Source organism: Monodelphis domestica, chromosome 6 (genome assembly GCF_027887165.1).
Source record: "Monodelphis domestica isolate mMonDom1 chromosome 6, mMonDom1.pri, whole genome shotgun sequence".
NCBI lineage: Eukaryota > Metazoa > Chordata > Mammalia > Didelphimorphia > Didelphidae > Monodelphis > Monodelphis domestica.
The window spans coordinates 257219929-257292017 of record NC_077232.1 but is presented as its reverse complement, the minus strand read 5'-3'; the positions used below and the strand labels follow the sequence as shown (position 1 = coordinate 257292017).

The following is a 72089-nucleotide window of genomic DNA, read 5'->3' as shown; positions in this document are numbered from 1 at the left end:
TCTATTTTTTTTTCATTCTTTTGAATTTGTTTTATTGTTTCCTGCTGTCTCAAGAAATCATTAGCTTCCATTTATCCAATTTTCATTTTTAGGGAACCATTTTCTTCTTTACTGCTTTGTACTTCCTTTCTCAAGAAGTAAGTTTTATTTGTGGTATTATGCTTCATTTCTTAGGAAAATGTTTTTCTTCAGTGAGTTTTTGTCCTAACTATTCTTTCTGTTCTTTGCCTTTCTAATTTTTCTTCTAGGTTCCTTATTATTTGTTTTTCTATTCTTTTTAGAACTCTTGTAGGGGCTCATTTTGGACTTGGCATCCTTTCACAATTTACTTTGACTCTTCACACATTTCGATTTTTGTATTGCTAAGCTTGTCCTAGCTTGTATTTTGAATATCTCTTATTAAGATATTTTTCTAGTGTTGGGCTTTTTCTCTGTCTTTTGCTCATTGTGGGGGAGGGACACTAGTTTTCCCTTGATTTTTTTGAAACCCTTACCTTCCATCTCAGAATCAATACTATGTATTGGTTTCAAGGCAGGAGAGCAGTAAGTATTAGGCAATGAGGGTTAAGTGAATTTCCTAGGGTCACACAGTTAGGAAGTGTCTGAGGCCAGATTTGAAGCTAGGACCTCCTGTCTCTAGGCCTGGCTCTCAAATCACTGAGCCACCCAGCTGCCTCCTAGCTTGTTTTTTTTTCCTACATGCTAAGCTTAGTTCTATTCTTGGAGAGAATGGAGTACTGTCCTGCACTTGTATTATGCCTGAGATCAACTTAGGTGTCTCAGTCTCAGTTTGTATACTCTTTAGAGGTAGCCTGGTTGTCCTTCTGTGTGGAGTTTGTAGCTGTTAAGTTCAATTGGTTATATTTGGCATACCCACCTATGCATACCCACTGAAGGTGGACCTTGTTGGGTGGAGTTCCTCATAATTCTGCCTGAGCAGGGTCATATCCATTTTCTGTTCTGGCTAGATTATGCAGGTCCCCTTTCCTCCTCCTACTGCTTGTTCTATATTATGTTGGTTTCTGCTCTTACCCTCCTGAAGCTGGACTGAGCCAGTTGCTTTCTTTCTCCTGCTGCTTATGCTATATTGTGTCTTAGTTCCACTGAGGCTTGTTCAGTGTTTCTTCTTTGTACCCTACTAAAATGAGTCCCCCTTGCTGTCAAACAATGTTTTTCTGGGCAGAAACACTGCTTTGCCCATTCTTCTGTTGGTTATTCCACTTGAGTTCTCTTTTTGAGCTGTTTTTCTTCCTCTATGGCCATTTGGAGAGTGTTTTAAAGGTTTCAAGAGTTTCTTAATTTGTCATATTGGACTGATCTGCCACTGCCACTGCCACTACACTGTAGGCACTTAATAAATACCTGGTTACTGACTGATGAATTGTAGTCCCTTACAGAATTATCCACTTATATTTCATTCCTTAGTCTAGCACCTATTCCCCAAATTCCACAAAAATATTCTCTAAAAAGTTACCAATGGCATTCTAATTATGCTACAGTCTTTTTTTTTCTCAGACCTCAATGTCTTCACTAAAAGAGAAGCACAGAATCTCTCAGTCGTAGGAATTCCCATTTCTTGTAAGCCAATCCAGTGCTGGAGATATAATTAATAAAAAAAAAAACAGTTCTTAGCCTCAAGAAGTTTAATCTAAAGGTGGAGAAAACACAGGTCAGGAGGCAGAAAACTGGGAAAAAGTCAAACCAGATTGTAAGCAGTGTGGGGACATTGTGTTCCATGTAGTTCAAAGCAATCTGCAGAGTAGTAGATGTATAATCATTTGAGAGTTTCCATTTGTGCCCTCTATAAATGCATTAGGAGGAGTTTGGGCAATTCACCCCCCACCCTAGACCTTTAATTAAAGGGAAGAAGTGGCTGAGGGAGTACCATATCAAGATTTGAGCCAGCAGCATAGTGGTGAGTATAGAGGTGATGAGTTCATTCTGTTAAGGGTGTCTTGTTCCATGGAATTATAACCAGGCAGTTCAGCAGAGGCAGAGGCAAAAGAGACACACAAAATTTAGCCATAACTAAATAGTAATTTCCTTCTACAAGATCTCTTAGAATTGACCATTCTAGATATACTTGAAGATCTCTACTAAGAAACATTTTAATCCATGGCAGTCCATTCTACTTTTGGACAGCACTAAATGTTAGAAATTTTTCAATACATCAAGGCTAAAGTTTTGCAACTTCAACACCTAATTCTTCAGTCTGCCCTCTGGCACCAAAGCAAAAAATATTTTCTTTTTTTTTTTCACATGGCAGCTTGTCAATATGTGGAGAGACTTCTCTTTTGTTATGAAGGTGGTATGCTCTAGTGGAGAGAGTTTAGGACTGGAGTTAGGAAAATTGAATTCAAATTTTGCCTCATATTATTACTAGTTCTTTGCCTATGATCAAAAATGAATTGTTCTATAGTCTATGTTGTTTCATAGTTAATGTAGGGGAAATAATCTGCATTGCCTACCCCATATGGTATTTTAAATGAAAATACTTTGTAAATCCTAAAGGACTATACAAAACTGAAATGGCATGATTATTACTTCCCTGAAATATTTCCCAAACTAAAGTGTTTACTTCTTTTCTTTATATTTTTATAGCATGGTTGCCAGACCTCTCACCAACCTTGATACTCTTGTGGAGCCCCTCTGCCTTGACAATTTTATTCATGAAAAAATACACAGAACTGAATGTTGTTATGCTCTAATATCCCTTCCACTTTTATCTCTTATGCAAATTGTATGCATGTCACCTATGCTTTGATCTAATTCACATTTTAAAATGTTAAATGGAAAAGGGACAAGTATAGATAAATCCCTGCGACATTCACAAGAAACCTTCCTTCAAATTCACAACAACACAATAATGATTAAACATTTGGTAAGACCATGCAACTAATTCTGAATCTTCCTAACCATATTATCATCTTGGCCACACATCTCTACTATGTTAACAAGGATACCTATAAGAGACTAGCAAATGCTTGACTAAAATATTGTCTTTTTATGGCTAGAACATTTTGCTGAAAGTGAGCAACACTGAAAAAAAAAAGGAAATGAAACTGACCTGGCAAGACCCATTCCTGATGAAGCTATGCTCTTAGATATAATAACTTCCTTTTATAAATGTTCATAACCCATTTTGTTAATAATAGAGCTCAGAATTTTGTCAGGAGTCTCAGAATACCACAGTAATAGAGGAACTCAGAAATTATCTATCCCCTAAAATCAAACTCATTGGACAATAGTCTTTAGCTTGTCCCATTTTCCCTGCTTTGAAAATCACACATATATGAGTTGATTCAAAATGAAGTGAGTAGAACCAGGAGAATGTGGCACAGAGTAATATCAATTATGTATGATCACCAACTATGAATGACTTAACTACTGTTATCAACAACATCCAGAACAACTCCAAAGGAACACATGCTAAAAAAAAGTACATCCATCTCCATAGAAGAAACAAAGTCCAAATGCAGATTGAAATCTGCCTTTCTTTATTTTCTCCATGAATTATTCTCTAGTGTAAACATTATGAGTGATTTCTCAACATGATGAACACAGAAATATATTTTGTATGATAATATGTGTACAGCCTATATTATATTACCTGTCTTCTTGTAATGGCAGGATGATTAGAAGGGAGGGATAGAACATGGATTGAAAAATGTCAGAAGGAGGCAGAGTCAAGATGGCAGCATGGAGGCAGTGAAAGTTCAGACCTCTGAAAACCCTTCCTTACCGATTACAAACTAAATGCCCCTAGGGGACTGAAAATCAAACCTAACAACAAGACAGAGCCAAGGAACCCTCCTGCTGAACTCAATTCAAAAGGTATGACCCCCAAAAAGCTGGAATTTGAGAACACTCAGGTTTAAAGGGAAGGGAGAAGGAAGGTCGCAGGACCCATCACCCCCAGACCTAGTGTGCTAAGCCTCAGCAGCAGTGGGAACCTCTGAGCGGGCAAAGACTATTCCAGGCTCAGAGTGTCGAACACAGGTGGTGGAGAAGGAGCTGAAGAGGGAGCATAGAGCAGGCAGCCTGGTCACAGCAGCAGAGACCCTCCATATTGCTCCAGCCTTCCAGGAGATTTTGGCCTCAGGGCACATCCAGCCCAATCCAGCTGGATAGAATCCCATCAAAAGTCTTCAGAGGTCAAGGAAGCTCAAGGTCCAACACCCCTACCACCAAAGACTGCTGGACTTTAATCCAATCAAAGCTTCCAGAGAACAGGTGAGCTCAAGCTCCAACACCCCTCCCCCACAGACTGCACTGAGAGATCTCCTGACAAAACTTCAAGAGGGGAGACTGACAGAAAACCCAAAAACCAAAAAAAAAAAATTAGAGGAGCAAGAACACAGACAACTACAGGAAGTAAAGAAGGGGTAAATATGAGCAAACAATAGAAAAAAAAAGAAATTACAATTGACCACTTCTATACAGGCAAAGAACAAAGAGCAAACAGAACAGAGAAGGAGGGAAGACCAAACAATAAACCAGAAAACCCAGCAAATTGGATACAGGCTTTGGAAGAACTCAAAATGCAATTCAAAACACAATTAAGGGAGGCTTAAGACAATTGGGAAAGCAACTTAAAAACTAAGATTAGTCATTTGGAAACAGAAAATAGTGTCTTGAAATCCAAAATCAACAAACTTGAAAATGAGGCAAAGGAGATGAAAGATGAGGTAAAGAGGATGAAAAATGAGGCAAAGGAGATGAGAGAGGAGGTAGAGAATGAAAAATGATCTCCAAAAAAATCACACCAGAAGGAGAAGGATGACCAAAAAGCCAGGAATGAAATATAGTCTTTAAGAACCAGAATACAACTAGAATCAAGTGACTTCACAAGGCAGCAGGACACTATAAAACAAAACCATGAGAATGAAATTTTTGAGGGAAATATGAAGCATCTCATTCACAAAGCAGAAGATTTAGAAAATCATTCCAGGAGAGACAATTTAAGAATCATTGGTCTACCAGAAGACCATGACAAAAGAAAAAGCCTGGATGTCATACTACAGGAAATTATTGAAGAAAACTGCCCCGATATTCTAGAACAAGAGGAAAAAAGTGGAGATCGAAAGAATCCACAGATCACCTCCTTTATTTTATCCCCAACTGACAAAATCCAGGAATGTTATACTCAAATTCAAGAACTATCAGACCAAGGAAAAAATAGTATAAGCTGACAAGAAGAAGCCATTCAAATACCATGGAATCACAATTCAATCCATTGGGACAGAGAATTGATTTGCACCCTATAGGGAAGTAGAAGGGTAACAAAAGGACTTATGTTGATGGAAGCAGTACAAGGAAGGGAGAAGGTGGGAGGTAGTTTAAAAAGACTGTAAATAAAATAAGGGAGAAATAAGAAGGGAGGGGAATGGAAAGGGAAGTAAAGTAAGGGTGGGAATTGGGGGAACTGATTAAAAACAAAACATTGATGTAGAAGGAAATAGTGAAAGAAGAAAGAAAGAAGAAAAGGCAGGACTAAGAGTAGAAATCAAAATGCTGGGAAATACACAGCTGGCAATCATAACTCTAATGGGAATGCAATGAATACACAGGAAATGCAAGTGAATAGCACAGTAGATTAGAATCCAAACCTTACCATATGCTGTCTACAAGAAACAAACATGAGGAAGGTAGATACACATAGGGTCAAAGTAAGAGGATAGAGCCAAATCTATTGGGAATCAACTGATAAAAAGAAGGCAAGAGTTGCAATCATGATATCTGAGAAAGCCAAAGTAAAAATATATCTAGTTAAAAAAGATATGGAAGTTAATTACACCCTGTTAAAAGGCAGTATAGACAATGAGGAAATATCAGCACTCCTCAACATGTATGCACCAAATGGTATACCATCCAAATCTTTAAAGGAGAAACTACTGGAGCTCAAGGATGAAACAGATAGAAAAACTATACTAGTGGGAGACCTGAACCTTCCTCTATCAGAATTAGATAAATCAAACCAAAAAATAAATAAGAAAGAGGTAAGAGAAGTGAATGAAATCCTAGAAAAATTAGAATTGGTAGATATGTGGAGAAAACTAAATAGGGACAAAAAGGAATGTGTCTTCTTTTCAGCAGCACATGGTACATTCACAAAAATTGACCATGTATAAGGGCATAAAAACATTGCAAATAAGTGCAAAAGAGCAGAAATAATAAATGCATCCTTCTCAGATCACATTGCAGTGATTATTAGTAAGGGTACATGAAGAGGCAAATCAAAATTTAATAGGAAATTAAACAATACAGTTCTCCAAAATCAATTAGTTAAAGAGCAAATCATAGAAAGAATTAATAATTTCATTGAAGTAAATGAAAATGATGAGACATTCTTTCAAAACCTATGGGATGAAGCCAAATCAGTACTCAGGGGGAAATTTTTTTTCCTTGAGTTTATATAGTAACAATTTAGAGAGGGCAGAGGTTAATGAATTGGGCAGGCAGATTAAAAAACTAGAAAGTGAACAAATTAAAAATCCTCAGATGAAGACTAAATTAGAGATCCTAAAAATCAAAGGAGAAATTAATAAAATTGAAAGTCAAAGAACTATTCATTTAATAAATAAGACTAGAAGCTGGTACTTTGAAAAAAAAACAAATAAAACAGACAAAGTATTGGTCAATCTAATTTTAAAAAAAGGAAAGAAGAAAACCAAATTGGCATTATCCAAGATGAAAAGGGAGACCTCACCTCTAATGAAGAGAAAATTAAGGCAATCATTTAAAATTATTATGCCCAACTATATGGCAAAAAATATGGCAATCTAGGTGATATGGATGAATATTTACAAAAATATTGCCTAGATTAACAGAGGAAGAAATAGATTACCTAAACAACCCTATATCAGAAAAATAAATTGAACAAGCCATCAAAGAACTCTCTAAGAAAAAATCCCCAGGTCGATATGTATTCACAAATGAATTCTATCAAACATTCAAAGAACAACTAATCACAATATTATACAAGCTATTTGAAAGAATAAGCAAAGAAGGAGTTCTACCAAATTTATTTTACAATACAAATATGGTTCTGATTCCAAAGGCAGACAGGTCAAAAACAGAGAAAGAAAACTATAGATCAATCTCCTTAATGATTGTTGATGCAAAAATCTTAAATAGGACACTATAAAAAGACTCCAGCAAGTCATCATGAGGGTTATTCACTATGACCAGGTAGGATGCATACCAGGAATGCAAGAATGGTTCAATATTAGAAAACCATCCACATAATTGTCCATATTAACAAGGAAACTGACAAAAATCACATGATTATCTCCATAGATGCAGAAAAAGCCTTTGACAAAATACAACACCCATTCATATTAAAAACAGTAGAAAGTATAGGAATAGAAGGACCTTTCCTAAAAATAATAAATAGTATATATTTAAAACCATCAGCAAACATAATCTGCAATGGGAATAAACTCGAAGCCTTCCCAATAAGATCAGGAGTGAAACAAGGATGTCCATTATCACCTCTATTATTTATCATTGTACTAGACACACTAGCTGTAGTGATTACAGAAGAAAAAGAAATTGAAAGTATTAGAATAGGCAACGAAAAGACCAAGCTATGACTCTTTACAGATGATATATCTTAAAGAGTCCTAGAGAATCAACCAAAAAGCTAGTTGAAATAATCAACAATTTTAGCAAAGTTGCAGGATACAGAATAAACCTACATAAGTCATCAGCATTTCTATATATCTCCAACACATCTCAGCAAGAATTAAAAAGAGAAATCCCATTTAAAATCACCCTAGGCAATATAAAATACTTAGGAATCTATCTGCTGAGAGAAACACAGGAACTATATGAACACAATTACAAAACTAGTTCTAAACAATTGGAAAACATTAACTGCTCATGGGGAAGAGGAGCTAACATAATAAAAATGACCATCCTACCCAAATTAATTTACTTATTTAGTGCCATACCCATTGAACTACCAAAAAACTTTTAACTGAATTAGGAAAAAACATAAGAAAGTTCATTTGGAAGAAGAGAAAATCAAGGATATGCAGAGAAACCATGAAAAAAAAAATGTGAAGGAAGACTTGCAGTCCCAGATCTCAAACTATACTATAAAACAGTGGTCATCAAAACAATTTGATACTGGCTAAGGGACAGAAAGGAGGATCAATGGAATAGCCTTTGGGTAAATGATCTCAGCAAGACAGTCTATGATAAGCCCAAAGATCCCAGCTTTTGGGACCAGAACCTATTATTTGATTAAAACTATTGGGAAAATTGGAAGAGAGTATAGGAGTGATTAGGTTTGGATCAACATCTCACCCCCTACACCAAGATAAACTCAGAATGTGTGAATGACCTGAATATAAAGAAGGAAACTATAAGCAAATTAGGTGAACACAGAATTGTATACATGCCAGATCTTTGGGAAATGAAAGACTTTAAAACCAAGCAAGAGCTAGAAAAAAATCACAAAATGTAAAATCAATAATTTTGATTACATCAAATTAAAAAGTTTTTTGTACAAACAAAACTAATTCATTCAAAGTTAGAAGGGAAGCAACAAATTGGGAAACAGTCTTCATAACAAAAACCTATGACAAAGGTCTAATTACTCAAATTTATAAAGAACTAAACCAATTGCACAAAAAATCAAGCCATTCTCTGATTGATAAATGGGCAAGGCACATGATGAATAGATAATTTTCAGTTAATGAAATCAAAACTATTAATAAGCACATGAAAAAATGTTCTAAATCTCTTATAATCTTATAATAAATCAAAACAACTCTGAGGTATCATCTCACACCTAGTAGGTTGGCTAACATGACAGCAACAGAAAGTAATGAATGCTGGAGGGGATGTGGCAAAGTTGGGAAATTAATGCAATCCTGGTGGAGTTATGAATTGATCCAACCATTCTGGTGGGCAATTTGAAACGATGCCCAAAGGGCGCTAAAAGACTGTTTTCCCTTTGATCCTGCCATAGCATTGCTGGCTTTGTACCCCAAAGTGATAATAAGGAAAAAGGCATGGACAAAAATATTCACAGCTGCCTTTGTGATGGCAAAAATTTGGAAAATGAGGAAATGCTCTTCAATTGGGGAATGGCTGAACAAATTGTGGTATATGTTGGTGATGGAATACTATTGGGCTCAAAGGAATAATAAAGTGTAGGAACTCCATGGGAACTGGAACAACCTCCAGGAATTGATGCAAAGTGAGTGGAGTAGAACCAGGAGAACGTTATACACAGAGACTGATACACTATGGTACAATCGAATGTAATGTACTTCTCCGTCAGTGGCAATGCAGTGATCCTGAACAATTTGGAGAAATCTATGATAAAAACCACTATCCACATTCAGAGGAAAAACTGTGGGAGTAGAAACACAAATGAAAAAGAATTTCATGAATACATGGGTCGAGGTGATATGGCTGGGGATGTAGTCTCTAAATGAACATCCTAATTCAAACACCAACAACATGTAAATAGGTTCTGATCAAGGACACAAGTAATACCCAATGAAATTGTGAGTCGGTTGTGGTAAGATTGGGTGGAGAAGAGGGAGGGAAATAATGTGATTATTGTAACCAAGGAATAATGTTTAAATTGACTAAATAAATTAATTTTTTAAAAAAGAAAAATGTCAGAAAATGAATGTTAAAAATTAAATCATATCATCTGGGGAAAAAAGAATATGAGTTCAAAAAGAAAAATAAATGAAGGATAAATAACAAATAAAACATAACCCTATTCATTTACTTATCTATTGAGTAAGTCATCAATACTTGGGATCTCAGGTATCCATCCAGTGTTAGAGTCCTAGATTGCATCAGGGAATTTTTATACTTCTCAAACAAAAAGCTGGAGCCAATCAGATTGTATGGGGAGAGGAAGCTGGTACTTAAGGAAGTAGTGAGGAAAATGTTGGTCCAGAACTCAATATTTTTCTTCTCTTTCTATATTTAGTTTCGAGACAATTTCATTCTCATTCCTTCCTGTATTATTCATGATTTTCTTCTATCAATTATCTCCTTATTCTATCATGCTTCTTCAATTCCTCTATCTCTACTAGTTATTATACTTTTTCCATGTTTTTTCTTTGTAGACATATTACAAAGTGACTATTTATGCTTTTTCTCCCTCTCAATTTCCTACTACTTTTCTTGACCACTTTACCTTCATGAACATGTCTAGAAACAAAATCATTATCATTCCCCATAAACTTACAAAACTCATTATCCTCCAAACTGGCCAGTTTTGTTTGAGGGCATCAGTACCCATCTAGTCACTGAAGTTCAGTCTCATTGTCATCCTTAACTTTTCAATCACTGTCACTCCTCATCACCAGTTTCCAATCAGTTAATAAGTTTTGCCAGTTTTCCCCCTGATAATATCTCATATATATCCCATTCTTGCCACCCTTAGACTAGTCTGAACTATTACAATTGCCTTCTAATTGGGGTTCCTAGTTTTAGTTTCTCCCCTTTATAATTTAGCCTCCACACAAATGACAAAATAATCTCCCTGATACACACATCTGACTAGATCATTTCCCTCCTCGGAAATCTCCCTGTTGCTATCAGGATAAAAATATGAGCTTTTAAATTGCTTATGTACAGCTTCACAGTCTGAACTAGCTTAACTTTTCAGACATTTCACATTACTATCCCTCCTGCTCCTTGCTATTCTCTGAAGATGGCATTCCATTTTGTTTGTCTGTCTTTCACAGATTGCCTTTTATTCAAGAATGCTTTTGAATCTCCCTTACTACTTAGACTTTTTATCTTCTTTGACAAATCAACTCATGTTCAACATCCAATAGGATTTTTTAAAGATACATTTAATTATTTGTACTTTCTTCCTAGTTTTAATTTATTTTCACTTATCAGTGCACATAATTTCTTCCTAGAATATAATAGCCAGAGCTCCGTGAGGGTAGGAAATGTTTCTATTTTTTTTTTGTTTTTGTATATCCATTGCCTAAAATAGTGTTTTATACAGAGCAGGTATTTAAGAAATACTCGTTGAATTGAATTAGTTTTAGGTAAAATTGAATTGAAATTGTTTTAATGTCCTTTCAGGATAACATAACAAAAACAAACTATCACTCTCCTCTCATAGACATTTAACTTTATCCTGTAATTTTAATGGCACTATCATTCTCCCAAATAATCAGTGTCAAAGTCTGAAAGGTATCATCTCCTTACACCTAACAATTTTTTTTTTGCTACATCCAAGTATACTACCAATGGTCCTTGAATTGATCTTTTCAAAGAATTTTAGGCTTTCAGAGCTGGAAGACCCTTAAGACTATTGAACTAATCCATTCCTGTATATGAATACACTCATTCCTAACACTACAACAACTAGCTACCTAGCCTGTTCTTTAAAATTTCTGTAGAATATTTCAACCTACTACCTCCTAGAGCAACTGATTTCACTTGGGAAAGCTCTCATTTTTTTAAAGCATTTCCTTACATTAAAAAGAAGTTGGCTTCTCTGCAACATTTTCTCAGTGTTCTTAATGTCTAATATGTAAAAGACACTGTTCTGGCAGCTATAAAGGGAGTAATGAAAAGGGTTCATATTTCAGGTTGGAGTAAAAAAAAAAAAACTCAAACATCCTTTCCAACTGGAAGAATCTTGGGTTCCAGAATCATTATAATGCAAAAATAGGTGTTCATGTTTAAATACTGCCTTCAGGTTTACCAAACTATATTGTTACAGAATTCTGTGAGGTTCAATAGACAATTCAGCTATTGTTGTCAGTTGGACCTAAACATTCATCTCTCCTAACTCTAGGTCCATCCTCCCTCTACTTTACCAAGCTACCCTCTGGGGCAAGGCAGAACAAGATTAATCCCTTTACCACGTGACAACCCTTCAAATCCTTGAAGAAAGTGATTGTGTTCACATTAATTATTTTTTTCCAAGCTAAAGACCACCAGTTCCTGCAACTAATCCACAGTTGGCATGGTTTCAAGAATCCACACCATCATAGTTCTCCCCCTCCTCTGAAAGCTCCACTACTCTACTTTTCTTCTTAAACAGAGGTACCCAGAACTAAATAGAACACTTTAGATATCATTTGACCAGGATGAGGTGTGTATTGTGGGTCTATAACCCCTGTTTTTCTGAATATTATATCTCTAAATACAGACTTATACTACATCATCTTTTGGAAGGCTGCCACATCACGTTGTGGAATCATATTGATATTTCAGGCTACTAAAGTACTCAGATTGTTGCAAAAATTATAGCAGAATTGCACTTCCCTTTCCTAGTACTTTTGAAATATGTTTTTAAACCCATGTGTAGTGTAATTTAGATAAATAAATATACATATGTGTATATGATTTCATGTATTTCCACTTTCATCATCAGAGTTCAAACTCTCCTGTTCATGACTACTTGCATTACTGTGAAATGTAGTGTGCTCCTACCTGATCTTCCTTTTGCCTGTTTCTATCCCCTTCAATGCATTCTCCACAGTAATCCCAGATCACTCATCACAAGGTACTCCCATTAAGTCACTATCCTATTCAGAAACCTTTAAGAAAATTCAATTACAGACAGAATGACATACAAATTCCTCAGCCTGGTCTCCATAATAATTCACATTTATAGTCTCATCTGATATTTCTAGTATTAGATTCCTTCTATCCTCATATATATTATACATATACACATATGACCCAGTCAAACAGAATGATCTAACATTCCCCAAGTTCCTCTGAAGCATTCCCTACATCTTTGTTCCCCTCCCCAAGAACAACCAATTATTCGACATTGCTATGTTCTCTTCTACATTTTTGCTCATGCTATTCCTTCTACCTAATGTGCTCTTTTACACTGTTCTTTGGGGAATCTTCAACCATTCTAGAAACTTCAGATCAAATACTAACACTTCCGGGTAGCTTTGTCTGATTTCACCACTATCCAAATAGATGTTACTACTCATATCTCTAAGACGCCATCTTACTTTTTACGTCAACCTTATTGAATTTGTTTTAGTCTGCACTGTATTTATTTGTTACCTGTTTACCTCTCTTACCCTTACCCTCTGCCAAAACATTTCAACAACTGGAATTGACATTAAGTTCTCATGAGTAAGAACTTCATGTTCCCCATATGCCAAAGCATCCCACATAATGCATGTTAAATATTTATTGAATGGAATTTAATTTTTAAAAGTATTCGACTCAAAAGTATGGAGATACTAAGTGACTTGTCTAAGGTATCAGAACTAGTCCACTACCCCACCTATGATACCACACTTCCATTTAGATTATCCATCTCTCTCATCAACAATAATACTACTTTCTTTCCTATACCACCCACATTTTGCTACGAATTCCTAACATGCTCTCTCTGTCTCTCTCTCCATCTCTGTCTCTGTCTCTGTCTCTGTCCCTCTCTCTCACACATACACAGACACACACAGAAAATCTAATCAATTTCCATGAAGAGAGTTCTAATTGCTAGATGTTTTATTTGGATAGACCATATTCTACTCCATTATGTTTTTGGCAAAAATCACTGGAAGCTCATGGATGGCAAATATAAAACTGAATGCAAATGAATTTAATGATCTTCCCTTCACACAAACATACATATACTTTCAGAAGATAATCATTACCTTCCATATTGGAATCAATACTGTGTATTGGTTCCAAGGCAAAAGAGCAGTCTGGACTAGACAATGAGGGTTAAATGATTTGTTCAGGGTAATATAGCTAGGAAATGTCTGAGACCATATTTGAAACCAGGACCTCCCATCAATAGGCTAGCTCTCAATCCTCTGAGCCACATAAGTGGCTCTAACACATATATAATCTTAACTCTAAGCCATATAATAAGTTTAGCTTTATTTCCACAAAACTATGATACAGTAGAAAGCAAAGTATAGCACTATGTTGTGTAACTGTCTAATAGAAATTGTCCAATTCTGCAAAAAGCTATATCTCTTTTAGAGAAATAAATAAGCTTCTCTTTTAATTTCTCAACAGATATTTCTATTACTACATATCAGTACAACCAGTGAGGCAGAATGTGCCTTTTAGCTCTAATTCACCATATATATATATATATATATATATATATATATATATATATATATATATATATATATATATATATATATATATATATATATATAAATATACAACAATGATCTTCAAACAAATGGGGCAGGTTAGAACACTGGGGGGGGGGGTTACTTGCGATGGGAGTTTTGGCCTCATTTCTAGTAGCCACACACAAACTGATAAGACCAAGAATGGTTCAGGTTTCTGCAATGCTCTCTTTTAATCATCTTTGCCAGCTCTTTCAAAGAAACATTTGGAGCAAAGAGGTTGACTTAACATACATGGAACAGCCTACTTCCCCTCTACTTCTTTATAAAATAATGATCTTTAATGGTGGCTAAAGCCACTAAGTGAATCAGACCAGCATCCTGCCAACAGCTGCTCATTCATCAAGCTTTGACTTTTAGACCTTTCACCTTGTATCAAGACAATTCCTTTCTCCTTCGTGGTTCAAAGAACTTTATATATATTACCTCATTATCCCCCAAAAGAACACTTGGAAGCCATTAGGAAGCAGGTAAACAGACAGCAACACCCAGATGCAGGGAAGGTGGGTAAATGATTTAACCCAAAGCACAAAAAATGACAGATTTGGGATTAGGATCTAGGTGTCTAAGTGACCAGCTTTTGTGTTTTATATTTCATCTATTTCGTTGCTGTTTTTTATTTTGTTTTGTTTTTTGTTGTTCTCTAAACCAGAATATAAGACTTCTCAAATGAGACAAAGAAGGATAATTAGTTGCTTAGTGAATTCAGGGAAGTATATATTCCACCAACCAGGTGCATTGAGGTTCAAGTCAATTGGACTGACTGGGTTCCTCTGGGTTATCTATGTGACTTAAATAAAATGAGATTACTAGCAGCAAGTAAACATTATACAAATTGACTATCTAGAAAGCTTGAATTCATCAAATGATTGCTTAGCCATCCAGTTTGGCTTCAGTTGGATAGAACTAGTCTCATCCTATTTTCATTTGTAGCTTGGTTTTATCACAAATGGAAAGCTACTTTCTACTTCCTTGTTTAAGCCGAATATCAGGAAATAACTTCCTGACAGTCCTAGGAGAACAGCATTCCAAAGGAAGTGTTAGAAATAACCTCATTTAACACATGTATAACTAGAGCAAAGAAAACACTGGAAAGCATATTGGAAGAAATCCTGCAAAAGCCCCAGAAAGATTTAACAGGTGCTTCTGAGCCTAATTGCTAAGGTTCTGTCATCACAGTATACATTTTTAGAATATTGGATGAAACTAAGCTACATATGAGTGGTATAAGTGTTGCAAAAAGTGACTTACCCATTTGAGCATCTTCAAACTTCTGGAATGTGTTAAATGAACTTTCTCTTTTTTAATTATTTATTTTTCTATTAAAAATGTGGGTTTTCTTCCCCTCATCCACAACCTCATAAAAAAGAGGAAGAAAGATAAATAAAACACTTGTAACAAATATGCAGAACCAAGCAAAACAAATTTTCACATTGGCTATATCTAAAACTATATACCCTATTAGGCATATTTAATTTATTATATCACCCCTTGTCAGGAGCTAGAAAATATACATCATGGGTCTTATGGAATCATAGTCATTCATTGAGTTGATAAGAATTCTAAAGTCTTCAACCCATTCCCCAATTGACAAATGGTCAAGAGACATGAATAGGTAGTTTTCACATAAAGAAATCAAAACTACCAATAAGCACAAGAAAAAGTATTCTAAATCCCTCCTAATTTGAGAAATGCAAATTAAAACAACTTTGAGGTACCACCTTATACCTAGAAGACTGGCCAATATGGCAAAAAAGGAAAATCATAAATGTTGGAGGGGATGAGACAAAATTGAGACACATGCAGCAGTGTATGCTGGTGGAGTTGTGAATTGCTCCAACCATTCTGGAGGGCAATTTGAAACTATGTGCAAAGAGCTTTTAAAGAATGCCTCCCCTTTGACTCAGCCATACCACTGTGGGGTTTGTAACCCAAAGAGATAATAAGGAGAAAGATTTGTACAAAAATATTTATAGCCATAGTCTTTGTTGTGGCAAAAAATTAGAAAATTAGGGGATGCCTTTCAGTTGAGGAATGGTATTTCTCAACAAATTGTGATATTGGTTGGTGATAGAATACTATTGTGCTGAAAGGAACAATGAACTGGAGGAATTCCATGCAAACTGGAACAACCTCCAGGAATTGATGCAAAGTGAAAGGGCAGAACCAGGAGAACATTATACACAGAGATAGATACACTGTGGCACAATAAAATGTAATGGACTTCTCTACTAGCAGCAATACAATGACCAAGGACAACCCAGAGGAACTTATAAGAAAAAATGCTATGCCCATCCAGAGAAAGAACTGTGGAAACAGAAACACTGAAGAAAAACATATGATCAATCAAATAGTTCAGTGGGGATATGATTAAGGTTTTGATGTTAAAAGATCATTTTACTAAAAATATGAATAACATGGAAATAGGTTTTGAATAATGATACATGTATAACCCAGTAGAATTGCTTGTCAACTCTGAGAGGTGTAAATCTTGAAATCTCTCAGACTTGTGAATGTTAGAAATTTCCCCATCAGGGAATTCTTAATTGGAACAAATTCTCTACTGAGAAACATTCCCCATTTTGATGTGAGAACTCGCCAGGATCAGAAATGGGAAGACCTCTACTCCAACTGTACTTAAGACTGCTTTAAGGAAAAAAAAAACTCCTTGCTAAACAAAGAAAGTACTTGGATCCATGCTTATGGTGAGGCAAGGAGTTCTTTGAGCCAGGCCTGTTTTTAGAATTGATACAATGGGATGCTAGGTACCTGAAAGGGTCAGGCAAGTTTTCTCTTGATGAGATTAGTTGACTCAGCTGTGTTTTCACTGGTTCAGAATTACTGAGGAGATTGGTCGACACAGCAGCATTTTTTCTGATTCAGAATTACTAAGGAGATTGGTCGACTTAGCAGGAATTTAGATGGGCAGTCCTTTGGAAAGCGTCAACAGTGATTGGTAGATGTAGGGACTTAGGGGAGGTGACATGGAAGAAAAACCCCTATATAAGAAAAAGCAGAATCTCTTGAGGGGATATCCTTTTGGAGAAATCCTTTTGGAGGATCTCTGATGAGGATCCCTTGGGAAGAATCTCTTAAGAGAGGCTCTGGAGAAAGGCCCTTTAGAACAGTCTCTGGCTGGAAGGCTCTCTGGTGAAGTCAGCTGAGATGGAGCTGGCCTGGTGTCACTAGAATCCTTGTTTAGTCGTACCTTGTGGTAAGTGTTAAAAAACTGACTGATTTCTCTCTTAAGACTCAGGTCTAGGCCATATTGGCTTGAGGCCCTTCATACTTATTCCTTTCTTACTCTCTCTCTCTCTTTCTTTGATTACTCATTGTATTGTTAATTATAGTGGTGGTCTCTCGTTAACCGAGGATGACAATTGTCTTTGTGCATTTTCATCTATGGTGTATAGATGAGTGTGCACAAAGACACTTGTGTGTGAAGGAGATTTAAGTGGAAAAGTCGATGCACAGAGACAGTCCCACTCTCTCGGCATTGGAAGCCTGGGTCCAGTGGTACGAAAAGTCGTTACACCTGGAGACTTCCTCAGCTGCATTGGATGGCCGTGTTGTCCTTTGTGCTGCAAAATGCCCTAAGCACTCCACAGTGCTTTGCTGCATCGCCATCTCAGCCGTTGAACCTTCTCGTTGGTTTCTTCCATCTGTTCCGCCAAAGCAGTCTTCACATGCTGGGTGAGCAAAGCCCTGGTTCACCAGGGGTCGACGACCTGATGGCTACCCTCATAAGGTTTAGCCGGCCTGTTGAAGCCGTTGCCCGGGGTGTGGCCGTTGCCGCATGCTAGCAGCTACTGGGAGCCACAAGTGAGAGCTGGGTGTCAGGTGAGGGTCAGAGGCTGGAGAGCTGCCCTAAGAGGGCCCTCCATACCAGAGATGCTACCCCTCCCTGAGCACCCCATACACCCCTAAAACCCAATTGACTTGGGTATTTGAATAATTGGGGATATTTCCCTGGGGACCACCTTATATTTGATTTAAAACCCAAGACACTGTAGTGAAACATATTTCTGCGGTCAAAATTTACTCACCTTCTCTTATATCTAACACAATTTATATCTTCTACCATTTTAACTCACTACAGTTTAAGACCTCAACCATTTTAAATCTCACAGAGGGGAGAAGGAAGACGGAAGGGAAAGAACATGAATCATTTAACCATGGAAAAATATTCTAAATTTAAAAAAAAGGATTTTCAAGTCTTTCAAATATACCATTTTTGCAATGTTATTGTTATAATATGTTGTCCTCCCAGTTCTGTTCACTTCACTCTCTATCAATTCATAAAACCTTCCCAGATTCCACTAAAACCATTATTTTCACATACTAGAGTTGGAAGGAACTTTAGAGGGTAATAGATCCAATTCCATCATTTTTCAGATCAGCCATACAGAAGTTAAGTAATTTTCCCAAAGTCACACAGCTAGGAAGTGCCTGAGGTAGGATCTGAACCCAGGTATTACCTAATGCCAACCTCAGCACTGTGTCCATTAAACTACCACCTAAATTCCCAAATGGGATACATCCTCTGCACACATTTTGCTTTAATCCTATTCCCTTTTATTTCCTTCCTTTTCCATATCTTTCTTAATCCCTTGAAAAAATGTCACTCCCATATGCCTATTATGTATTTTCCCTTATTTAAAGGTTTCCCTTGGTTTCTGTTTCTCTACCCCTAAGGAAGAATAAAGAAACCAAAACTTTGTTCAGCAATATTTTAACCCGAACAAAGAAATCGAAGATAAAATTAGGCAATATTTATAGAAAGATCATTGCCAAGCCAGGGGGCTTGGGCATTCTCGTCTTACTATTTTCTGCCCTGGTGTAACTATCTGGAATATTGGGTTTTATTCTGGGTGCCACACATAAGAAACACTGTGGGAAGATGGAGAGCTTCTAGGGAATAGCTGTCATGATGGGAAAGGGGTAGGAAATCACAAAATTTAAAAAAATGGTTGAAGGAACTGGCAACTTTTAGTTCAGAAAAGGAAAGGATTATAGAAGCATTATAACTTCCATCAAGGATCTGAAAGTCTGTCATATAGAAGAGAGAGTGGGACTCTTGTTCTGCTTATCTACAGAAAGGACAGGAAACAATGAGTCAGAAGTAAAAGAAGTAGATACCAGCTCAATATGAGAAGGCAGTATTGTGCAATGCAGGTTTTTAAACTGAAGCCAAAGAATCTAGTTCATAACTTACTAGCTCATGACCTTACATAAGTCACTTCTTATTTGTAACCCTCAGTTTATAAAAGTTGTAGTTTTTGTTATAATAACAACAAAAATAACAGTAGCAGTAGTTGTTGTTGTGGTACTAGTACAGTGGTAGTCTAAGGCAGAACTCAAAGTCATGTGAATTCAATCCAGAGGAGTATTCCTTGTCTCAACAAACTGCCTAGATGATCTTTGGAGAGTCTTTAACCTCTAAATGTATGATCCTATGAAGAAATTTTCTGAAAATTAGAATAATCTGAAAGTTTAATAGCATGAGAGATAGTGACTTCCCCAACTCTGAAGATCTTCAAATTGAGCAGAGCCATAATTAGCACAGATTGAATATGGCATTCCTACCCTACCCCCAATCCCAGTCTTCTTCTCTAGGATGTCACTTAATCTTCTTGGGGCTACTAACAACCTTGCACCTGTTATCAATGTCTTCCAATGCTCCATGCCATCATACAATGCCACCATCAGGATCTCGTTTCTGTGAAGCACTTCTACCAATATTCACTTTCCTCCTAATGCCCAAAAGGACAAGTTTTACCCTCTCCAAGTGCCATTTTATTCAATGTGAACTTGGTCTCTGGAACATCCCATCTCCCTTGGTCACCCCACTCTGATTTTTTGCAATAGGTTTTGTTTGTACAAAACCTTTTTAATTTAATATAATTAGAATTATTCATTTTATGTTTTGTAATGTCCTCTATCTCTTGCTTGGTCTTAAATTATTTCCTTTCCAATAGATCTGATAGGTATATTATTCTATGTTCACCTAATTTACTTATAATTTCCTTCTTTATATTTAAGTCAATTAACCATTTTGAATTTAACTTGCTATAAGGTGTGAGATGTTGATGTAAATCTATTTTCCCCATACTGTTTTCCAATTTTCTCAGCAGATTTTGTTAAATAGTGAGTTCTTGTCCCCAAAACTGGGATCTTTGGGTTAATTGAACACTGGTTTACTGAAGTCATTTACCCTAAGTCTATTCTTGAACACTGGTTTACTGAAGTCATTTACCCTAAGTCTATTCCACATATCCACCCATATACCTCTAAACCGTAATGGATTGTTTTGATGATCATTGCTTTATGTTACAGTTTAAGATCTAGTTCTGCTACGCCTCCATCCTTTATATTTTTTCATTAGTTCCCTTGATACTCTTGATCTTTTGTTATTCCATATGAATTTTGTTATGATTTTTTCTAATTCTATAAAAAAGTTTTTTGATAGTTTGATAGGTGTGGCACTAAATAAGTAAATTAATTTAGATAGAATTGTCATTTTTATTATATTAACTCATCCTATCCATGAGCAATTAATGTTTTTCCAATTGTTTAGATCTTATTCATACAATTCCTGAGTTTTTCTTGGCAAATAGATTCACAAATATTTTATAATGTCTAGAGTGATTTTAAATGGAGTTTTTCTTTCTAACTCTTGTTGCTGATTTGTTGGAAATACATAGAAATACTAATGTTTGATGCGGGTTTATTTTGTACCCTGTAACTTTGTTAACGTCATTAATTATTTCCACTAGATTTTTAGTAGATTTTCTCTGAATCTCTAAGTATACTATCATATCGTCTGCAAAGAGTGATAGGTTAGTTTCCTCATTGCCTATTTTAATCCTTTCAATCTCTTTTTATTCTCTAATTCCTACTACTAGCATTTCAAATATAATTTTTAATAGTAGTGGACATCCCTGCTTCACTCCTGTTCTTATTGGGAAGACTTCTGAATTTTCCCCATTGCAGATGATACATGCTAATGGTTTTATATAAATTCTGATTATTATTTTGAGGAAAAGCTCTTTTATTCCCATACTTTCTAGTGTTTTCAATAGGTATGGGTGTTATATTTTGTCAAAGGCTTATTCTGAATCTATTGAGATAATGTGATTTCTGTTGGTTTGGTTGTTGATATGGTCTATTATGCAGATGGTTTTCCTAATATTGAACCAACCTTGCATTCCTGGTATAAATCCCAGTTCTTCATAGTGAATAATCCTCCTGATAACTTGCTGTAGTTTTTTAGCTAGTATTTTATTTAATATTTTTGCATCTATGTTTATTAAGGACATTGATGTATAGTTTTCTTTCTCTATTTATGGTCTTCCTGGCGTGGGAATCAGTCCCACATTTGTGTCATAAAAAGAATTTGCTAAGACTCCTTTTATCATTTTGTCAAAAAGTTTGTAGAGTATTGGGATTAATTGATCTTTAAATGTTTGCTAGGATTCACCTGTGAATTCACCTGGCCTTAGGGATATTGTTGTAGGGAGTTTCTTGATGGTTTAATTCAATTTTTTTTTGTCAGATGGGTTTATTTAAGTATCCTATTCTTTTGTTAATTTAAGCAATTCGCCCATTTCACTTAGATTGTCATATTTAATGCCATATAGTTAGGTGAAAGATTTCTTAATAATAGCCTTAATTTCCTCTTCATTAGAGGTGAGGTCAACCTTTTCATTTCTTATAGTATCCATTTCTTTCTTTTTTTAAATTATATTAACCAGTACTTTATTTTATTTTTGTTTTTTTTAAACCACCAGCTCCTATTGTTTTTTATTAGTTCAATAACTTTTTTACTTTCAGTTCTATTAATTTCTCCTTTGATTTTTAGGATTTCCAATTTGGTCTTCATCTGAGGGTTTTTTATTTGTTCTTTTCCTAGATTTTGTTTTTGTTATTGTTGTTGCATGTCCAATTCATTGATTGCCTTTTTCTCTTTTTTGTTAATATAGGCACACAGGGATACAAATTGTCCTCCGAGTACTGCTTTGGTTGTATCCCATAAATTTGGTATGTTGTCTCCTCATTGTCATTCTCTTCAATGAAATCAATAATTGTTTCTATGACTTGTTCTTTAACCCATCAGTTTAAAAGAATTAGATTATTTAATTTCCAATAAATTTTTATTTTAATTTTCCTATCCGTGAATTCTTACTAATTATAATTTTTGTAGTATTATGATCTGAAAAGGTTGCATTTATTATTTATGCTTTTCTGAATTTATTTGCAATGTTTTGTGCCCTACTTTTCTCCAGAAATCTATTAACTCTCATTTTTCTAAAATTTCATTCACTTCTCTTACTTCTTTTTAATTTATTTTTTGGTTTGATTTATCTAGATCTGATAGGGAAAGGTTGAGGTTTCCCATTAGTACAATTTTACTACCTGTTTCCCCCTTAAGCTATAATAGTTTCTCCTTTAAAAATATGGATGCTATACCATCTGGTGCATATATATATTGAGTACTGATATTTCTTCATTATGTATACTGCCTTTTATCAGGATATAATAATCTTCCTCATCTATTTTAATCGGACCTCTTTTTTTCTTTAGCTTTATCAAAGATCATAATTACTATTCCTATCTTCTTTTTCTCAGTTGATGCCCAATAAATTCAGCTCCAGCCTCTTACCTTTACCCTGTGTGTGTGTCTACCTGCCTCCTGTGTGTTTCTTGTATAAAAACATGTGGTAGGATTTTGGCTTTTCATCCACTCTACTATCTGCTTCTATTTTATGTGAGAGTTTATCCCATTCACATTCAGTTATGATTGCGATCTGTGTTTTTGCCAACATTTTGATTTCTTCTTTTAATCCTGAACTTTCTTCTTTCACTATTTCACTATTTCTATATAATTTATAAAATTAATTTTTGCTTTTAATCAATCCCTCTTCCCTGCACCCTTATTTTACTCCCCTTTATATCCCTACCCTTCTTATTTCCATCCAACTCTCTTTAAGGTTTTTTAATAGGGCCCCCAACTTTTCTCTCCCTTATATTAGTCTCCTCCCCACACACCTCCTTCCTCATTCCCCTTCTACTTCTCTTTAGGGTAAGATAGGATTCTATTCACCAATAAATTTGGCTGTTCTTCCCTCTCTGAATTGATTCCACTAAGAGTAAGGATAAGTATTACCTCACACCACCCTCATTCTCAACTTTTTTGGAATAGTATTCCCCCACCATGAATCTCCTTATGTGGTATAATTTATCCCATCTTATGTCTTCTGTTGCATTTCTGTTCATACAATCTGTTTTTTATCCCCTAATTTTTAAATATATAATTCTAAATAGCTTAATACCACACCCCATGTCTATGTATATTTCTTCTATCTACTATAATAATGAAAACTATTTTAATAGTTATAGATACCATTGTTCTATATAGGAGTAAAATCAATTTGGCCTTATTTAAGCCCTGATTCTTTTATCTTTTTTCTTATTAACCTTTTTATGATTCGCCCTCCCATTGCCAAATAGCAATCCCACTGGATTTTACATGTATCACTGATCAAGACTTATTTCGATATTATTCATATTTGCAAAAGAATGATCTTTTAGAGTCTACATGCCCAATCATATCCCTATTGAACCAAGTGATCAAGCAGATGTTTTTCTTCTGTGTTTCTACTCCCATAGCTCTTTTTCTGGATGTGGATAGCATTCTTTCTCCTAAGTCCCTCAGAATTGACCTGGATCATTGCACTGCTGCTAGTAGGGAAGTCCATTCCATTTGATTATGCCAGGTATCAGTCTCTATGTACAACATTCTCCTTTTTCTGCTCCTTTAGTTCTGCATCTATCCCTGGATGTTATTCCAATTCACATGAAATTCCTCCAGTTCATTATTCCTTTTAGCAAAATAGTATTACATCACCATCAGATATCACAACTTGTTTAGCCATTCCCCAATTGAAGGGCATCTCCTCATTTTCCAATTTTTTTCCCACCACAAAGAGCATGGTTACAAATATTTTTGTATACATATTTTTTCCTATTACCTCTCTGGAGTACAAACCCAGCAGTGGTATGGCTAGATCAAAGGGCAGGCATTCTTTTAAAGCCCTTTGGACATAATTCCAAATTGCCTTCCAGTATGGTGGGAACAATTCGCAACTCCACCAGCAATGCTTTAGTGTCCCAATTTTGCCACATCACCTCCAATGTTTATTATTTTTCTTTGCTGTCATATTAGTCAATCTACTAGATATGAGGTGATACTTCAAAGTTGTTTTAATTTGCATTTCTCTAATTATAAGATATTTAGAACACATTTTCATGTGCTTATTGATAATTTTGATTTTTTATCTGAAAATTGCCTATTCATGTCCCTTTCCCACTTATCAATTGAAGAATGACTTGATTTTTTGTACAATTGATTTAGCTCCTTATAAATTTGAATAATTAGATCTTTGTCAGAGGTTTGTGTTATAAAGATTTTTCCCAATTTGTTGTTTCCCTTCTAATTTTGATTGCATTGGTTTTGTTTGTAGAAAACCTTTTTAATTTAATGAAATCAAAATTATTTACATTTAATTTTTTTCTAATTCTTTCTTAGTCTTATAATCTTTCCTTTCCCAAAGATCTGACATATACTATTCTGTGTTCATCTAATTTACTTATAGTTTTCTTCTTTATATTCAAGTCATTCACCCATTCTGAGTTTATCTTGGTGTAGGGTGTGAAATGTTGATCCAAACCTAATCTCTCCCATACTGTTTTCCAATTTTCCCAGCAGTTTTTGTCAAATAGTGGATTTTTTATACAAAAGCTGTGTTCTTTGGGTTTATTGTAAACTATTTTGCTGTGGGCATTTAACCCAAATCTATTCCATTGATCCTCCTTTCTGTCTCTTAGGCAGTACCATATTGTTTTGATGATTACTGCTTTATAGTACAGTTTAAGGTCTGGTACTGCTAGGCCCCCATCCTTCACATTTTTTTCATTAGTTCCTTTTATATTATCGATCTTTTGTTCTTCCAAAAGAACTTTGTTATAATTTTTTCCAATTCATTAAAAACATTTTTGGTAGTTTGATAGGTATGGCATTAAATAAGTAAATTAATGTAGGTATAATTGTCATTTTTAATCCTACCCATAAACAATTAATGTTTTTCCAGTTATTTAAATCTAGTTTTAATTGTGTGGAAAGTGTTTTGTAGTTGTCTTCATATAATTCCTGTGTTTGCCTTGGTAGATAGATTCCTAAACATTTTATATTGTTCAGTATGATTTTAAATGGAATTACTCTTTCTAACTCTTGTTGCTGAGTTGTATTAGAAATGTATAGAAATGGTGATGAATAATGTTTGATTATTTTATATCCTGCAATTTTGAAAAAGTTGTTAAATATTTCCACTAGCTTTTTAGTTGATTCAATAGGATTCCTTAAGTAGACCTTCATACCATCTGCAAAGAGTGAGAGTTTAGTCTTGTATAGTTGGAAATTCTTGAACCCCTAAAAGTTACATTACCCAAAATTCCTTTCTGTATTACCTAGAATCCTTTTTCACTTTTCCTGCATTCTCACAGATTGGTTATAAGTTGGCTATAACTCCTCCATTGCTCTTTTCTCTTGCAACCACAGATGAATTAGGTAGTTCATTTATTTTAGTTATTATTAATAAAACTTAAAATATAATACTTAGTTATTGAATATTGATTTTTCAAACCCACAGTCTCCTCATTGCCTACTTTAATCCCTTCAATTACTTTCTCTTCTTTAATCCCTACTGCTACTGTTTTTAGTATGAGGTTAAATAATAGAGGTGATAATGGGTATCCTTGTTTCACTCCTGATCTTATTGAGAATGCTTCTAACTTATCCCCATTGCATATGATGCTTGCTGGTGATTTTAAATATATACCATTTGTTATTTTTAGGAAAAGTCCATCTATTCCTATAAATCCTAGTGTTTTCAATAAGAACGAGTGTTCTATTTTGTCAAGTTTTTTTTTTTCTGAATCTATTGAGATAATGTGATTTCTGTTGGTTTGGTTGTTGATATGGTCAATTATGCAATTATGTGTATAGTTTTTTCTAATATTGAACCATTCTTGCCTTCCTGGTATAAATCCCACCTCTTCATAGTGAATAACCCTTGTGATAACTTGCTTCAGTCTCTTTGCTAGTATTCTATTTAAGATTTTTGCATCTGTATTCATTAAGGAGACTGGTCTATAGTTTTCTTCCTCAGTTTTTGACCTTTCTGGCTTTGGAATCAGTACCATATTTGTGTCATAAAAGGAATTTGGTAGAATTCCTTCTTTGCTTATTCTGTCAAATAGTTTGTATAATATTGGGATTAGTTGTTCTTTGAATGTTTGATAGAATTCACTTGTGAATCCATCTGGCCCTAGGAACTTTTTCTTAGGGAGTCCCTTGATGGCTTGTTCAATTTCTTTTTCTGAGATGGGATTGTTTAAGTATTATAATTACACTTCTGTTAATATAAGCAATTTATATTTTTGTAAATAATTAGCCATTTAACCTAGATTTTCATATTTATTGCCATACAATTGGGCAAAAATAGTTCTTTATAATTACCTCAATTTCCTCTTCTTAGAGATGAAGTCACCCTTTTCATCATTGATGTTGTTAATTTGGTTTTCATTTTTTATTATTAGATTAACCAGTACTTTATCTTTTTTTCTCCAAAAAATGCCACCTCCTAGTCTTTTTTCTTAGTTCAATAGTTCTTTTGCTTTCAATTTTATTAATTTCTCCTTTGATTTTTATGATTTCCAAATTACTGTTCATTTGTGCATTTTTAATTTGTTCTCTTTCTAGTTTTTTAAGTTGCATGCCCAAATCATTGACCTCTTCCCTCTCTGATTTGTTGGTATGTTTCCTCAGGGATATAAAATTTCCCCTGAGTACTGCTTTGGCTGCATTCAATAGATTTTGGTAAGTTGTTTACTCACTGTCATTCTCTTCAATGAAATCAGTAACTGTTTCTTTGATTTGTTCTTTGAACAACCTGTTTTTAAGAATTAGATTATTTAGTTTCAAATTAGTTTTAAATCTGCCTTTCCACAAGTCCTTATTGATATGATTTTTATTGCATTATGGTCTGAAAAAATGCACTTATTTTTGCTTTCCTAATTTTGCTTACAATGTTTTTATGACCTTGTACATGGTCAGTCTTTGTATATGTGCCATGTGCTGCTGAAAAGAAGTGTATTTCTTTTTATGCCAATTTATTTTTCTCCAAATATCTATTAGCTCTAATTTTTCTAATATTTCATTTATTTCCAATACTTCTTTCTTATTTTTTTATTCAATTTATCTAGTTCTGATAGAGGAAGGTTAAGCTCCTCCATTTATATGGTTTCACTATCTATTTCCTCCATTAGCTCCTTTAGTTTCTCCTTTAGAAATCTGCTGTATCATTTGGTGCATATATGTTGACTATTGATATTTCTTCATTATTTATACTGCCTTTCATCAAGATGTAATTACCATCCTTATATCTTTTAATGAGATTTATTTTTGCTTTAGCTTTGTCTGAGATCATAATTTCTACTCCTACCTTTTTTGCCTCTGATACAGCCCATTAAATTCAACACTACCCTCTTACTTTTACCCTGTGTATACCTGTCTCAAGTGTGTTTCTTGTAGACAAAATATGGTAGGATTCTGGTTTTTAATCCATTCTGCTATTTGCTTCTTTTTTATGGGTGAGTTCATCCCAGTCACATTCACAGTTATGATTACTGTCTATGTATATTCCTCCATTTTGACTTCCTCCTTAGGTTCTGCCTTTTCTCTTATTCCTCTTATCCTCCCCTCCAACTTTTCACTTTTAGTCAGTTTTCCACCATTCCCCTCCTTAATGTTACTCCCTTTCCCAGCACCTCCCCTCTTATTGATTCCCCTCTTATTATAGTGCCTTTTAAACTACTCCCCACCCTCTCCCTCCCTTGTATTGCTTCCCACCCCTCCAGGCCATTTATTACCATTCTACTTCTCTATGACACATGATACAATGTTCTGCCCCAATGAGTCTTTCCTCTTTGAGTCAATTTCAATGTGCATAGGAATTAAGTATTACCTGTCTCCAACCTCTTTCACCTTCCATTGTATTGGTCTTCTTTCCCCCTCCCCCCATGCACTTCTTTATGAAATATGAATTTACCCCATTTTTCTCTTTTCCCATTTCTCTTTTTATTATCCATATGTGTGTGTATGTGTGTGTATGTTTATATGTATATATCTTTTTTTTTAACCCTTACCTTCCGTCTTGGAGTCAATACTGTGTATTGACTCTAAGGCAGAAGAGTGGTAAGGGCTAGGCAATGGGGGTCAAGTGACTTGCCCAGGGTCACACAGCTGAGAAGTGGCTGAGGCCAGATTTGAACCTAGGACCTCCCATCTCTAGGCCTGGCTCTCAATCCACTGAGCTACCCAGCTGCCCCCTGTATGTATATATCTTGACATTTCATCCTATACAGTTTTTCACTGTGTGATAGAGGCTGACACATAGGAAAAAGGGCCAGGCTGAAGAGTGTGTGAAACTGATCACCTTGAGGGGGGAGGGTCCCCAGAAGGTGGGAATCTTGGGAAGGAGAAGACTCTGGCTGGGAGAGGAGTTGCTCTCTCAGGCTTGAAAAGCCAAAGACAGAAGGTGGGAAAAGACTTTTTCCTGAGGATTACCCACTTTTCCTGCTGGTGACTAGAAATCTTTCCTCCCAACACTTCCCAATTGAAGGGACTTTCTAAAGAGAAACCTGAGCAGACTTTACCTCGGCTCCTGTTGCCCTGAGTCTGAAGTTTGGCCAAGGGGCCAAACACAGGGTGAGTCAACCTGACTTTCTCTCAGGGGACTTAGGCTGCCAAAGTCTGAGTTCTGCCAAACTTGAGGAGGGAGGAAAGGAGTTTAGATAGAGACAGGGACCCCTTTTTCCCACATTCCTTTCCCATTCTTCCCTGCCTGTTATTCCTTTTGTATTACCTGATTGAGTTGACATTAAAGTTATCAGTTCCCCAAGATGAGTGTGAGTGAACAGATCAAGGGGAGACCCTTTGATCTAGAGTAGTGGAGGAGGACAAAAGGGACAAGAGCAAATTGGGTAGAGCAGCTTTAGCTAAGGATGGAAGGCAAAAGAGGGAAAATCTTCAAATCCCCTCTCCTCTCTTTGAGCCAATCCTAAATATCAGCTATCTCCCCTGAACCCCACTTTTGAGAAAGGGGGGTCTCTACTCTTTCCCCCCCTCAATACTGAAAGACTGAACCCCTTGAATACAAACCAAACATTCCCTCATAATACAACTATTCCTCTAAGTATACTTCTTCTAGCTACCCTGATGATAATAACAATTTTTAAGAGTTATGAATATCATCTTTTCTTACAGGAATACAAATCATTTGAACTCGCTGGTCCAAAAAGTTGGGTTTTTTCCCTTTCCTAATTGCCTTTTGGTGGTTCTCTTGAATTTTGTGTTTGGGCACCAAATTTTCTGTTTTAAGTCTGGTCTTTTCTTCCATGAACTCTTGGAAGTTTGCTATTTTAAGTGACCATATTTTCCCTGCAAGAATATAGTCAGTTTTGCTGGGTCATTGATTCTTGGTTGTAGACTCAGTTCCCTTGCTTTCTAGAATATCATATTCCATGCCTTCTGGTCCTTCAGTGTGAATGCAGTCAGGTCCTGTGTTTTCCTAAATGTTATTCAATGGTATCTGAATGACTTCTTCTTAGCAGCTTGCAATATTTTTTTCCTTAGTCTGATAGTTATTGTATTTGGCAAAAATATTCCTGGGCATTGTCAATTGAGGATTAAATGCTGGAGGTGATCTGTGGATTCTTTCAATCTCTACTTTTCCCTCTTGTTTGAGAATGTTGGGGCAGTTTTCTTGGATAATTTCTTGTAGAATGATGTCCAGGATTTTTCTTTTGTCATGATCTTCCTATGGTCTAATATTTCTTAAATTTTCTCTACAGCATCTATATCCAAGTCTGTAGTTTTGTTAATGAGGTGTTTCATATTTTCCTCAATTTTTTTAATTCTTTTGATTATGTTTTATAGACTCTTACTGCCTTTTGAAGTCATTTGCTTCTAGTTGCTGGATTCTAATTTTTAAAGACTGAATTTCATCCCTGACTTTTTGGTCATCCTTATACTTCTGGTCTGGTTTTCTTTGTAGATCAACTTTCACCTTCTTTGCCCTATTTTCAAGCTAGTCAATTCTGGCTTTCAGGACATCACTTTCTTGTTTTAGTTCATGTACCTCTGTTTTCAGATGACTTATTTTGCTTTTTAAGTCCTTTTCCCAATTGTCTTCAGACTCTCTTGTTTTCTTGAATTGTGTTTTGAGTTCTTCCAAAGTCTGTGTCCAATTAGCTGTAATTTCTAGGTTTTGCTTGGTGTTCCTTGATCTCCTCTGTTGCATTTGCTCTTTGTTGATTACCTGGAAAGAAGCTGTTGATTGTAATTTCTCTTTTCTTTTTCTGTTGTTTACTCATATTTTTTTTCCTTCTTTCCCCCCCTGTCATTGGCTGTAATCTTGCTCCTCTGTTTCTTTGCTGGTTCTGTGGGGTTGGGCTGTTGTGTCCTGAAGGGGCTTCTTCTCTGCTCTACTGATTGAGTAGATTAGGCTGATGGAATATTAATGAGCCCTGAGGTCAGATCTTCCCAGCTGACAGCTGAATCTGAAGGTGTGTAGGTAAAGGTGTGGAGAGATGCGCTTCTGACCCTGCTATCAAGGTATTCTGTAATGGTTGCAGCCTTCACCCTGGGAGCTTAATCAGCAAGGCTCTCAGAGGAGTCAATGGGTGACTGAGGTGTTGAAGATTGAACTTCCCTGCCCTCTGAAGGCTTCTTAGTCCTATTGATAAGATTAAGCCAGTGAAAGCTCATCTGAGGAGCTGGATATGTCCTGAGGCCAAAACCTTGAGGGGGTTGGGGGAGATGAAGATTTTTGGATGCCACTAGACTGCTCTTTCAGCAATTCTCCTCCAGCTTCCTCCCTGCTGACTGTGGTCAGCACCCTGAACCTGGCACTCCCTCTGGGCTAGAGTCTTCACCCAAAAAATTCCACTAACTACCAGAGACTCAGCACAATAGATGGGGGAGGAGTCCTGGGGCCTTCTTTCTTCATTTTCCTTAAACCAGAGAGTTCAATAATTCAAGATATTTTTGGCATACCTTTTAAGTTGAATCTAGCAGGAAGGTCCCATAACTCTGTCCTATTGTTAGATTTGCTTTTCTGTCCCCTCGAAGCACTTTATTTTTGATTGGTGTGGAAGGATTTTCGCAGAGTTTTCACTGGACTTTTATTGTGTCTAAGCAGCCATCTTGATGCAACCCCCTATATGCAGTATTTCTCCTTGGCCTGGAAGCTCTTGGACTTGACTTGGCAATAGCATTACTGGGAGTTGTCATTTGGTAATCTGTAGATTCTTTCACTGTTTATTTTGCCCTCTTGTTCAAGAATATCTGTACAAAGACTGTCTGCCTTTTGATCCAATGATACCTGGGTTTGTACCCCAAAGGGATAATAAGGAAAAATCATTGTACAAAAATATGTACAGCCATGTTCTTCATAGTGGCAAAAAAAAAATCAAAAATGAAGGAGTGTCCATCAATTGGGGAATAGGTAAACAAATTTTGGTATCTGATGGTGATGAAATACTATTCTGCTGAAAGGAATGATGAACTGTAGGAATTTCATGTGAACTGGAAAGAACTCTAGGAACTGATGGATAGTGAAAGGAGAACCAGGAGAGCATTATACACAGAAACTGACACATTGTGGCACAATCAAATGTAATGGACTTCTTTACTAGTAGCAATGCAATGATCCAGGACAATCCAGACAGAATTATGAGAAAGAATGCTATCCACATCCAGAGAAAGAACTGTGGAAGTAGAAAAGCAGAAGAAAATCATATGATTGATCACCTGGCTTTATCAGTATATGATTGGGGATGTTGATTTTAAATGATCACTCTATTGCAAATATTAATAATATGGAAATGGGTTTTGAGCAATGATACATGTATAATCCAGTGGAATTGCTCCTTACCTCAGGGAGGGATTAGAAAGAAGGGAGGGAAAGAACATGAATAATGTAACCATGGAAAACTATTCTTAATTAATTAATGGTAAATTAATTAAGCAAGATAAAAAAGAATATCAGAGCAGTTTTTGGATAATTTCTTTTAATATGATGTTTAGGTTTTTTGGGTGGTTATGGTGTTTGGAGAGTCCAATAATTCTCACATTATATCTCCTGGATCTATTTCCCAGGGCAGTTATTTTCATCAAAAGAAATTTCATCTTTCCTTCTATTTTTCATTCTTTTGATTTTGTTTTTATTATGTCTTGATGTCTCACAAAATCTTTAGCTTCTACTTGCCCAACTCTTATTTGTAAAGACTGATTTTCAATTATGATCTTAGATTTTCCTTGTCATTTTGGTCTATCCTTCTTTTTGTGGCTTCAAAAAGGTCAGTTCTGGTCTCTAATTTGCTTATTACTTCATTTGATTTCTGTGCCTCTTTTTCCATTTGGGCACTTTTTTCTTTTAAGCTGCTATTTTCTTCAGTGTGTTGCCCTGAGGCTATCTTCCTCCTCCTCTGCTTCTGCTGCTGCCATTGCTGCCTATTGTTGCTACTGTCTGCTGCTAAGTGAGATCAATGTTCTGGAGCTCTGAACCTCACCTCTAGGGCCTGGGATTTCCAGGGCTAGGTCTGTGGTGTAGCACAGTGTTTTACCCTGAGATTATCTTCCCTGCCCTTCTGCTCCAGGGACTGATTCAGGTGCTAGTAAGCTTGAATCTCACTGCCAGGTCCTGGAGCCTCCAAGGGTAGGTCTGTGGTGCTTTTTCTTTAGTGTATCCAGCCCCCTAGAATTCAGAGATAGCCCTGGCCCTGCCTCTGCCTCTGATGTGGTTTGGGGGGAAGGGGTGGTCAGCCTATGCTTTTCCTTGTGCCCTATTCTCTCTTTATATCATGGAAATCCCCTCTCACTGCCTACCTTTCATTCTGTATCCAGAGGAGGAGCCTCTTTACTCATCTTGATTTGACTTCTGTCTTTCTGAGATACTTTTTAATGATCAGTTTGGTAGGAATTTCAAAGTAGCTTTGGGATTTTCATGCTACTATGTCACCATTTTGGCTTTGCCTCCACCAAAATCATTTAAATAAGCAAAGGAATAAAAAAAAATAATGTGCCAAACAAAAAAATCCACATTGTTTATGATTTGTTTAAAATTATAAAAATTATATGTGTATCATCCTCTACTTGTGAGTTCCCTTTAAATTTGTTTTACTTTAATACATTTTTCTCTTAATTTTGTGTTATTTTTTAAGATAATCATAGTATGCATTATTCTTATTCTCTTTTCTTCTCCTTTATATGTCATTTCTAATAACATAGTATAATCCATTACATTCAAATATCACAATCTATTCAGTCAGTCCTCCCAATTACTCCTTTTCTGTTATTTCCAGTTATTTTGTCATTACAAATAAAGCTTCCAAGAATATTCATATATATATAGCTTTTTACCTTCTCAATAATGCCCTTAGGGCTTAATACTAATAATAGGATCTCTAGGTCAATGAGATTGAACAGCTTTATAACTCTTAATGTATATTTCCATCATTTATTAAAAAGAAAAAATCTATACCTGTTCTATCAATGTTATATTAGGCCTGTTTCTCCATATTCCTATCAGCATTTAACTTGATTACCTAAATCTGTCTGGTTCTTGGTTAATATACATTACCATAGTCATATTTAACTAAATTGATTCTTGGGCAGCAGATACAATCTGTTGTCAGGACCATACTTTTTTTCGAAACCAAATATTTGCAGCTTACTCATGTCCAGTGGAACATTTTTCCCAATGCAACAACACTTTAGGAATGCCAGATTATCTCAATAGTATGATAAGTATTAAAGTGAGACTTCTGTGAATAATTATGCTCTCTAAACCATTGTTGTCCCACCAGAAACTATGATTGGATAATGTGTATGCTCAGACTGAGATCTACTAGAAGCCTCATGCTGGGTAGAGGGGCAGGTGATGGTGAGAATTGTTCTCAGGCACACATGGAGAAGGGGAATGGAACATCATGTGTGTCAAAGGTTCACCAACATGGGTATAGAATGTAAGATGTTGATCTAAGCCTAATTTTTCCCTTACTGTTTTCCAATTTTCCCAGCACATTCTGTCAAATAGTTATATCGTATCCCAAAAGCTGGGATCTTTGGGTTTATCAAACATTAGATTGCTGAGGTCATTTACCCCTTGCCTATTCAATTGATCCACCCTTCCATCTCTTAGCCAGTACTAAATGGTTTTGATGATTACCAATTTATAGTAGAGTTTAAGATTTGGTACTGCTAGGCCATCATCTTTCACATTTTTTTCATATGTTCCCTTTCTTGACCTTTTATTCTTATTGACGAATTTTATTATTTTTTCTAGTTCTATAAAATAATTTTTTGTAGTTTGATAGGTATGGCACTGAATAGCTAAATTAATTTATAGAAGACTGCCATTTTTATTATATTCACTCAGTCTACCCAAGAGCAATTAATGTTTTTTGAATTTTTTTAGATCTCATTTTATTTGTAGGAAAAGTGTTTCATAGTTGTGTTCATACAATTCCTGAGTTTGTCTTGGAAAATAAATTCCCAAATCCATGGACAGTTCTGTCACTTCAAATGCAAGCAACCAGTCTACTAGCTTCTCTGACTGCTGCCAGAGAGACTATTCTTCTGGGAGTGGCCATAGCTGATGGGCTCCAGTTCTTCAGCTACCACACTCATGGGTACACATTCCTACTCCATGGCTCCTCTCTTACTGCTGCAGCCTAGGATAGAGCAGATGTCTAGTTTGAATTCCCAAGGCCACCAAAGTCCTTCTTTTGTTAAGTAATAATAATATTATAAATTGTATTATTAGGATGGAGACTGACTAGATACTTTGGCTTGTGTCCACAAAGTCTCCCAGTTCTCCCCCTTGAAGGAAAGTCCAAGAGTGAACCTTCCTTCAGTGGGCTCAGTGCCCAAACTGCCTTGGAGACTATTTTATATCTATACATACATATGTATGTATGTATGTAATCTATTTGTATTATATAGGCTAAATATAAAGATTTTAAACAGAGAGTGCCTTAACAACTAAGGGAACTAAATACTCCAACCACTCCCCTTTCATTGCAAAACAAAATTCTTCTTGTCTTAGGAATTCACCCAAGCTATTCTATAAAATATCCTTATCAATAACTAAAATCCCCAAAATGCTATCTGACTAAACTGACTAAATCCTTACATATAAATTCAAGTATCTCTATATTAAAGTTTGTCTCCAAATAAGTAAAGACAGTGAGCGAAATGGCAGAGGCTCACTGTACAGAGTGTGTGGCTCTGAGGTGAAATTCAAAATCCAAACAAAGAATCTTCTGTGAATTTTCTTCAAACCAAAATGTTATCACAATAGCAGACAGAAACTGGTTTCCTTCCTTTGTTTCCAAAAATGGACAAAGAAAAGCTGCCAAAATAGTCCAAGGTTTTTCTTCATTTCTCCTCAAAGCCAAACCTAAGCTATGGTCAGAGAGTGAGAGAAAAGAGAGAAAATGCTGGTTAACTCCACAACAGTTAGGGATTAACTGTCACTCCTTCACTCTCACACCTCCCCCTTCTCCTTTCATTCTAAGCCTTTCACAGCCCAAGTCCTCAAACCTATAACACTTATCTTATCAAACTATATATTTTATAATTTCATTTTTATAGTTAGCAGCACAATTTGAACTCCATCCCTGAAGTCCTGGTGCCTACAGACTCCATGCTGTCACCTCCTCTAAGACTCAGGTGTGGGTCAGCAAAGTCTCCAGATCTAAGACTACAGCAGATGCAGCTGTTCCCAGGACCCTCTACCTGCAGATTCCCATGGTATCCTTGGTGATGGAAGTTCTGGAACTCAGTAAATGAGTGGAGAGTGCCAATCCTGCCCCCAGGGGCTAACTTGTTGTTTCACTCTATTTCCTTTGTTTCTGCCCATTGGGCCTGAAGTGGTGGGACTGAAACCAAGGATATCAGGAACCTTACTCCATAGTCACCCCTGGCTGTTCAGCTTCACTCCTGAATTCTGTCTGTTTTTGCGGCTGTTAGTCTGTGGAATTATTTTTGGTTGTTTGTGAGGGTTATTATGAGGGCAAGGAAACTTCATGTCCTCTTCAGCCATCTTCCCGCAATGTATCCTGACCTTTAGATTTCTGACTTGATAACTTCTGAAGGTCCTCTTAAAACTGTAAACTGGTGATTAATCCATTATGATCAATCAAGCAACAAACATTAATTGAACATCTGATTGCTGTAAGACATTTGACTGAGTGCTGTGAGCATACAATAATAGATTCTATATGGTGAATGATCTTAGAATTATAGAATCATAGAATATTAACATTAGAAGGCATCTTAGAAATCACCTATTGCAGTTCATCATTTTATATCAAAGAAAATAGTTACTCAGAGTGGATGAGAGACTCAAATTTACACACCTTATTAATGGCAAAACTCAATGAAAATTCAAGTTTGTGAACTCCTACTTAAGTCATCTTCCCACTATATATCTCAATTCTGTAATTATTTATTCAACTCTTATTATACATTCTGTTGAAGCTTCAAAGGAAAAATAATGAAAACTATCCCTGCCCTTGGGGGGTTGACATTTTGATGGAGAGATAATATAAATAAGGGATTGGGGCCAGGGAAGAGGGAAACCACACAAACAGTGAGTGTCAATGATAATAAGGGCTTTTTTCCCTCAGAAGTAATGCTAATACAGATTTGATCATTGTTCTAAGAGAAAGAAATAGTTAGGAATGGAGATTGGAAAGATATATAAACATAGTCAGGCAGAAGGATGGCATGATGAGGTGACTATGATCAGCCAAGTGCAGTGAACTCTGACCAATCACATGGCCCTTAGGAGGAAGCAAGATTTCTGGTTGAATAGATATATGGAAGAAGGCAGGAGTAACATGGCAGGAAGATGGTTTGGCAGGGTGCCTGAGGCCAATTAGATGTTGTTGTTGTTTAATCATATTTAGTTGTTTACTAATTCATTTAGAATTTTCTTGGCAAAAACTCTGCCATAATTGTTATTTCCATCGCCAGATCATTTTACTGATGAAGAAACTGAGGCAATCAGAGCTAAGGGCCTTGTCCAGGGTCACATAGTTAATAAGTGAGTCCAGATTTAAATTCAGGAAGATCTATCTTTTTGACGCCAGCTTGGCACTTCATCAGTCATTGTGGAGAGCCATTACACCCCTGCTGTCTGAAAGAGTCACAGTTTGGGGAAATGGAGACTGCAAAGCAGCCCCCAGAAAATAAGGCATCCACTGAACACCCTTATCTGTGATTTCTCCCTCTAATTTCCCCTATTAATGGAATTGTTATGATTATTTTTCTCTTCCCAATACAGGAGAAATAATATGAGAGCAAATCCTTATAGGATTAACACACATGTATGCCACCTTAATCCCCCCAGATTATTACCCTAAAATATTACATTCACAGAATTAAAACCTAAAGATTATTTCCCATTACCCCACTCCTTTCCCTCTCCACAGAGTTACATTCACTCCCATTATAAGCCAGGCAAATCAAGAACATCAATCACTTTCAAGCCCACGTCTACACAACACCCTCCACTGATTTATTACATAACAACCAAGTAACCTTGCCAGGTGCCTGAAATAAGCACAAGAAGTATACAACTTGGAAAGTGAGGAAAACCCCAATTCTGGTCTGTCTTAAATTGCCCTCTAACCCTATATCCAGCTATGGAATATTTTGTTACCCATCTCCTAAGTAATTTTGATTGATTGTGAAAAGTTACCAAAAGTAACAATGATTGTCCTAACTGGTCAACCTCTAGGTCAGGAGGTACTAACCTCCAGATTACCCTACTCATGTCATTTATCTCAATCTTTGTTGTAGCAAAAATGTTTCACTGACTATCTCCTTAGGCTTTGAATCTGTTGTTAGGTTCTATGGAAACATGTATGTTGAGAAATTATTGTGTGCCAGAAAAGTATGTACTCAATCAACCTATAAAATAAGCCAACCTTTGTGCCATGGAAGGGCACTGTGAGATACCTGACATGGATTGAGCATACAGTGCCTCTCATTATTTATCTGATTGAATCACCACACTCTAGACAGAAGGACACTCGCCTCTGAGAGACTACTGGCTCGGCTCTCAAAGAATCATGTCACAAGGCAGCCCTTGATGTAGTAGTTATCAAATTTGCCTCTGATTTTCCATAGGGATACCATTATAATCTATCTAGAATTCTATTGGTCCATTATTTCTCTTTCAACATAGAGCACAATATCATAGTTCTCTCTTAGGCACACAACTTCAGAAAGTTCACTATCTTTTCAGACCAGCCTCTTATATTAATAAGATAAGACGATACCACAACTTCATCATATTTTTGATATATCTTGGGTCAACATAAGAAATTAAACGGCAATTTGGGGGAGTTTTATGGATGTTACAGACAACATGTGAAGGCTAGAAAAGGACAAAAAAGTTTAGAAACTCAGAAATGTATAAAATATATGTATACTGTCAATATATTACATCTTTTAATAGCATAAATATATAATTTATTTTATAAATTTCATATAATGAAAGCCAACAGATGACACAAAACTCTAGAAATGTAGAGATATCTTTAAAAGATGGATGGAAATAAATAAATGTGCTGAAACACCCCATGAAGAAAAAGAAAAATTCAGACTTCTTTTCCAGTACTTAAGAAGGACCAAAAATTTTACTTGGATTTTCCAGATGTCAGAGACTCTATACTCCAAATCCCCAGGAACTGGAAATGATACCTGCATTTATAACTAGCTGAAATAAAACTTGGTGAAGACACTATGAAACATCATCCCTCGATGACATTCCTTCAAACCCCACTTTTCTTGAGTACTTAAATATTATGCATTGTGTAGGGATACTAGTGATTATATTGCTATCAGGCACACATGATACATGCAAAAGACAGGAATCTAGATCAAAGGAACCAAGGTAGAGTTTCCCACTCTCAGTGGTCTTGTTCTGAGCTGATTTGCATATCAACTAATGGCACTACAGAAAGGATTAATGTAATCCCTAGGGCAGTGATGATGAACCTATGGTACACATGCCAAAAATGGCACACAGAGTCCCCTTTATGGGCATGCCTGCAGTCATCCACCAGGTTCATAACTAGAAAGCCAGTGGGACTCTGGTGGAGCTGTTCCCCTCTTCCTCTCAATGTACCTGAGGACATTCTTCACTTCACTCACCCCTCTGCCCAGAAGTCCAATAGGTGTGCTTCTTCTCTCCCCTAATTAGGGTAAGGTGAGGACTGGGGTGTGTGGTGGAGGTGGTGGGCATAACTCATAGTCTTAGGGGTGGGGTGGAGGCAGGACTGGACACTCTATCTCTAAAAGCTTTGCCATCACTGCCCTAGGATATTTAGAAATAATGTCTGGTTAATGAAAGGGATTTTCTAACTCCAAGTCAAATAGGGAACTGAGAGTAGGAATCAAGATGAAAAGCAGTTAAACACACACAAAAAAATTATACAAGAAGGTTTATGATGGTTCTTGATGGCTTCTTCATCCCAGTTAGTCTACTTATGCCCTGGGCTATAACTGAAAAATATTTAGCTCTCTTCCTGCAGTAAGATGCAACTGCACAATTGTACTATAGCACATGGTAGCAGAGACCAACACAGTAGTCGTAGTAGTAGTCTCTCGGTAACCGAGGATGACAATTGTCTTTGTGCATTTTTATGCACAAAGACACTTGTGCATGAAGCTTCAAGTGGAAAAGCCGATGCACAGAGACAGTCCCACTCTCTCAGCGTTGGAAGCCTGGGTCCATTGGCACAAAAAGTCGTTACACCTGGAGACTTCCTCAGCTGCATTGGATGGCCATGTTGTCCTTTGTGCTCCAACATGCCCTAAGCACTCCACAGTGCTTTGCTGCATCGCCATCTCAGCCGTTGAACCTTCTTGTTGGTTTCTTCCAACACAGTACACTAGAGAGTTAAATGTACAGTCAAACATTAAAAGACAGTACCAGAGAGCAATTCAGCAACTCAATACAGTAGTCTACACCAACAAAAGAATCCAGCAGTATGCTATACAATACTGAGATTCATGAAGGGGAAGGCAGAGTGACAAAGACCAGTTTGATGGAGAAAAAGTAAACTTAACCAATGACATCACCAATGGTGATAAGCAACCATTCAGTCATAGGAATGATTTGCTTCAAATGCATGTGTTTTCTATGGTTCCTAAAATTTTTATATATATATATATATATATATATATATATATATATATATATATATATATGTGTGTGTGTGTGTGTGTGTGTGTGTGTGTGTGTGTGTGTGTGTGTGTGTGTATAAATATTTAGCTTGTCACCCCCTCTACTCATTCAGTAATATAGTAGCCTATGGGAGAATCTTTGTCTACTTCCTTTGAAGTAAGAGCACCCAGATTCAAATCCTGCTTCTGATATTATCAATATGGCCTTGGATACATCCCTTAACCTAATTGTAAAACCATTTTTTCATTAGTGAGATAAGAGTATTGGGTTAAATGGCTTCCAAAGCCCATTCATATTCTACATGAAGGTTCAATGATTAGCTGGTTTAAGAAAACTGTCAATGGGGTCAGTTACACTATGGCTTTGAGTGGGTACTGTGCAAGTGCAATATAGAAAAAAATGCTGGTATAATTATCAACTCACCATTGTGCTTTGCCCAATACATCATTGTTTCCAAAAGTTATAAGCTAAGTCACATGCCTACTAAATCTATTCTTTTTTCTCTGCTCTTCCACTTATACATTTTTGTCCTAATTAGCTTTTCTTTATCTTTTACACATATATTTCTATAACACCAATTCATTGGACTCACTGTCTCAAGTAACACCTCCTTTCCAATAAATGCTTGATTTTCTTATTTAGTTAATTACCTACTTGATCAATCTCTTCCATCATGCCATTCATTTCCTTAATATCCTTAATGAATTTCAATATCATTACTATCAGTTACCAATCACAGAATTTAAGATTATGCATTGAATCTAACACTTATACTTATGAGACCTTGGGTAAATCATTTTATCTCAGTTACTTCAATCATTTAGATCAGTTAGACTAGATGCTCTATAAAGTACTTTTCAGCTCTAAATTATACAATGTTATTAAGTATCAATTACTACATTTCCATGCATTTCATGAAACTTCCTAGAATAACTCAACATGCCTAATTTCTTCCCATTTTCTAATGTGTTATTTTTTATCTTATCCCAAGTCATTACCTCTCAAAGACCATTAAATGTTATAAATTTCAAAAACAATTTCCTGGAGGTCAAGCCAAGTTGGTAGAGGTAGTTGGTAGGCTGGGACCCAAATGAATTCTCCCAACATTTCCCTACAAATGACTCTAAAATAAAGCCTCAAATCAAATTTTGGAGCAACAGGGTCAACAATGGATCAGAGAGGAAATTTTATCCAGCCTAAAGACAACTCAGGAAGTTTTTAAGAGAGGTCTAAAACAGTGGTGTCTGGATTCAGAACCAGAGCATGGCAAGAACACCAGTGGGGAACCTGGGAATGATCATGACAGCAGCAACAACAAGAAAATATTCTAGGGTTATCAGCTCAGAGACAGAAAGGAGGTCAGCCAATTAAACATAAAGGGATTACAAGGGAACATTTGCTGGCACTGGGTGCCAGTTTGGCAACTCTATTATCCACAAGCAGTTCTGAGTCATGGTCCCACAGTGTAGAGGAATGCTTTTAATCAGTTGGTAGAGCTGTAAATTGGTCCAATCATTCTGGATAGTGATCTGGAACTATATTCAAAGGATTATAAAACTGTAAAGTATCTCTTGACCCAACAATACCACTACTAGGTCTGTGCCACAAAAAGATCAAAGGAAAAGGAAAATGGCCCGCATATGCAAAAATATTTGTAACAGCTCTTTTAAGCTAGAAAATAACTAGAAATTTAGATGAAGTTCATCAACTGGAAAATGATTGAAAAACTTGTGGCATATATTTTAATGGAGTAGTACCGCACTATAAGAAATGATGAGGTAAGTTGTTTTAGAAAAAAATATGGTAGATATATATAAACCAATACAAAGGGAAACAAAAAGAACTAGAAGATCATTGTGCAGAGTAACAGCAATGCTGTAATGAAGAGCAGTGGGGAAAATCTTGGCTAGTTTGTTCAATACAGTGATCTAAGACAGTTCCAAAGGACTCATGATGAAAAACTGCTATCCATCTCCAGAAAGAGAACCAACAATCCAATTGAAGTGAACAAAGTGTAGAACGAAACAAACCCAAAAAATGGAAATTTAAGTATAATTTTCTTGCTTTATTTTCCCCCTTTTTGTGATATGGATAACATGGAAAATATATTTTGTATTTCACATATATAATTGATATCACTTTGCTTTCTCAGTAGGTGGGGGAAGGGTGGGAGAAAGAGAATCAAGGACTCAAAATTTTAAAATAAAAGAATATTATAATAAATATTTTTAAAAGTGCAAAATAATAATTTCCTAAAAATGCACCATGTTTTTCCATTACGTTTTTTAAGCAACTCCCAAAATACCATCACTTCCATGAGGCTTTCTTGGCAGTAAGTGAGGTAATCAATTCATATTTCCTACTTTAAATAGGCAACATGTTGAACTTTGAATCATTTGTCAATCTACCCTCTTTGTTACTCTCTTAGCTCAGAACTGTTTGTTCAGTTCTATTTCTTCATTGTCTCTGGCTGTCCACATCTGTACTGTTTCTTCATGGAAAGACACTTGCTTCTATTCTCACAACATTCCTTTCTCAGAAATACTTTCTCCCTTATCACTATGCTATCTCAGGTACCCATTGGTACTGCACTTATAATATCCTCTGAAGTATGTGTCTCTTTGCTTCAGATTTTAAGTTTTCTAATTCTTCTTCCATACATGTACCAAAATTAGATGCCTGAAGCCTAAGCATGGCTATGGTACAATTCTTTTCAATATATTCCAATATTTCCCTATTATATATTTTTAAAATATTTTAATATCTACCTCTTTTTTTAATTTTAGTTAAATTTCTTATCTGGTTTCATCCTTCCTTTCCCCAGGGAACCATTCCCTGTAATCAGGATATTAAAAAAAAACATAGAAAAAGCATTTTCCACCCCAGTAACAGGGTTAAGTGTCAGCATATAAACAAAATCAAGGGAGAAAATACCCCGCAAAAGAGCAAAAGTCAGAGAAAATGACTGACTAGAAAAATATCTCAACAAGAATGATAACCAAAATACAGGCTCAGAAGAGGCAGTAATACAAAAATGAAACTTCTGAAGACTCAAAGGAAATATGAAATAATTTCAAGCCCAAAAGGAAACCCTTCAAGAGAGAAGAAGAACAAGAACAAGAACAAGAACAAGAACAAGAAGAACAAGAACAAGAACAAGAACAACAAGAACAACAAAAAGAATAACAAGAACAAGAACAAGAAAAATAACAAGAACAAGAACAAGAAGAACAAGAACAAGAACCAGAAGAAACTTGGAAGAAAAATTAGAAAAGAAAATGATAGGAAAAAAACCAACAACTTATGAAGAAAATAATTCATTAAGAAAGAAAATATAATACATTAAACAGGAAAAAAGTCTTTTAATTTTTTATAATCAAAATTATCCATTTTACCTCCCATAATCTTGCCTATCTCTTATTTTGTCACAAAATATTCCCTTATTTATAGAACCCTTTCCCATGTTGCCCTAATTTATTTGTGATGGCAACTTTTATGTATAAATCATTTATCCATTTTGACCTTATCTTGGTATACAGTGTAAGATATTGATCTTTGCCTAGTTTTTGTCAAACTCCCTTCTAGTTTTGCCAGCATCTTTTTTTTAAACATTGAGCTCTTACTTCAAAAGCTTGGACTTATCAAACACTAAATTACAATGGTAATTGACTACTATTTATTGTGAATTTAATGTATTCTCATCACCACTATTTCTTAGCCAGAATAATTGTTTTGATGAATAATGCTTTGTAATATAGTTGGAAATTTGAAACTTCTAGCCTTTGTTTTCTTCTTTCTGTTTTTAAATCAAATTAGCCAATGGTTTATCTATTATATTTTTATCATAAAATAGGTTCATACTCATATATATATATATGTATATATATATGTAAGCTTTCATTGATAATCTCTCCTTTGAATTTTTAGGATTTCCATAATCATAGTTAGTTGGGGCTTTTAATTATTTTTCTTGTTCCAGTTTTTTTTTTTTTAGTTGCATGTCCAATATGTTGATTAGCTTTCTCGCTTGTAATTATATATGCTTTTAGAGATGTCAATTTTCCCTTCAGTACTGCTTTGGCTGCATTTTTTTCAAATTTTGGAATGCTTATTCATTGTTGTCATTGTCTTTAATAAAATTATTGATTTTGCTGCCCTTCAAAAATGGCCTACTCAGTCTTTAAGGTCAGATCATTTAGTTTTCAATTAATTTTTAATCTGTGCTACAATAGTCCTCTTTTCAACATAATTTTGTTGCATTTTCATCTAAAGGGTATATTTAATGTTTCTATTTTTCTAAATTTTGTTGTGAGGTATTTTATGCTCCCAAAACATGGTCAGTTTTTTGTGAGGAGACCATGTATAGTTGAGGGAAAGGTATATCCTAGGTTTCAATTCCAATTCAATGTTCTCCAAAGATTGATCATAGCTATTTTTCTAAAACCCTGTTCATCTCTTTGAGTTATTTCTTATTTATTTTATGTTAGATTTTTATCTATCTCTGAGATGAGAAATTTGAGTGCTCTTCCTCCTGTAATTCATTATTTTTTGATTTTGCAAAGCAAAGAGTGTGTTGGGACTGCATGTCACATTTTAGCAGAACTAACTCTATTATATATTTTATCTTAATATTTTCCCAAAGTTTGAGGATGAACTTCACTCTCTCTAGACATCAGCTTTCAAGCATTATTATTGATTTACAACAGAGAGTATTCTTTGAGCTGTCGACTTCATATCAAAATATCTGGTAAACATGTGAATGTTTCTAAATATTTAAACATCTAAGTGTTTTATTTTCCATTTCTCCTTATTCACTAGAATGATTTTTTTTAATTTTTTCCAAGTTTTTATAATATATAGTTTGTGCTTGACTTCAGATTGTTGTGGGGGCCATCAGGCAGATTCTGCTATCATGATTGTGACTCTTGCCTTCTTTTTCTCAGTTGAGGCCCAATAGATCTTGCTCTAGCCTTTCATCTTTATTCTGTGAGTGTCTACCTGCCTCATGTGTGTTTCTTGTAGACAACATATGGTAGGATTTTGGTTTCTAATCCACTCCGCTATTTGCTTTTGTTTTATGAATGAGTTCATTCCATTCACATTCAAAGTTATGATAACCACCTCTGTATTCCCCAACATTTTGATAACCTCCCCTAGTTCTGCCTTTTCTTCTTTTGCTATATCTTTTTAAACCAGTGGTTTGCTTTTAATGAGTCCTCCTAATCCCCACCCTTATTATACTTCCCTTTCCACCCCCTCCCTTTTTGTTCCCTTCTCATTTTTTAGTGTCTATTAAGTTCCCTACCCCCCTATTTCCCTCCTTTTTTGTACTCCCCATTACACACACCCCTTAGTTTTTCTTTTCTCACTTTCCCTGTAGGGTATAATAGAATTCTATACCCCCAATGGATCTAGATGCTCTTCCCTCTCAGAATTGATTTCACTGAGAATAAGGTTTAAGTTTATTTTTATATTAGCATTCTCTTCCTCTCCTTCTTATAATAGTATTCTTCCCCTCCCTTTCCCATGTGCCTCTTTGTGTGATATAGATTATCCTATTTATCTCATTCCTTCAAGTTTCTCTTGGTGCCATCTTCTATCCCCCCTTTTTCTTTCTTTTTTTTTGGCATATCATCTTAGACCACTTATTACACCAATCTTTACCTATGAATGATTCTTCTAATTACTATAATAGTGAATATAATTTTAAAGAGTTACAAATAACATTTTCCCATATTAATATAAATAATTTGATCTTATTGAAGCCCTTGAAGAAGAAAATTTAAATAAAGAAAAACATTTTCCCCCTTTCCTCTATATTATTTACCTTTTCATGTTTCTCTTGATCTTTGTGTTTGGATATCAAACTTTCTACTTAGTTCTGGTCTTTTCTTTACAAATAATTGGAAATATTCTATTTTAGTGAATGCCCAAACTTTCCCCTGGAAGTATATAGTCAGTTTTGATGGGTAGGTGATCCTTGGTTGAAGACCAAATTCTCTTGCCTTTCTGAATATCAGATTCCAAGCCTTGCAATCCTTTAGTGTGGAATCTGCCAGATCTTGTGTGATCCTGAATGGTCCTCCTTGATATCTGAATTGTCTCTTTTTTGCTTCTTTTAATTTTTTTTCCTTAAGATTAGAAAATTTGGCAATTTCATTCCTGGGGGTTGTCTTTTGAGGATTTAGAGTAAAGGATGTTCTATGAACTCTTTCAATGTCTATTTTGCCCTCTTGCTCAGGAACATCAGGACAATTTTCTTGGATAATTTCTTGTAGTATGATGTCAAGGTTTCTGTTTATTTCTGGGTTTTCAGGTAGACCAATGATTCTCAAATTGTCTCTTCTTGACCTGTTTTCTTGGTCAGCAATGTTCTCAGTGAGATATTTCATGTTTCCTTCTATTTTGCCAATCTTTTGACTTTGCTTTATTAATTCTTGCTGTTTTACGAGATCATTGGCTTCCAACTACCCAGTCCTGGTCTTTAAGGACTGGTTTTTCCACCATAATCTTTTGATTTTCCTTTTTGGTTTGGTCTATCCTTGTTTTCATGGTTTCTAGCTGTTTAATTTTGGTCTCTAATTTATTTATCATTTCATTTGATTTCTGGGCTGCTTTCTCCAATTGGTAGTTCCTTGTCTTTTAAACTGTTATTTTCTTTTTGAACTATTTTTCACTTTTCTTGCCAGTATTCTTCCATCATTTTTATGAGCTCTAATTTAAATTCTTAAAGAAATTCTGGCCAATTTCCATTGTTTTTGGAAGGTTTGAATGCATTTATTTGAAAGTCCTCTTCCGCTTTTCCTCTGCAGTCTGAATTTTTCCTCCATAAAAAATAATTCAGGGTCAAAACCTTCTTGGTGTTGGGAAGTTGATTTTTTCTATCACTATGCTGGTTTTTCCTTTCTTTTCCAGTCAGAAGTCTGAGAGAGGAGGGTAGGCTCTCTGTTTGTATGGAGCTAATTAGCATGGTTTTTGCCTGAGGCCACCTCTTGAGACTGCAGCTTCTACTGTTTGCAGCCCTTCTCTGTGCTATCTCCATGCCCAAGGTCTGTGTTCTTCTACCTGTTGGGGTCTCAAGTCTAACTGCTCTCCGGGGTAGGCATTTGGTGGTCTTAGTCAGCTGCCCATGGCTTGCTCACTGATTCTAATGGGTGCTGGCTCTGAGTCTAGTACACTGGCTCTGTAGGTGGGGGAGGATAGATCAGTTCTGTTTTTGGTGGATGCTATTTCACCCCCTTATAGTGTGGAAATGCCCAAATCCCCTGTATTTTCAATGTTGTACCCTACTGTGGAGTCCCTTTGTTCATATGAATTTTTTTTTGTCCTTTTGAGATAGTCTATATTGGTAGATGTTGAGGAGAGGTAGATTCCTGTGTCTAAGCTGCAGCCATGTTTACCAAGAAGTCCTCCAGATTCTGAGATTATTTGTTATTTTGGTTTTCACAAAACTTTTTAAACCTAAAACAAATTTTGTTTTCTGAAAAATATTTGAATTTTCCCTTTTTTAAATTTAAAAAATTAAATGCATTATAAAGAGTCTTTGATTACCTCCCACTGGTAAGCCACATCCTTTACTATATTCATATAAACTGAGTTGAACCAATGAGTTCCCTGACCAATTTAATAATGAAAAGATTATAGTGAGGTCTTACCTTTCTGACTTTAGAAGCCCTCTCCCCAGTAGCCCCTTGACGATAAAAGACATCTTTTAATTTCTTTTGGAATTGTCCTATATGTAGATATAGGACTTGTTTTTGAGTTAGTGTTTTCTTGGTTGGTCTTTACTAATGAGAAGTTCTTCCAAGAAAAATCAGAATGATTGACTATTGTGAGGATGAATGCTCTTTGGGGGAGCAACCTTTTTTGATTGATTTGATTTTGAATGATTGTTATGTCTTTGAAGATTTTTCCCTTTCTCATTTCTTCCAATGAGATCATGGGAGTACAGGTAATAGAAATGTACTTGGGATTGAGGGTGAAAGGTGCTGCCTTTTGATCTGTATATGCTTAAAAGGAAAGTTTTGTACAACGTCATTTCTAAGCTCTAACTTTCTGGTCAGAGAAGAATTTCTTAGAGTTCAATGTGATCTTGCAGTTTAATCTTTTAGCCAAAGAGAGATACTTTGGGTGACAAAAACCTTGGGAACTATCTGAAGGAAGCTCAAGTTTGAGAGTTCAGGAATCTGACATTATTTCTAGAAATGGGATAATCTCCTGAATAGCATGCTTCTTGTACACTTATGTGGTTCCTAGAGCTGGCAGAGGAACAGGACTTAGAGTAATGACATTGTAGACCTAAAGACCTAAACTTGGTTCTCCACTATTTCTATCAGTTACTGTAATAATGCAGATCTGATAGGAAGGACATTGTACTCTCAAATAATTCCTTTAAATAGGGATTGCAAACTAAAAGGCATGTTATGAACCTGTCAGGGACTCCATAGTATCCTTTTAGAAAGCAGGATCCAGTGGAGTAGAAGAAGAACAGTACTGACTACTTATGGGCCATTCTGTATCCTTTTGTGTGTGCTCTCCATTGTTTCTGGGCTCCTTCAAGTCCTTTGAGCTTTTTGAATTTTCAAAAGATTAAATAAAGACCATTTTATATCTCATATAATTCATTTTTATACTGAATGCCTATACAAAACCTGGGGAACTTTCTTACTTAAATCTGTAAAAAGCTAAACACTGACCTTATTTAGAACTTTCCCAGAATAATCTATGAATGGGCAACAATGAGCCAAAAAAGAGGATAATCTTTAGATTTTTCTTCTGAGATTAGTCCCAATCTCAATATACTTAGAACTAGTTGCCCTGGGTTACACACAAGAAGGTGTTCAATGAGTATTTTTGGAATTCAGCCGAACTCTAGTACATATGATCTATATCTACAACACCAATTAAAATACCTGTAAAAGAATGTTAACTGGATGGAAGTAAAAGTAACCTTCTAGAGAACATTCTCTTCTTAAGGCACTGCCATCACTTTCTAATTCCCCTTAACATATTTTCTTCTTCCATTATAATGTAAATTCCTTATGCTAGACATGGAATAAGCACTCAAGAACTGTTTTATCCTTTCTTCAGTCATTCACCATTCCTGGTGTCCTATATAAGCTAACTGCTATAGCTTTAAAAATAAAGTTTTTAAAAATATATATAAATAAAAATGTAAAATAATAATACAGTAAAAAAGTTTTACTTTAAAACAGAAGCAAAAAAAAAGAACCTTACTAGTCACTATGCTTGATAAAAGTATTCCTCTAAGTATTAATTGAATTCACTAACATTGCATCTCAACTAGTTTTTTGAAAGGTCCTAGATCACACCTAAGTTTAAAAATGAAGTACAAAATTCTCATAAAGTATAAATTCTGTTGCAAGTTTCCATTGACCTTAATATGGTCCCACTTTATTAATAACAATGATGATGATGATGACATAGTTGCATGAAACCTTTAGCTTATATGCCATTTCTCTTATTTTATTCTCCCAAATATTGGGAGTTTTATACCTATTTTGCTACATTGTCATAATCTTCATACTCTAGAAAGTTACCAAGAAATACAGATATATCTATTCTCTCTGTCTCTTTTTCTTTCTATATATCCACCTAACTGTCCATCTATCAATCTATCTCCATTATCACTTAATCTAAAAAAATTCTCAAAGTCACACAAGACTGCCAACCTTTTTTCGGTCATGTGGCTATGATCTGAAGGCATATTCCTACATTCACAGAGTACTCTTTATGAGAATATAGCAAAATACTTAAATAGTTCTTTCCCCACCCCACACACAAACCAAAAACTGTAATTAAATCAGAGTTAGAAGGGCAGAGCCCAGAGAGCAGAAATTATATCATCCATTTAAAGGTAATATGATTTAAAGGTAATGTAAGATGAACATCATAAATAAACACAACTTTTATGTGGGCAAAAAGAAGCATATTAACTGCAAAAATACTAATACGATGTCTTTTTTTACTGGATAGATCCAAATTCTCTCTACCATATACAAATAAAGTTTGATTTTTAAAAAAGAGATCATAATGTTCATCAATGAAACAGACCATAAATATGGATACATAAACATTAACTCATTAAGAATACTTGGCCACATGAATTCCAGATTCTTAGATAATTGATTTTTAAATTTGCTATCAGTTTCTTGTATTCATAAAACTTACTAGGTAAAGATTAGGGAGGAAAATGCAATGCTAAATTCCTAAACCTCTGTATTAGAAGTTCTGGGCTTTTTTTTTTTTTTTGATTGCATGAATAGCTTTTTTTAAAGGTAGTATAAGGTAAGAGAAGAGACAGTCCACATCGAGGAGAGAACAGTCCCTGACAGAAACTAGCTGAAGAGAGAGTGGGGGAGGAGCAAGAATTAAAAAACTGAAAATTCTAGGAGTCAGGAGCTTGAGTGATCCAACAGGCAACTTCACTCCAGCTGGGAGCCTGAGGAGGGAGGTGGATTTCCTAGGCTGAGAAGAAACCTGTTTCTTTGGAAATCTACTGTCCCTTCTGTACCCCTGAATACCTCCACTCAAACTCTCAGTGACAGCAGTCTAAAGTCCTCAGTGGGATTGTAGATTGGGATTTTTGAAGAGAGCTGTCCACAATCCCTTTCAAGGATTGTGGACAGCTCTCTCCCTTATCTGTGGCTGGACGCCTATATTTAAGATTTTAGATAGCTTAAGTGTAGGGCCTAAAAGGCAGTTGGCAAGAAAGAGGGATCAAGGCTGAGAAGCCGTGGATTTCCCAAATTTTGGAGGGTCAACCTGCTAGAGGGGACAATTTGTAGGGTTTCCTTGTTTACCCACTTTCCTACCTGATATCTTTGCTACTCCTTCCCTACTTGAACCCCAATAAATTACCTGGTATTTAAGATTTAGGTCTGCTCTAAACATAGTCAAGAAGATTGAAGATTTGAGGAGTGTTATACCTCTCCCCGAAAGGGGGTTGACTTCTAGATCCCAGTGATTTAAGATTGCCTGAACCAAGGAACTGACATCTTTACTTGGCAGTTGAGTAGTCCTAAGGTCCTGAAAGGGACTGACAGTTGATGCCCCTGGGGGAAGCAGAGGCATTAGAATTCATATTGCCTCTCAAAGATAGATTGGACCTCAGGAGCCCTTGGCTCCTCTGAGGGGAACATCTTGCTATCTCACTAAGGCATTTGTGATATGGAAATCACTTTAAAAGACTGATATATATTAATTTAAGGTCACCAAGGAAGTCAGCTATGTAATTCCTAAATGAAAACTCAAGTCAGCAGTCAACCTTTTATGGAGTTTTTAATTACAAACAGGAGGAAGAAAGGTATTAGAGATAGAGAGAGAGAGGTAGAAAGAGAGAGAGAGAGAGAGAGAGAGAGAGAGAGAGAGAGAGAGAGAGAGAGAGAGAGAGAGAGAGAGAGAGAGAGAGAGAGAGAGAGAGAGAGAAAGGGGAGAGAAGGGAATAGGGCTTAATACCCCCTCTGCTTAGGCTGGGCCAAAGGCCCAAGCTCTTAGATAGCTGAGGCAAAGAAAAGAGATCAGTCCCTATCACTCACACGACCAAAATGGAGAAACAGTTTCAGGGGCCTCCACCTCCAGCCTCCTTCAGAGCAAGCCCTCCTCTCAGACCTCTCCAGGAGCTCTCCCTCCAGGACCTCTCTCCTCTCAGACTCCTTCAGAGCAAAACCTTTCCTGAGCAAAACCTCCTCCTCCTCTCAGTTCTCACATCTACCAGTCACTGTCGATGTCTCCCCTGTGCCAATGGTGGCTCTAGCTTAACCCAGGACTGCCCAGAGGTCTATGGCCTTTGCACATGTCTGTTGAAGGTCATATTCTCAAATAATTAAATCTTGATCTTTGCTGCAGCCCTTCCTAAATCCTGTTACTCTGAGTAGAGTGGAGATTGGAAGTTCCAAGACCTGGTTCTGTCATTCCAAGTATCTCTATTGTATCAATTCTAGAATCAATCATGACTCAAAGAACTTCCTGTTCTATGCTTAAGCATAGGTCAAAGCCCTTTCCATTGTTTAGCAAAAGGTTTCTGTCCTAAAGTAGTCTTAAGTAGGGAGGAGAAGGATCCTCCCATTCCAAGGAGTTCACATTCCAATAGAGTTCTTACTATCAGTAGGAAATTTTTCAAGTATGAAATTTCCCAATGGGGAAATTTCCAACATTCATAAGTCTAAGAAATTTTAAGGTTTACACATTACCTCTCTAGTCTCCTGTCCTCCATCTCCCAGAAAACATTCTCTGGGGAGACATACTACCCTTTCAAGGAGACAGGATTTGACTATCTCCTCTCAGAAGGAAGGGAGGAGAAGAAGGATCTCTTCACTCTCTGAACCCCATTTCCTCTATCTCTCTCTCCATCATGACTACCCCTTCTCCTAATCCCTCCATTACAGTATTAATAAAAAAGAGATGTTTAAAATACTGTACTTCTGTTTGGGACTTTAAAGAAAAAAAAACCTTTATGTTAGTATGAAATCATCTTTAGAATCTTGACTATCTCCTTTGAGAATAAGAAAATTTAAATGAAAACCAGCTGTGAGACATTTAGCATGGTTTTGTCCAAGTTGACCTGATATGTCTGTTATGTTCAAATCAACTAGAATCCAGTGTTGGGATTTGTAGGCAAGTATGTGCCAGAAATGATTCTACTTGATGAGAGGGATAATGGTATTCTATGAATCTATATCTCCTAGGTAGGAGAAAATATTATTTTTTCTTCCTCTATGATGTCCATTTATCCTTCATGTTCTTCAGATTTTAAATTTTTTATTTGTTTAAATTTATGAATAGAAAAGGAAATTTCCTTCCATTGCCTCCATTTGCACTTTAAATTTTCTTGTTTCTGTTCAAAACCTAATCACAGGCCAATATGGAAATAGATAAGGTATTGATCTTATAAACCCAGAGCCTAGAAGAGGTACTTAATGAGAATATGGAAGAATATCTGATAAGAACAAAGGGGTGGTTCTGAGGAAATTGGGTTTCTAGTCCATGCTCTGCCATGACTAGTCAGATAGTCTTAAATCATTTATTTTTCCTGAATAGGTTTTCACTTCATTAAAAAGAGGAATTTGGACCAAAAACAGGTAGACATCTGCATTTCTCTACTCTATTCATATGAAAAATGAAAAAAAAGGATGGACACAACAAGGAAGAAAAGGTATATGATTGGAATATGTTGGTAATTCTCAATAAGGTTGTTTTGAAAATACTCACAAAGTTGTCAGACATAATATGAAACTGAAGACCAACATTTTTATACTTACATATTCTTAAAGAGATGCCAAAGTAAGGTCTTTGAGCACCCTCAGCATAATTGTAATGGCAAAGAAGGAGTCATATTCCTGCAGTCTAAAATTGTTTTGCTTTGCTTTAGCTTTTGTTATTGTAGTTGTTGTTAGAAAAAATATTAATACTTTCTGGATTCATCTATAATCATCTGCTATTCTTATCAAAAGACAAAATTTTTCTCCATGAAATATTTTTCAAGTAACACTGTTTATATAATAGTATAAATTTCTCTTCTCTTGAAGGTGGTCTAGCAGTACCAGATATCAACCTATATTATAAAGTAGTGATTATCAAGCCAATCTGGTAATGACTAAGATAGAGAAAAGTAGACCATGAAAAGAACAGATATAAAATGAAAATTGTAAAATAGAGTAGCCTTGTATTTGAAAAAAAAAGTACAAATTTTGTGAATGAGAATTTGAAATTTGATTTTAAAAATTGTAAAACTTGAAAGCACTCTGGCAAAAACTTGATGTAAAGCAAATATCTCATGTCATTTACCAAGATAAGATCAAAATGGATACATGACCTAGGCATAGCAATATCATAAGCAAATTAGAAAAACAAGGAACATATTTCTAATCACATTTATGAATTTGAGAGGAATTTGTGAATAAATGAGAGACAGGAAGGATTGGGAGATGTGAAGAGGATAAATTTGAATACATTACATTGAATTTTTTTGTACAAATAAAACTAATGTAGCCACAATTAAAAAAGTAATAAGTTGGAAACATTTTTATATATTTTCTAAGATAGAAGTCTTATCTCTAAAATATAGAGAGAACTTTGTCAAAAATGTGGGACATTCTCCAATGGATAAGTGGTCAAAAGCTATGAATAGATAATTTTGGGGGTGAAAAAAAATCAAAGATATGTAACTATTGAAATACTTTAACTCATTATTGGTTAAAGAAATTCAAATCAAAACAATTCTAAGATATCATTTCATACATATTAAATTGGCTAAAATGATAAAAATAACAAAATTACAAATGTTAGAGGAAATGTAGAAAAAAAGAGGAAATGAATACATTGTTGGTGAAACTGTGAACTGATCCATCCATTTTGGAGAATAATCTGTAATTTTACTCAAAGACTTATAAAACTATGTATATCTTTTGATTCAGTAATGCCACTATTAGGTTTATTTCCCAAGGTGTTTAAGGAAAATGGAAAAGAAAGTTTATGTTCTAAAATATGTATAGCATATCTCTTTATGGTTGCAAAGAACTGGAAATTGAAGACACATTCATAAACTGGGGAAATGACTAAGCATGTTGTGTCATATGATTGTGATGGAATACTATTATGCTATAAAAATGATAAATAGGCTAATTTGGGGGAAAAAAACATGGAAAGACCTGCATGAAATCATGGAAAATGAAATGAGCAGAACTAATATAACATTAAATACAGCAATAGAAATATATTGTTTGAATGAAGGTTTGCATAGGTCTACATCCAGAGAAAGAATTGATCAATAGAAATAATTAAGACATAGTTTTAAATATATGTGCATATCTTTGTCAAATTATGCCTATTTAATGGAGGAGATAGAAGGGGAATGGAGGGAGGCAGTTAACTGGGTATTTAAATGTAATAAACTAGTTAACTAACTTAAAAATAAGCTGATTAATTTCCTTAGATTTTGAATCTCGAATCCTATCAAATTGTAATCATGTCTTTCAATGTTGCTTTTAGATCTTCAAGTAATTATCCTTCATGAAGACTTGTCTAATCCTGGAGCCAGTATCTAGGTATGAGGCTAATAAAAATGATTTCCATTCACCTTGTTACATCAAGCCTCTTCTGTAGGGAGTCACATTTTTAGAGTATATTATTTTAATTATGGCATAACAGAGTCTGGAAATAATCAGATGTATATGATACAGTTCTATTAATACAAAATAAGAAGGGCATCTATGCCAATTTATTGGATAAGATCATAGAACACAAAGGGAAATGGTAAGGGAACAGAAGGGAAGGGGAAGCAGGAATGGGGAGAGTAGAGGAGGGAGAACAATATAGTACTTACTCTGTGTCAAATATGATGTTGTCAATGTTAATCATTATCTAATAAATTTCTCTACAAAACTCTATGTCTGACTTATAGGGACAGAGACAAGATGGTAGAGTAGAGCAGAGAAGCTCAAGGTCACCATAAGAATCCCCTCCAACCAATATTAAAATAATGCCACAAAATGAATGCAGGAGTGAAAGAACTAACAAAGAGACTTTTCAAGAAAAGAAATACTTAAAAGAGCATAGTCAGCAAGACTAGGCCTGTGGTGAGGGCATATATCCCAGTTTGGGATAGTTGATTGACCCAGGAGAAGGGTTGGGATCATTTTGCCAGGTGCCCAGGGTAGAGCTCCAGGACAGAGTAATCAACTATGTACCTGATTGGATCAAGTACACAGTAAGAGCAAAAATGTGTGCTTAAGCCTGGTACTAAAATTTGAGCATCCCCTGACCTGATCAAGTTCAGATTACACCCAAGCCTGGGGAAAGTATTTAAGCATCTCAAGGATTATTTAAATTAGCAGTGGGAAGAAACCCTCAGAGCTCCCAGCCCTCAGGCCATCATGCCATTTCCAAAGAACTAAAACTGGCAAAAACTCAGAAAATAAGCTAAGGCTAGACTCAAGGAAGAATTCATAATGGAGGGTTGTTTGGGGATGGGACCAGATGGATAGCTTTGGACCAATATCAGAAGATTAACAGGATTTTGGGAAGGTCTATAAACTTAGCAGAGCCCAAGTCTAAGATGACACACACAGATCACTCAAATAAAATGGCAACTGGTTTAATAAAAGAATAAGGTAAAAGAATATTGAATAACCTATAGCTAATAACCCAGGATCTAATATCTCTTCACAGAGATTTGTTCAGAGTTATTTTCTCAGTCCTCCCTAACTGCCTAAATCCCAAGTTTCTGGCCTTGGCTAAACTAAAACTACCCCCACCCTTAGCTAGTATTAAGGAAAGGGTCTGTGTAAGCCTGAGGCCCCAGTGAAGGTTCTAGATCCAAAAGGACCCAGGTCTGATCTCACAATCAGATGCCAGATGGTTCAGGATCATCAGGAACTGCAGATAAAACCAATCAGCACAACATGCACAATAGCAGAGCAGTTGAGCAGTCAGACAGCAAAACAGGATAGGTAATTCAGGGTAATATCAATCACTAAAGAAAAACAGCCTGTCTCTCCAGGTCAAACCAGAGAAAGACCCCTAAGCCTCAGTTAACTGTCTTTCCCTTACTTTCCCATTCTAGAATTCTCTCCATGAAGTTGCTTATTGAAAAACAAGTGACCTGAAAAATAGATTCCGGAGACAATTTAAGAATTATTGTACTACCTGAAAGCCATGAAACAAACAAACAAAAAAATCTTGGAAATCATAATACAAGAAATTATCAAAGAAAACTGCCTAGATATCCTCAAATAAGAAAATAAAATTGAAATTGAAAGAATTCACAGATCATCTCCTTAAAGAAATATTCAAATGACCACTTCTAGGAATATAATAGCTAAATTCGAGAGCCCTAAGGCAAGGAGAAAATACCACAAGCAGCTAGAAAAAAACATTTCAAATACCATGGAACTACAATCAGGATCACATAAGACCTAGCAGCTTCTACATTTAAGGATCAGAAGGGGTGGGGGGCGGGCAGCTGGGTAGCTCAGTAGATTGAGAACCAGGCCTAGAGATGGGAGGTCCTAGGTTCAAATCTGACCTGAGACACTTTCTAGCTGTGTGATCTTGGGCAAGTCACTTGACTCTCATTGCCTAGCCCTTACCACTCTTCTGTCTTGTAACTAATACACAGTATTGATTCCCAGATGGAAGGTAAGGGTTTAAAAAAATTAAATAAATTATTGGAAGGCATGGAATGTAATATTTAGAAAGGCAAAAGCTCTAGTCGAGACCCAGAGTCACCTATTTAGCAAAACCGAGTATTTTTTTCAGGGGGAAAATAGACATTTAATAAGAGAAAAATTTCCAGACATTCCTGAGGAATAATCCAGAGCTAAACAAAAAATGTGAAGTCCAAACACAAGATCCAAAAGAAGTCTAAAAAGGTAAATGATAAAGAGAAAATTTAAGCATCATTAAGGTCAAATTTTATGTATCTCTACATGGAAAAAGGATCTCTGCAATTCTCAAACATTACTCTTAGTAGCAGAACAGACAGAAGGAATATACTTAGAAGGGGGAGTGGAATAAGCTGATTATGATGACATAATGTACATGATGATGTATAATGATATCATGTGTATGTAAATGTGATGATATGAAGCAACATGTATGATAATATGTATGTATATGATATGATTTGGAAAAAATCAAGAGGTGAAAAAGAGTATTTCACTGAGAGAAAAGGGAAGGGAGAAAAAGAATGAGGTAAAGTATATAACACAAAGAGGTGTGAAAATTCTCTTCATCATTGTGGAAAGGGAAGGATAAAGGTGGTAACAGGATGCTTAAACTTTACTCTCATAGTAACTGGCTCAGAGAGATAAAAACAAATATACTCATTTGGTTATAGAATTATATCTTACCCTACAGAGAAGTAGAAGGAGAATAAGACAAAGGAAGGGGGAAGTAATTGGAGGAAGGAGGAATTGGGGGGGTGATAAAAAGCAAAACACTGATGATGAAGAATGGAGTGAAAGGAAATGGAGTGGATTAAAAAGGGGAAAATAAGATGGAGGGCAATAAATAGTTAATAATCATAACTCTCAATGTGAATGGGATGAACTCACCCATAAAATAGAAGCAGATAGCAGAGTGGATTTAAAATCAGAATCCTAATATATGTTGTTTACAAGAAACGCATTTGAGGCAGGGTGACACACACAGATTCAAGGTAAAAGGCTGGAGTAGAATTTATTATGCGTCATCTAAAATAAAAATTAAAACTGGAGTAGCAATCATGATATCATGATATCAGACAAAGCTAAAGTAAAAATTGATTGTATTAAAACTCTGTGTTTCTATCTATCTATCTATCTATCTATTTATCTATCTATCTATCTACTTCCATTCAATTCTATAAAGGTTTTGTAGAGAAATATATAGATAGTGTATGGGCAACTAGATGGTGCAGTGGATAGAATACCAAGCCTAGAGTCAACAAGACTCATAATCCTAAATTGCAATCTGGCCTTAGACACTTACCAGTTATGAGATTTTGGGCAAGTCATTTAATCCTGTTTGCCTCTGTTTCCTCATCTGTATAATGAGCCGGAGAAGGAAGTACCAAATCACACTGGTATCTTTGCCAAGAGAACTTCAAATGGAGTCACAAAGAGTCAGACATGGCTGAAAACAAATGAACAACAATATACACATATATAACCATAGGCAAACCTATACACATATCCCTGTGAAGTAAATGAGAAGCTATCTTTTGAAATACTTCATTGCAATTAATTTTCATAGATTAGAAATTTCATGTAAATAATAGAAATAATAGGACTTTATTTTTCTCATTTTTTCTCATTTTTCTCATTTCATATGAGAAATTGTGATCATATGATTTACATTCTTATTCCCAGCTTTATATTGAGGTGAAATTCTATTGTCACCATATTGGATATATGACATTTTGATAAACTTGGTATCTTGCTTGGTATCTTCATTATGAATAAGTAAACCATCTGTCTATATACAGCATCTATACAGAATGCCAAGACCATCAACTAGTTTATTCATCCAAAGAGTCCATAGGTCCAAGCTGTCAGTTGACTCAGTTATCTGCTACTGAGTAAATAATTTCATGTGGTTAAAAAGGGGGAAATTTCCATTTTACAAGGAATTTCCATAATTTAATATAATTTACAATATTAGATATTCTGCTGGAGTCTTGATCCATTTATTTTTTTAAACACTTACCTTCTGCCTTAGAACCAATTGGTTCCAAGGTAGAAGAGTGGTAAGAAGTAGGCAATGAGGTTAAGTGACTTGCCCAGGGTCCCACAGCTAGACAATGTCTGAGACCAGATTTGAAGCCGGCATCTCCCATCTCTGGGCCTGGCTCTCAATCCACTAAGCCACTTGACTATCTCCAGTCTTGGTTCATTTAAAATAAGATAGTGTTACAAATGATCATGTGAGGATAGCTTAATATTACAAGAGATTTGGAGCTATAACTTATTTTCCTCAAGTTTGTTTAGCATATGAGTAGTTTAAAATAATCCAGGAAATCTTCTTTACCTTCCCAGTATAATTATATGCTCTCTTTGGCAAGTATGTACAAAGAACATACTCACCCCAGACATCTAGCAAGAGGGTGGTGGAGGTGAAAGAAGAGCCTGGGTCTTTCATCCCGTAATCACAGGGAATTCAGAATATATGCTACTTGTCACAAAGAAGATTTTATGGAAATAAAATCAAGTTTTCTTTCCAATAAAAGTTAGAAAATTAGGAAAACATGGATGGGGCCTTAACCCTATCTACCCTTTGGATGACTGATTTCACATACTTTTCTCCACAAATTCTTAGAGACAGAAAGCACTGAGAGCATCTATAAAATGTGCCACAATGGTATGACTAATTTGATAATGAAGGCATCCTGTCTGATCCATTTCTCATCATGAACAGAGTGAAGCAGGCCCCTGAAATGAGTCTAGTTCTATTCAATCTATTTTTTAAAAGCCATACTCAGGCATGCAACATGTAACCCAGAAGCTGGAATTTGTGCATGTATATAATCCTCTGGGAGTCTTTTCCATTTCACGCTGTCCTGCAAGTTCCTGTGACCATCATTCAACAATTTCACTGTGCTGGTCATTTTTGCTAAAGCATCTACCCAAGAAGGCAAAAGATGGGCACATGTGATCGCTTCACTGAGTAGCTGTAGAGGATTAGCATAAACCTAAGGGCCAGCCATCTCTTTAATATAGCAAATAAGATTGCATTTGCAATCTTAGGCTAAGGTTTACATGGTAACATAGCAACCTGCTGTACAATTAAGTGTGAGGTAGTAACCTGCTCAAGATCACAGACTCCTGGAGCTGCAAAGAAATTTAGCCATCTTCTAGTCCTAACTAATTTCATGTAGCATTGTTATAAATGATGCCTACAGAAGTTGTGACTTGAACAAGGTTATACAGATAGTATTCTAGAACTAAAACTGCAACCAAGAAACCTGTGTTCTTGTGCATTTTCCATAATATCATCAAGGTCAATACCCATGAACAATGTTGCTCATTCTATGGAAACCATAGTGAATTCTTGAAGGACACTCAGCTTGCAAACACTGGTTCCCAAATATTTTATTTTATATATTTAGAGTCTACATTCTTTGCCAAGAGGAATTGCAGCCCATTAGATATTTACATTGACAGCATTAAAGGAAGGTTAGGAGAGTTGAACATGGGCAGCTCAAATAAAGCAGCCATTTTTGTTGAGTTCTTTCAGTATTCTAAATCTGATATGTTTTTTATGGTTGATGTGTATGTGTAAATGACAAATTTCTTTATTCTGTAAGTAGCATTCTTACCATATAATGGCTGGTAAATAAATGAAATCAATATCAAGTAAAATGATTTGTACTTTTTCTCTGATATGCAATAAGGTAACATCCAAAACACTATGACTCACCTTATGAAAGGCATTGACAGGATACCTACTGAGAATCACTGGTATATAGATTTTAAGCCCTTGCTTCAAAGGGCTACATTCTTTCCAAAGTCAAATGATTATAAGCATTGTGGGGTGGAGTTGTAAACTTCATTTGTCCATCTATAGAGGGAGTAATACTATCCAGTCCAGTTGGGAAGAGACATAGACAAAATAAGGCAATCGATCGTACTGCTTTAGTGCCATCTGATTTGAATTGGACTGCAGACTCACATGAAGCTTATGATGTAAAATGCATGCTTGCTTTCATGTGTAAATATTGAAAGTGAAAGATGGGGACTTGGATAGATTCAATGGAAGCCAAGGTATGCCTATTCCCTTGGTACCATCAACGTAAGATTTGTAATGGTCAAGGAGAGAGGTTATAATAACACACTAAACTTCTGAGTTAAGTATCTCTCTCTTTCTCATGCTATAGTAGGGAGAAGGAAAAGATCCCAAAATACATTTCTGCCATTTGGAAAGACTGAATGGGATGTACAATTTGTCATATGAAATTAATATTTTCCTTTTATTATGATTTTATTAATCTAATTATAGTGTGCTTAAGTCATGACCCTAAACAAAGGTAAATCAATGAAATGACACTCTGGGAAAGGAAATGGAAGAAGTATGCTTAGGTGAGAGCCAAGTCAGACACTGGGTGACACACATTGCCAGATAAAAGATAGGCTGTATAATTAGGCAGCAGTGGGGTTCGGGGGCTTGTTGATTGCAATCATATGCTCCAGGGTCTTGACTTTATTAGAGCCTTACTGCTAAATTTGTTATGAAATTAATTGTTTTAACTCTGCCTTTCACTTTGCTTATAAGGATCTCTTCTGTGTTATTCTATTTGAGCAAAAACATTGTGTAATTATGGAGTCAAGGGCAGAAAGGTACAAACATGCATATCTATGTTGAAACCAAGGAGAATCTCTGTATTTACATTAAAAAAACCTGAAAAATCGAAAGAGGGGAATAGTACTGTTTGATCTAAGGTTAAAACTGTGATCTAGTTGTTGTTTTTTTAAAAATTATAACACATTGAATCACAAATGAAAGCAGAATCTAAATTCACTGCTGTATGAATCATGACTTTTTTTAATGAAGGAAAAATTGGGACTCTTTATATATATATATATATATATTTCTGCTACATCTTGAAAATTCCATTTTTCTATCGAAACATTGCTTTCCTCCCATCTTTATTCCTAATCTCTCTGTATTCCTTAGGGAAAAAATGTTAGGGGGAAAGAAAGAAAATGCCCTTTATTTCTACCAGCTTGCACATGGAGAAAAATGATTTGCTGCTGCTGTTCTTGGCTAGAATACTGTCATGCTGCCCAATGTTTTAACTTACACTAGGTTGCTTTGAGGCTATATTAAGAGGCCCTGAAGCTTGGGATGCCTTGGTGTATTTCTAAGTCTGCAGACTAAAAGCATTTTTTAAAATAAGAATAGTCATATCAAGGCTTGCTATCGTCAATTGTCAAACTGCTTATCTTCCAATAAATGGGTGGTCTTCAACTTGAGGCATACATGTGGGGGCTCATTCATAAAGCATGATGGTCCTGTGTAGCCAGTTAGGTGGGTTATCTTCATCTGAACCTCAATGATATCATAGGGAGCATCCTGTCATTCTCTGAAATCAAGGAGTTAGATGTAAAATAGGAAGTTAGTTAAAAGGAAGTTTGGCTAAAGCCAAGTTAGTATAGGAAGTTAGTTTTAAAAGGGGGTTTAAATGGCAATGATGTTGAAGAAGCAAGGACTTAATTGGAAAGCTGTGAAAAAAAATAAATACATGAAACTGGATATTTATCATTTTCTGAAGTAATAGATAATTGTGCAGCTATAGCACATTTCAGAAATACTCTTCTTCTGACATAAAGGGAAGTAGAAGATCAATGACAGCAAAGAGAGCAATGGTGAAGTCCAATGCATGTGAAATGTCACATCAAAACCTAGTACACAGCAGTACATTCTGCCTGGGAAGAAGACCAGTGAAAAACTATGCAGAAAAGTCATACTGTAGTGACTTTGGGGGCACTCAATTACTGTTACTAGGTTCGCTACAATTTTGTTCAATTCATTCACTCAAGTCATTCATTCATCAAATATTTAACATGCCTCTATTTCTAAGGCACTAGGGTAGGTACTGTAGGAAATTCTCAAATCTACAAGCAATCTTTCCTACCCTCAATGACCTTACAGTCTAAGAATGAAGAGGAAAGTTTCCCAAATAATTACAATTTAAGTCAGTGTAAGAAACAGGCTACATAGTGGTATCTCCAAAGTGTTGGAGTTCAGCAATGACAACATCTGAAATTGGGGATAGGGCAAAACTTTATGGTACAGGTGATTCTTAGAAACACTACGACGCATTGTGTTAACACAAGGGGGAGGTCAAATATATGCAGTTTTCATCTGTGCAGCTTTGTAGCTCTGTGGATGACAACCCATCCCTAACTTTGTAGCTAAATTTTGGAAGGGTGCTGGAAGCTCCAAGGTATGATGACTGCGTTTACAAAGGTAGTAGGTATCTGATTTGGGATTTGAAACCAGGTTTTTCTGAACCAAAGTCCAGAATTCAATCTACTACTACTACTACTACTACTACTACTACTACTACTACTACTACTACTACTACTACTGCTGCTGCTGCTGCTGCTGCTGCTGCTGCTGCTGCTGCTGCTGCTGCTGCTGCTGCTGCTGCTGCTGCTGCTGCTGCTGCTACTACTACTACTACTACTACTATCTCTCAATCCTAAAGATACCAAGGTGAAAATAGTTCGTCCCCAAACACAAAAAGTTTATAATTGAGGTGTGAATGGAGACATTTTCATAACTAGCCAAAAATAAAAATAAGAATGGGGAGAAATGTACGGGAACAAACAGGGTGACCCTGGTGACCCTCCTACCTGAGAGGAAATGAAATGAGGTTTTGTGGATGCAGTAGCAATTTAATTGATCCTTATAGTAAGAAAAAGTCTTCAGCAAGCAAAGAAATAAGGAGAGTACATTTCAGTCTTTGGGGGATTAAATAGGAAAGCGCCCTAGACACGAGAAAGGACAGGACTACATTAGGTTAGATGTGGATGCAGGGGGTCTTGAATGTTTGTTTTTCTTTTTCATTATATAGCAACAGAGTTGCTATGTAATGGACAGGCACAGTGGATATAGTGCTGGACCTGAAGTCAGGAAGATCTAAGTTCACACTCAGCTTCACACACATACGAGCTGTGTGACCTTGGGCAAGTCATTTAGTTCTATTTCCCTTGGTTTCCTCATTTGTACAATAAACTGGGAAGGGAAATGGTAACCTACTCCCAGTATCTTTTCAAAGAAAATCTCAAAATCTATCACAAAGAGTCAGACATGACTGAAATGGCTAAACAACATTAAAAACAATGCAAAACCACTGGAAATTTTTAGATTTGAATATTAAGGAGATTACTTTGGAAGCTATGAGAGGAATTAGTAAAAGATGGGATTTATAAGCCATTAGAAGACCAATTAGTAAGTGATACAGTAACTCAGGTCAGTATATGATGTAGGATTAATGCAAGTGGGAAAGGGGATATTGATGGAGAAATACTATAGATCTAGATATGTGGATCAAAGGAAATGGAAAAACAGAAGTTAGTTGAAATTTCTAGCCTGGATGACTGGGAATGTGTTCCTTTCATCAAAAGTCAGAAAATCAGGAGTTTTAGGTTTAAGGTTGAGAAGAGAATTGGGTATTGAGATGAGGGCATCAATGCCAAGGACATGGTTAATGATGCCATGAGAATAAATAAAATTGTCAAGGAATAATTTGTGGAGAGGGGAGAGGACAAAGCCAAAGTACTACCAAAAGGGGATAGATAATCAGGAAGAGTAACCATGAAGTAAACCAAGAAGGAATAACCAGAGATGTAGCAAAACCTATAGAGAATATTGCCATGAATTGAATAAAAGAGAAAGTATCAAGAAAGTATTAACTATTATGGTCAAGGAAGTGAAGAATTGAGCAGAGGTCACTGAATTTTTTAATCAGGTTTGTCATTGGTGACTGTAGAGATAGCAGTTTTTGTAGTGGTAAGAACAGAAGAGAGGCCATAAGAGTGCATGTAATATTCTTGCTAGATTCTTGATGTAAAAAATAGTAACAACACTCAACTTTTTTGTGGGTAGAGAAGGAATAGTATCAATCACCAAGCATTTATTAAGTACCCACTCTATACCAGGCACTGTGCTATGATATATATAATTTTGTTGTTAATATTTTTAAAAACTTAAAAAGGCAACAACATGCATATGAATATACTATGCATATGTACATATACATATCTTCACTATAAAGTTGTTTCATGGATAAGGAGAGATGAGAACATCAAGAAAAATTTTGTATTAGAAGTGGCATTTGAATTTAGTTTTGAATAAGGGGAGAGAGCCACTCAGGCTAGTTGGCACAGTGTCTGGACTGAAGTCAGGAAGACACATCTTCCTGAGTTCAAATCTGGCCTTAGATATTTACTAGCTATGTGATCCTGGACAAATCACTTAGCTTTGTTTACTTCAGTTTCCCCATCTGTTAAATAAGATTTGTAGAAGGGAATGACAAACCACTCCAATATTTTTGATATGAAAATCCCAAATGGGGTCACAAAGTCACACACAACTAAAATGACTGAATAATAACAAAAAGTAATCAAGGAGGCAGAGGTGAAGGCCGTATGTGCCAGGCAAAAGCAACAACTCCGGCAAATGGATGGAGATACATGAGAAATAATGGTTCTCCCTCTCTCTACTCTCCTGACTCCTCTCCCAATTAGACTGTAAGTTTCTTGAGGGCAAGGTATGGCTTCAATTTTATTAATTGTATACCTACTCTTTAGCATAGTGCTTGGCATACAGCATGGCACTTAATGAATTTTAATTGGATTGGAATGCCATGTGGAGGACCAAGTAGGTTGATTTGACTGGACCACAAAATGAATGTTATTGAGACAAAGACTTAGAGACAATTGAGGCAAAGACAGAGACATAGACAACTGACCATGGACAGAACAAATGATGAAACAGTATCTAAGATGAACTTTAGGGGAATACTAGCATGGTCACAGCAGCGGCAAAGCCAGCTCTATTTTTTTCCCTTTGATCTCAGGATTTGCTTCATAAATGTACCTTTCAAACCAAAGTGTGCTTTCATACTAAGATATCTCCCAGGTGGTGTATGGGATGGGAGGAGATTTCTAGAGCTGTGGCAGCGAGAGCTTGTAGAAGGCCGTGAACAAATTTTGTTGACTTCAGAAGTTCATCAGTATTGTATGCCAACTCTATGACAATAAGCTTATATGACTTCCAGGTAATGGACAATACTCTCAAGCTTCCCAGTAACCAATGGAATGAAGTAGGGCTGTGTGCTTGCTCCCATGTTTTTTAGCATGATTTTTCAGCCATGTTACTAGATGCCTTCAATGAAGACAAAAATGGCATCAGGGTCAGCTACTGCACTGTTGGTATATCATTTAATTTTAAAAGGCTACAAGCCAAGACTAAAGTGGAAGGACAGTTGGGGCATGACTTTCGATTCACAGATGATTGTACACTCAATGCAACCTCCAATACTGAAATGCAACAGAGTATGGATCGAGTCTCTACTGTTTGTGTTCATTTTGACCTGACAATTAACACCAAAAAAACAAGCGTTCTCCACCAGCCAGCATTGCACCATCCATATGTGGAATCATTGGTTACAACAAATGGAGATGGTTTGAAAGTTCACTTAAATGGCAATATGCTTCCTAGTGATGTACACATAGATGATAAGGTTCATATATTCACTGCCAGAGCTAGCTCGGTGTTTGGAAGGCTCCAGAGGAAAGTGTGGGAGAGAAGAGACTGCCTAGCAAACTGAAGGTCTTCAGAGCCTTGTGCTGACTTCATGGTTGTATGCCTGTGATACTTGACCAGGATACAATTGCTGTGACAAGAAGCTGAATCACTTCCATTTCAATTGTCTTAGGAAGATTCTAATAAGATAAGGTGCCAGTCACTGAGGTCCTTTCTTGATCTGAACCACTGATCATTTAAATTCTATTAAAGAGACAACAACTCTTATGGTCTGTCTACTTTCTTCAAAAATCAAATGTACAGTTGCTTCAAATTTTATTTAGAGAACTCACACAAGGCAAGTGTTTGCACAGATCAAAAGAAGTGAAACAAGGACACTCTCAAGGTCTTTCTGAGGAATTCTGGTATTGATTATGAGATATAGGACACATTGGTTCAGGTCTGTGTAGCATGGCCAGCTTCCATTAAAGAAAGTGCTGTGCTCTATAAACAAATCAAAAATGCAATAATTCAAAAGAAATGTGAAATGCAAAGATTTAGATATTTCCAGCCCAAATGTTCTATTTGTGTTATGTGGGCTATTTGCGTCTGACCTGTGCTACAGCTTTCCAAGCTCATATTGGTCTGATCAGCCACACTTGAACACACTGTACATTGACCCCAATAATTATGTCATTTTGTTTTTCCTGGAGTATGAAGGGCAATTTTAATTAATTATTCTTGATAATTAGGTACTAAACTCAGTTGCTACTAAGACATTAAAGGTTTGTTCATGCTGTTATTGCTCCCTAAATTTAATCAGTCTTTGTCACCCTACTCATCATTGTAAGGATGTTTCACTTTACCCACTGAGAACAGAATGGGTAAATAACTGAAGTGCTATGGAAGTTCTGAAATCCAAAGAAGGTTGAAGCTATGAGCTCACCAATAAAAAGTAAGAGGTGGACAGATAAGGTCAGCTACTGAAATAAGAAGATGAGAGTTTGGGTTGGGAACTCTAGAAAGAGAAGGTTTAGGAGATTCTCTGTGGCAATGGGAAGCAGTCAATTAGGAATGAGTAAAAAGGATTGCTGTGCAAAAGCATCTGCCCTGCTTCCCTCCATCTGCCTCAGTACAATATGAAACACATCTATTGAGATCAAGCTTGAGGGAAATAATCCACTCAGCTTTGGAATGTTTGCCCTGGGGTTGAAATATCACAATTAGTAAGTGAGCAGAAACTTAACTAGCCCACTACATCTGGCCTGAACACACACAGATATCCACCCTAGCAATCTTGTCATCTAGGTTACCATTGCATAAATTGTCCCTAAAACCCCAGATTTTCATCTCAACTTTGATATGGGTATAGTTAGCAAAGCAATGCTACGGATATAACTTCTAGAAAGAGTGAGGCAATTAACTGTCCTGTAACTCAACATCCCACAACATTCCTTTCCCTAAACTCTACTCCTGATATAGATATGGCAACAGTCTCATTTGGTGATATTTTGGGGGGTAAGGAAATATTCTTGCCAAGTAATACCAGAGGATTCCCAAGCTTTTCTAATGACAGATTTCTGTCTGATGAAAAAGATATTTAAAATCAAGAAAGAAATCAGTAGATCAACCTTAAGACATATTTTAAAATAATTTTACATTAATATCAACATATACAATACTCCAAATACTCTCTACTTCTGACTGCCATCCAGTGCTATTCTCAGACATGAAATATATGTTCTATTGTCTTATCTGTAAAAGAGTAAAAATCTGATTTCACTTCTATCTTTTAGAATTTGAAGTAGAATGTGTTTTAGTAAAAAAATGAATATTTTAACATATAGTCACTTCAGTGGTTTTGAAGGCAAATGCCAGCAATGCTCCATCAAATACTTAATGGATATTTTAGTTGCTTAGTAGTGAATTTGGTGATGAAAAAAATCTAAGGACTATAGTCCCTTATTTAGCCACATAAGTTTGGACAGAAATATGGCAAGCTTTAAATTGACCTCTCCTTAACCATAATTAACGCTAAGAAATATTTTCCCTAGAGATGAATAGCACTCAACCTAGAGAGTGCTTGAAATATAGCAATGGGCTAGAATTCTTATATTTTAAATTCTGCTAAATGTCACAAACCAATACAATTATTTCCTATATCAACAACTATTGTTTACTCCAGATTTTGAGTTATTTGAACTGCCTATCTCCAAGGGATAAATTCATCATTTATCAGCTACTTTCAGCCAACTAATTTTGGTGTCACTGTTGTTACATTACATTACATTAAGGGTTCAAAAAGTCCATCAATATGGGATAATAGATTAAAACAATTTTATATCCAGAAATTCTCATTACAAAAACAGCACCTTGATCTCCATGATATAAGTGAACATAAAAAAAGAGGAGCAAGAATTAAACAAACAATAATATATGTACTATGGTTCCTCTCTCATTTGATAATACTTTACACAAGGTATATAACATATTATAATTTTTACTATCTTTATCTTATCTTTTAATGACAAGGATCAAGTCTATTTTTTCTTATGTACCTACCATCTTACATGATGTATTATTAGATAGGGTATGTATAATGAATTTGTGTTAAAAACATGAATTAATACAGTAATTCAATGATTTCATTTTCTGGTATCAAGAAAGGTTTAGATTTTCTATTATTGTTCATAGATCGATCAAGTTATATGTGTGGATAGACAGATGATATGGCTATAGAAGACATTGATATAGCTTATATAGATAGATATCTAGAGAGGATATAGAGATTGGGATGATCTAGTGGGGATATAAATTATATAGATGGACATAAATATAGGTGATCAATATAGATATAAATTATAGTCCCATATCAGAAAGGCAAATCTGAGACATTCCAAAATTCTAAATGAAAGGATTTCAAATGGAATCCACTATAGAGCAAGAACAAATAGCATTAGGAAAATGTTCGCCACATTTAACCTGCAGTCGACTTGTTAACATCACTTTCAAAATGGCTCAGATAAAGATTTTATCCTCACTTTCAGGCAGTGAGCTATTTGGAATACTCCTTACTTACCTATAATGTCTTGTAGCTGGTGAGTGCAAAGACTTTGCATATAATCAATATATATATATATATATATAAACTCAATTAATAATAATATATTCATAATATAAGTATAATCAATAGGGAATGGGAGGGAGATAAGAATTTACATATTCTGAAAGTTTTTCATCATCTAATGAATAATTTTGACTACTGCTATGTAAAACAGACTATTTCAAATTGTTATTTAGTTGATATATCTTTCTGGTGCAGTGTAGCTTTGAGGTTTCTGTTGTTATTTTCACATTTTAGTTGTATCTGACTCTATAACCCTATTTGAAATTTTCTTGGCAAAAATATTGGTTTGCCTTTTCCTTCTCTAACTTATTTTAAGGGGGAAACAGTTAAGTGACTTGCCCAGGATCAAAAAGCTAATAAATATTCGAGGCCAGGTTTGAACTCAGGAAGATGAATCTTTCTGACTCCAAGCCTGCCACTCTATCCATTGTGCCACTCAGCTGCCATACCAACATAGAAATTAATAATCATTTATTAAGTGCCTATCCTGTAGAAGGCTAGCATTTGCAATAGATCCTGCCCTCAAACTTATATTCTCTTGGTTGAGACAACATGGTTCTAAAATCATAGAAAAATTTGCATATGAGGAGATAACAGATGGGAGTACAGGTACCGTTTCTTGTAGTAGGTGGCATTTTACATAAATCTTGAAGAAAACCAGGAATTCTAAGAGGTGGAAATGAAAAAGAAGAGTATTCTAGGCAAGGTTAAGGTTTAGAGGAATGAGTATGAGATGAAGAGTCCTGTATAAGAAATGGAGAACAAGCCAAATTGGCTGGACCACAAAATATATAAAAGTGTTGATAAAATAAAGTAAGTTGGAGCAAGATTTTGAAAAAACAGGGCTTCAAGCAATCTTTTACTCTAGAGTCAAACGCAAGCCACTTGAGTTTATTGGGTAAAGTAGTGATACACTGAGCCCTACGCTTTAGAAATACCCCACAGGGCACTGTCACATCCACAAGCAAAAGAACCATTCCTTAAAAGAAGTATAAATCTCTGAGGGCATAAGTACTATATATATGTGTGTGTGTGTGTGTGTGTGTGTGTGTGTGTGTGTGTGTGTGTGTGTGAAGGTATCCATATATAATTAGGTGATGAATAAATGAGTCATCCAAATAAACCAAATATGGTCAGTTCTTAATCATTCAGTCCCAAACCCCCAAGATCTTGTTTCTTTATCTTTTTCTGTCATGCTTCTTTCCTTTCATCAACTAGCTAGCTGATAGTGGGTAATTAGAGGCAAAGAACATTATTTTTTTTCTTAAGGGATCAAATTCATTTATAATTAAACATTCTAGTTTAATCTAGGAAAGTTACCCAGTCCATAGAGGACCTTCCCCAAAACACCACATCTTATTTTTTCCTTTCCTGGAGATAGGGCTTATTGATCAGATCAAATTGGATGATTTCATCAAGTTGTCCCATGTTAGTCTTTCTCTAACCGAATCTCCTGCTTAAGATGAAAGTGAAAGCTATAAGGTTATAGGCTAAAATTAGGTTGTGTTATCTGTAGAATGTATTTACTATATTCCTGATTCCCATCACTGAAGACAACTCAGATTAGTTCCTCAAAAGGGAAATACCATATTGCTCTTGTCCTTTTAATCCTCCACATAATCTAGTAAAATGATTAGTACCTTTCCAGTCTTCTTATTCCTTACCTCCTCATATATCCTGTGATTCAGTGAA

General features: G+C 35.8%; 1 long non-coding RNA gene across 1 annotated transcript; it reads right to left on the bottom strand.

Annotated features, from left to right (window-relative positions):
- Positions 1 to 34712: 34712 nt before the first annotated feature.
- LOC130455254 (uncharacterized) lies at positions 34713 to 36538 on the bottom strand. Its single transcript, XR_008913176.1, has 2 exons — positions 36055 to 36538; positions 34713 to 34988 (listed from the first exon to the last, which is right to left on the bottom strand). It is a non-coding gene; the product is annotated as an uncharacterized LOC130455254 (long non-coding RNA).
- Between the last annotated feature and the right edge of the window lie 35551 nt (positions 36539 to 72089).